Raw genomic sequence first — 72089 nt, 5'->3', positions numbered from 1 at the left:
AAAGGACTTACATTGACTGATTCAAATATTTCCAAACCCCGGAACACGCTCTTAATGCGGCAGAGGCGTTCACTCTACGGTTTGAAGCAATCCAGAAGAATGTGGTATAACCATCTGAGTGAGTATTTGACTAGTCAGGGATATGTGAACAACGAACTATGCCTTTGCGTGTTCATTAAGAAGTCACATTCCGGATTTGTGATTGTTACAGTATATGTCAATGACATGAGCCTTATCGGAACTCTTGAAGAGCTCGCGAGAATTGCTGCACACTTGAAGTCGAAATTTGAGATGAAAAATCTAGGTAAGACTCGATACTATCTCGGTCTCGAGATAGAGCACTGTTCGGATGAAATTTTAGTACATCAATCGAACTACACCCAGAAGGTGTTGCACCACTTTAATAAGAATAAAGTGAAGCCTTCAAGTACTCATATGGTCGTTCGATTGCTAGATGCAAAACGAGATTCCTTTTGTCAAAAGGAGGATGATGAAGAGATTTGGGAGCTTGAAGTTCCTTTTCTAAATGTGATAGGCTCTTTATTGTACTTAGCTCAATGCACTAGACCCGACATCTCCTTCGTTGTTAATCTTTTGGCAAGATACAGTAATGCACCAACATGCAGATACTGGACTGGCATGAAAGACATCTTCCGTTACCTTAAGGGTACTACGGATTTGGACTTGTTTTATCCCTATGGATCATCGAGTGATGCCTTACCCCCTGCTTCTCTAGTCAATTCTCGCCTTATTGGTTATGCCGATGCAGGATACTTGTCTAATCCGCACAAGGCACGTTCTCAAATAGGTTATGTCTTTATCGTTGAAGGCACTGCAATATCTTGGAGGTTAACTAAACAGACCTTAGTTGCCACTTCGTCTAAAGATGCTGAAATTCTCGCCTTACATGAAGCAACTTGAGAATGCTTTTGGTTGAGAGCAATAGTGGGCCATATTTGAAGCTCCTACGATCTTTATCTTGCCGTAAATGTCCCTACGACGATCTGAAGACAATGTAGCATGCATCGAATAGCTCAAGAAAGGTTATATCAAAGGAGACAACACCAAGCAAATTGGACCGAAGTTCTTTTTTTCACATCAACAACAAAAGTATCAGAAGATTGAAGTTACGCAAATCCGTTCACAAGACAATATGGCCGACCTCTTCACCAAATCACTGCCGAAGATGATGTTTCAGAAGCTTGTTCATGGAATTGGTATGCGTAAACTTTTTGAGTTGTAACATTGCTATTTCTCTTTGGAATTGTGTCAAACTCAGGGGAAGTATCTTGAAGATACTTGCTTGATCTTAATGTACTCTCTTTCCTTACGATTAGGAGTATTTTCCCATTGGGTTTTTTGCTACCTAACTAAGTTTTAATGAGGCACCCACCTTGGGCTAGTCATATCCCTGATGATGTCTCATAGACGTTTCTTTTGACTTTACATTTCTCACACATTTTTCCTTAGACTATGGATTTTGTCCCTTCTCGGGTTTTTGCCATAGCCTTAGGGTTTTTTTAGTGAGACTTACTTACTTATGCAAGTCCCTACCTTATTAAGAATAAGTGTTGTTCCTTAGAATTAGTGCCATGAGTTGACTTCCTCAACTTTTGCATGATGCTAAATCTATCTTGAGTATTTACACACTCAAGGGGGAGTGTTGTAAACTTTCCTAGTTTAAGTGTGATTGTGTAAATCCTAGATTAGATTTGATTCTATTTATCTTTTCCTATTACAACCTGTATTCCTTAGGAATGAAGGAATTTCTTCTTTCCTTTTACTACAATAAATAAAGGCACTATCTAGGATGGATAACACACATATTCCCCTACAATTCTACAAACACATCTCTCTCAATCTCTTCTCTTTGCCGCTGGCCCTCTTACCCTTGTTAGATAAAATAGGCTACAACATTGTTTTTATTTTAATTTTTTAATTTTTTATATTCAACGATATAGTTAATTCCATTAGGGGTGATTTAAAAAATTAATATCGAACTTGATATTTACGAGATTCAAATATAAGACTTTTCACGTACAAGTAATGAGAATTACTATTAAACCGTAATACTAAATGATAAAAAGAAGTTTTCATTTTCAAATATTCTTGTTTACCGTTAAATGGAAACACTTTTTTTTTAAGTTATTTTTTAACATCTTAACGGGCAATCAACAGTTAATTAAGCCAGAAAATAATATATTGCCCATAAATAGTTATTGTGGCTTAGATTCATAATCATAAGCAGCTTTTCTTACAATACAACAAACAACATTTACAATTTGACATGGTAGTTACGACTAAATAGTAGTAACAAACTGAGTTAAAATATGAAGATATAATAAAATTCTTCGACTCTTTATCCGATTTCCATCGTGTCCACATTTTTCTTCTACATGCATTGCGTATAGTGAAACACTGAGCAATCACTGCTCAATTTTCTTAGATACATGACAGTTAAGCCATAGATTGATCAATTCCATTACTGAGAGAAGTATCGTCAGCCACAACCACCCTTCTCTCCACATTTTTGTAAGTATAACCCCTAGCCAACAACCCGTAAACACACAAATTCAAACCATTCATGGCTGCCAAAAGCCAGTAGAAATTATCCAAACGGCTTGAGTTCAAGTCCTTCCCAAACCAGCTATTCCCACCCTTTCCTGTGACATGATCCACAACAATAATCAGAAAGCTGCTTATGAAGCTCCCAACCGCAATCACACTCAGATAAAAAGCAATCCCCAAGCTTCTCATTGAGTCAGGAACTTGGTCGTAGAAATACTCTTGTAACCCTACCAGAGTGAATCCATCTCCAAACCCTAGAATTATGTACTGGGGAGCCAACCAGAACACACTCATAGATTGCGGCCGATCAGCTTTTAGTCTTTTTGTTTCAACTAATGCTGCAGCTGACATTGCTACAACTGAAAAAATCATGCCAATTCCAATCCTTGTGAGAATGTTAATCCCCCTTTCGTTGCCGGTCGCTTTCCTTAGAATCGGAACAAGAATCTTGTCATAGACTGTGACGGAGATAAGCATTGCAATGGCCCCAAGAGAATAGATTGAGGCTGGTGGGATTTTGAAGTTGTCAGTGATATGCAGGTCCATTATTGCAGCTTGTTTGACAAAGAATGTTGAGGCTTGTGCTACACATAGTCCAAATGTTAAAGAGGTTAGCCATATGGGGATCATGTTTAAAATAAGCTTCACCTCTTCCACCCTTGTCAGTGTTGTCAATCTCCAAGGATTGTGTTTCTGGTCCCAAGATGTATTCTCGTTCTCTTCGATGATTGCTGCCTTGTCTAGAAACCTACATATAAAAGCTAATTAGTGCCAAGGTTCACTTTGGACCGTATTTAATAATGAAATTTGCTGACAGAATCTTAGACAGAGATAAAGGAAGGTCGACTTCTATCTGAGACGTGCCAACAATGTGCCCAATAATATTGATGACTTTGTTGACCACGTCTTTAATAGAGATGAACTCCGGCCCTGCCTCTGTTCGAGATGTGGTCGCCAATGTGGTATGTCTGAAATAGTTTTATTCAAATAAAGTGTAATTATATAATGAAGGCTTATGCTTTACTTACCTAAGCCTATTTGTATGAAGTAGAAGCCTTCCTTGGGATTGCTTATGGGACTCGGGAACTTCAAATAGCAAAGCGGGGTTTGAAGGATTGGGTAATTTTCTTTTTCTTATAGCTGCAACCAAAACCTGTAACATGGGGACCAAAGGGCTTCCTTCTGGGATTCTATACCTATAAAGAGCCTTCCCCATATAGAAGGTCACAATTGTAAAAGCCATGGTGATTGTTAGCACAAGATCAGCCACACCCCAACTCACATAGTCTTGAACATAGACAATTGCAGTCACACCAAGAAACAATCCACAACAAAGTGCAAAGTTCCACCAATTGAAGTAGGACATTTTTTTCTTTCGTTCTTCTGTGTGATCGTCGTCAAATTGATCTGCTCCAAAGCTTTGAAGACATGGCTTGTGCCCTCCAGTTCCAACTGAGATGAAGTACAAGGCAATGAAAAGCACCACTTCATGAAGTTTTCGAGGCTGTTGGCACATCTTTGTACTGCAGGGTTTTAGACTTGGGATAAACTGGGACATTGTCAGGATACTTAGGCCCTGGTGATTTGTAGGAGTTAGTCCAATATTTATGAATGTGATAATCAAATGTCAATTAGCGAGAATAACTACCCCGCAACGGTGATGTGACTTAGTATCCCAAATCGACCACGCACCACTACTTGAAGAAATTAAAACACATGGCAGCCTGTCATTAACTAAGGGTACTGCCACAGTAGCGTCCGGTAGTTTCTCTTGTAAATTAGGGTTTCAAATATTTACCATTAGATAGATGAGGGATGAAAACAGAACCATGCTGAATCGGCCAGCGTAGGCATCTGCTAAAAATCCTCCAATTAAAGGCATTATAGTTGTCACTCCTGCCCAGAAGTTCACATTTTTGGCTGCTGTTTTGATGTCTTGGTGAAGCAATTGAGTAAGGTAGGTGATGAGATTTGTGGCTATTCCAAAGTAACTCAACCTCTCACTAAATTCAATAGCTACAACATTATCGAATATATCAGTAAGTACATTGATATGCGACTCTAGTAAATAATGACAAGAATATTCATCATGCCCACTATCTGACAACACATTGACAATTGTAAGATCAAAGCATATGGAGCACCCAATAATATTGATGAAGTAGCAACGACATATAAAAGTGCAATCCACCGGACTAAAAAAAAAAAAAAAAAAAAGAGGGATGGTAGAGGGATCACATCTAAATCATCCCTTTAATACCGGTCATACTAAAAAATCTCTCATCTAATAAAGAGAGAGAGTCCATAAAACAAATAGGCATATCTATTAGAGATGTAGTTTAAATGTGGTATTTTAGCATTTTCTGAAGAAATATATATAGGTTTTAAATAGTTCTTAAGTGATAAAACTCATCATTTTAGTCCCTGACAATAAAAATTGATAAAAGTTCATTTTGGTCTCTTTCCATGAAAAATCTTTCAATATCCTCATTAAGTAGAAGAGTTGGTTGACAACAATACCCTTAAAAAGATAGTCATGTGGTCGTTTACGTCATAATTTAACGAAAGAAATTAACAATTTTTTTTTTATTTTTACAGAAGAATCAAAATTATTTACGGTCGACAAACTTAAGAACTACTTCTATCATTATTAGGGATCAAAAGTGATGAGTTATGCTAATTTCACAATTTTGGCTAACAAAACAACCTTAGAGTAATTACAATACAGAATTGGCCAGTTGTTATATCATATTGGGGTGTGCTATCCACGCACCCATTTTACTTCTCACACACCCTTTGATAGTTTCTATCCGTTAATCTTCTTCAATTCATCCGATCCAACAGCTAAAAATTAAAAAAATATGTGAAAAGTAAAATAGGATATGTAGATATCATACCCCTATCATATAATGATGTGAGAGTAACTCAATACACACAAAACAAAACATTACAATACATAGTCGGTCGGTTTAAACTGAGGATAAGGGCAACGTGCACGCAGAAATACGATGTCTAAAGGGAAAAGGTTAAGTCCAAACCTTTGGTTTTAATTTTGTGAGCAGCCGATTGAAAAAGGCAGCCACTAGCCTTTGACATCAACGTCTACCGTCCACCAAATGAATCTTTACCGTCATTTTCCTATCAGTGCGATAATTTCTAACCTTTGAGTTAAAATTTAAAATTTTTAGTTTAAAAAATTTAGGTTTTAATCAAAAAATAGATTTTTTACTTTAACCCTTTTGGGTTAAAATTTCAGTCCCATATTATTAAAGAATGAATTTAGGCTAATTTTGTTTTCTTAGAAGAACTTTTTTAAAAGAAAAAATTATATAGACAATCATAATTTAATTTTATGAACATTTCAACCTAAAAATATTTAGATTCTGACAAATATTGAAAAATCATTAACCGACACCATGAAACTCGTTAAACACTATGAACAAAATATGAAACACATAAAAGAATTTTTTTTTAATTATCTTAGCCGTTAGATTTAAATTTGGACAATTAAATATATATTTTTTTTTTTTACCGTTGAATTTCATCAAATTAGATCTTAACTGTTGGATTAAAAAAATTTACAAATATAAAACTAAAATATATATATATATATATATATATATATATATATATATATATATATATGGTTGGCCAACCCCACTAATCCTGGGGGGGAATCTTGGGCTAGATTTGGTTCATAAATGAGTTTTGAGTTTTAACTCATATTTGCCTCAATGGTTTGGGCATGTTGGGGTAAGTTTAGAACCTAAAATTTGAGTTTTACTCTAAGGGTTGAAGTATGTCTAAGGAGAGATGGCAAAACACACGCATATTTACGTATCTCATGGCTTTTTAGCTAAAATGGCTTTTGAGAGTGACATAACTCTTCATTTTGATCACAGACAATGAAAATCAATAGAAGTGGCCATGAGTTTGTTCGTCGTAAATTATTCTGGTCATTTCGTGAAAAATCTATCAATATCTTCATTAAGTGAAGTAGTTGATTTGACAATAATACCCCTAAAAGGTAGACACGTGGTCATTTACATGACAATTTAACGAAGATGTTGATAGATTTGTCACGTAAGAACCAAAATGATTTACTATGAACAAACTCAGAGACTGCTTATATTGATTTTTATTATTAAGAATAAAAATGATGAGTTATACCAATCATATAGGCAAGTTTAGTTGAAAAACTTTTTAAAGTTTGAATTTTAATTGTATTCTGCTAATTGACCGACGACTCATATCCTTCAACTATTATGCAAGATTTATATCGCATGGAAGAAAACCTATTGTTATATCATTTTAGCTTTAAATAATCAATGGCCAAATAAAATTCAAACTTCAAAGAAAAGTAATAGAAACACAAATACATGCACACATACGCACAGACAAAACACAGAGAGTACACTTACCGATGACGAACATAGAATCTATCCATGCGCGGATCAAAGCGTATAGAGAAACTATTCCATTGATTGACCAACTACTCATATTCTATAACTATAGATCTTGAAAGATTTATACCAAATTGGATAAAACCCTATCATTGCAGCATCTTTAATTTGAATAACCAATGGCCAAATAAAATTCAAACTCCAAAGAAAAGTAGTAAAACCATCAAATACCATGTTAAGCTGAACTGCTGGTTCTCAAAGGCATTCGTAAAACCTATTCATACACACAGAACATATACACACACAGACATAGCAAAACACACAGCAGAGAATAGACTTACTCATGATGAAGAGAGAAGCTTTCCAAACGCCGGTTGAAGCGCGTAGAGGAACTCTTCCTTTATGATCTACAGATGAATCATGAACCCAGTTATCTTCATCCCTAATAGTATTTGCTTCTGATGATGCAGTACTACTAGCTCGTTTTCTCTTTTCCATTTCTTGCTCCATCTTTTGCCTGGTATTGTTAATGAAACAAATACATCTAAATAGTACTGAAACAAACTAGAAATATGGAGAGTACCCCGCTTTTATAGGAAGAGAGAGTTTCTTTGTTTATAAGTGGAGTGTGCTTTTGGGCTCATTCTCTGTTTCTGTTGTTTTTTCTTTCAGTTTAGGCCATTTTTGGTTGTTTATAAGTGTTTTTGGGCCCTTGGCTGTTTGTAAGTTTGTGTTTTGGTTGGAATAAAATCTTCCACTTGACCAAAAAAAAAAAAAAAAAAAAAAAAAAAAAAAAAAAAAAACTAAATCCGAAATCATTTAGTCAATCAATGAATAGATAGAATATCATTTTTCATTCAAACATTCAATAGTTTAATTAACGATTTTTGGTTTGATTGATTTATTGCTGAGTTGATCCTTAAGAAATGGTCTGGAAACTAGAATCATTGAGCAACGTTGCAAGATTGTAACAAAAACAAGAAGTTAAAAAGAAAATGACTCGTTCAGTATTTTGGATGAGATTGAGTCTTAGAGATATTGATTGGCAGGGATTGGTTTGACCTCAAATCCCAGTCTATTGTTTGGTGAAACATTAAGCTGGATGAGACTGAATTGGACTTAAATGTAATACCAGTCCATCTATCTATTCATCAATCATCACGACCCACTTAGAAAGCAATCAACTCACGACTCCGACGTCGCCCACAACAACCCACGACGCAACGTGTCCTCAAACCTGCAAATTAGATTCGACGACGACCCATCCACCCAGAAATCGTCAACCTGCGACATTGCTCACGACCGCAAAATCGCTTATGACTGTTACACCGCTCGTAACCCATGACCCACCCACGATCTTCTGAAATTTTCTCCCGATCTTCTAAAGTTGACCATGGGAAATTGCAGTTGGCGAAGGCACGATGGACTCACAACCCATGTCAACGGAGAGGTTATGAATCAAGTGGTATTTCGGACATGGAACCAAAATAGGAACCTGTCCGTGATCCTCTTGAAGCATATCAAACATCGGCTTGAATTTAAGTCCATTTTAAATGTCCACAATCTTTCCTAACTGCCCACCAAGTGGACCTACAAGTCCAACTCACAAGATTGCTAATGTCCGTCAAATTATAAAACACATGTCATAGCACGTGGAATTGAAGAGCTAGTTTGAGATTGTGTTGTCTTAAAAAAAAAAAAAAAAAGAGCTTATTAAAAAATTTGGAACATTCAATATATTTGGTAAAACAAAATAAAATATTTAAAAAAAAATTGTTGTCAACGATAGTAGAAAAACATAGAAATATACCCTTTTTTTTTTAAAGCATGGTAATTAGTGTCAATTTAATGAAATTTCAAATGGCAAATAGACCCTCACATATTTTATAGAATTAAAATTTTTGCCCCCATATTATTGTTGTTGACAATTATTATTTTACATTAAATACTATATATATATTTTTAGTCATTTAACATATTCACGTCAATTTATATAAAAGTTTACCAAATACTTAAATATTTTTTTAAATCATTTTTACCAACAAAAAAAAAAAGTTTACTTTAAAAAAAAGTTTATTTAAAAAAAATTGTTTACCAAACACCCAACAACTTTATTTTACAATTTTTTATTTTCACAACATAGTAAAAACAATTTTTTTTAAAAACAAAACAATACCAAACTAACCTTAAGTATTTATGCAAACTCATCCCCCTTTTCAATTGTAACTGCTAGCTGGCTATTTTCCACAAACACAAATGTGTCCTAGGACATGTCCTTGTCTGCCATTTTCAACGAACACTAATGCGTCCCAAGACATGTCCTTTTCATTTAGGAATAGGAATGTTTGAAAATCTTTACAACACTTAAATATTTTTTTCTCGGAAAATTCTAAAGAAACTCATCTCCAGCCATAGAGAAGCTTTATATCCAAGTGAATCTATAGATTCTTATATTCCACCTTAGAAAATTGAAAATTGTACCCGACGATCTTTGTTCTTTCTTATTTTTTTTTTTACTCAATCAATATTAAGATAAATAGGAGGTTAAAAGTAAAGAGATTTTGTAAAATGTTAGATTTTCTTTTGACAAGTCACAATAAACTATAATAGAACGGAACTTAATATATCACCAACCATGTGAAGACAGTCTGCAGCTTGAACAGCCGGTTGTGTGCTCCACTCAAATATTGTGGCCAAATTTTACTATTATAATAAATTATGCTAATTTCAAAGTGTTTTTGAAATGTTTAAAAGCACTTTTGGTTAAAGTGTTCTGAGTTTTAAAAGCATTTGAAGTGCTTTCTACAAGAAACATCAATTATGCGTTTTTTGTAAAAAGCAATTTATGTGCATTTTCGGGATTCATTACATTTTCATTAAGGATTGATTTCAAAAACACTCTTATAAAGAGATCTTTCAATCATTTAAAAAAACTCTATCAAACGAGCCCATTGATTAGCTCCAAGTCTTCAAAGCTTTTGTTTGAGTCGCATATATTCAAAGTGGGTCAAAAGCAGATTGTGAAAGAACCCAAAAATGCTTGGCATCTGCGATTGGAGTGCTCAACGAGATACTCTGCTGTCGACTCTAATTCTTTATCGTTAAATTAACTGCTCCACCAATGAGATAAATTCAGTACTATGATATAATCCACCTTTATTTACTCAAATTATGCCTTTTCAACGTTAGATTACACTTTCTAACTTATTTAGTCATCAGAAAACCTCAGCCTATCTTTGGTTGTGTGATATATGCCTTGGAATCCCATGAAAAAGCTTTTTATTTTAAGGGTAAATTACACAAAATTACCTTAATTATGGGTCGAACAACACTATCATACCTCATCTTTTAAAAATGACAATGTTATACCTTATCTTACGAATTTGTGTCAATGTCAGACTTCCGTTAGTTTTTCTGTTAATTTTTTTATTACGTGTTGACGTGGCTAGAAATGGGATCCACTCATTATTCCAACTGGATTTAAAAATAATTAAATATATTTTTTTATATAAAATTGTGGGATCCACCACTACAAATCCTTCCCCACCCGTCCCCCCACCCCCCAATCTACCTCCACCACCCTCTCTCTCTCTCTCCTCTCTTTCTCTCACCTCTCTATCTTCTCTCTCCTGCAACTTGCATCCCTAAAATCCCAAAACCCAGACACCCTTCCCAACCATCCCCTCCCAACCTTCCTCCACCACCCACCCTCTTCGATACCAAGGAGGCCGACGATGGCTTCACCAGCAGCTCCTCGAGCTAGTCCCTATTCATGTACAAAAATAATAATAATAATAATAATAAATAATAAAAAAGCCCCAGTTCGTCTTCCACACCCTAGCCTATTCCCAAATCAGACACACCCTTTATCCCTACCTGAGCCCACCCCCAAATCAGAGAGACTCATTCTCTCTCTAATCCCTAGCCCTAAATCAGAGACACTCCATCTCTATCTCTAATCCTTGCACCATCTAGATAGGAAAGGTGAGGTCGAAGTCGAACAAGGCCGTCTTCTCAAGATTTGGGACGTTTGATTAGATTTTGGGTTGTGAATTTGTAATGGGTTTTGGGATTTTGGGGATGCATGTTGCCCAAAGAGAGAGAAAAGAAAGAATGGCAAGAGAAATGAGAGATGAGAGAAAGAGGGGGGGGGTGGTGGAGGAAGGTTGGGGGGGACGGGTGGGAAGGATTTCCGGTGGGTGAGAAGGGGATCTAGGTTTTTTGGGAATGGGGACATATGGGAGAAAGGGGATTTAGGTTTTTGGGGAAGGGGGACACTGTCACATCTCGGCCCGGGCCCCAACCATATCCTAGGCTCGACTCCACCGTAGCACGATATTGTCCGTTTTGGGCCCTGACCACGCCCTCACAGTTTTGTTTCTTGGAACTCAAATGAGAACTTCCCAGTTGGTCACCCATCCTGGGATTGCTCTCGAGCGAACTCGCTTAACTTCAGAGTTCCGATGGAATCCGAAGCCAGTGAGTTCCCAAAAAGCCTCGTGCTAGGTAGAGATGAGAATATACATATAAGGCTTACAGGATCCACTCCCCTAGACGATGTGGGATGTTACATCGATACCTCAACCATTGCTTGGGCTTTGTTCTTGACATTGAGGGGAGACTATTGGTGATGTAAATGGTATGAGTTAGCTTTGGATTTTGGCGAATCGAAGCCAAAATCGCCGTACCCACCGTGCGATTCCTCTCAAAATCAACCCACTTTCTTCAATTTTTCAGGTGTAAATGGGAGAGATAACAACTGGGTTCGAAGTAAGGATATTTTGACATTGGTGCTGTCGTCAACGGTCGCAGGGATAGGAAGATTCGACTGGGTTAGGTCGGCTGGTTGATGAAGGATCCGGTTTTCTTCCTCTTCTCTTCCTTCATTTCTCTCCTTTATTTTCTCCCTGATTGGCCGGTTCCCCCCTCACCTTTCTCTCCTTCCCTCTTCATCACAGCCACACACGTGGCATCCCAGATTTTGCTTCAAAAATCTGGAGCCTTCCATAAATGATAAATTGACCATTTTGTCCTCGACTTCAATCGTTAATAACTCCTTCGTTGTAACTCCGTTTCATGAACCATTTTCGCCTACACACTCGTAGGACCGAGCTCTATTCAAATTTATTAGGAATTACGATAAAATATATGAGGATAGAATACGTCCTCGTATATTTATGTTAAGCCAACTAGGGGCATTTTCATCTTTTTACTTTATTGAACAAATATTTGCCGTAATTGTAATTACGTCGTAATTATGAATACAACCACAAAATACTTATTTAAATATTCAAATCCAGGAACGGATTTTCACATTTCTCGCTGAATTTCATTAACCATTTGTTGATTTATTTTCCTATTTCCTCCACATATTCATAAACATAAATAATTAATTTACATTTTAAATTTTCAGGGTATTACAACCTAGCCGACCTCTTCACAAAGTCATTGCCCAAGTCTACTTTTCAGAAGCTCGTCCAAGGAATTGGTATGCGTAAATGATCTGAATTGAATCGTTTGTAATCTTATTCGTAAGCTATGTCTAACTCAGGGGGAGTATCCTCAAGTATACTCACTTGATCTTATTGTACTCTTTTTCCTACGATTAGGAGCATTTTTCCCATTAAGTTTTTGCTACCTAACGAGGTTTTAACGAGGCACCCATCCTAGGATGATCATACTCTGTTGGGTTCACTACTTTCGTCCTGTTTGACGTTTGTTTAGACATTATGCATACTTCTCACTTTTCTCCTTAGTCTATGGGTTTTCCCCATGCCTTGGGTTTTACTACCAATTCATACTTACGTTACTTGTGTTTGAGACTCGCATTCACCCTTTATGCCGACGACTTCATCAACTATTCTACCTTATTTGTTAAAGACCTAATGCTACGTTTTGTTTGAGTATTTACACACTCAAGGGGGAGTGTTGCAGTCCTATCGGATTAGGAATGTGATTGTGTAAATCCTAGTATGTCTAGGAGTATATTGTAGTTACCTATTAAGAGTTGAATACCTATTAAGAGATGTAATCCTAATAGGGTAAGGATTCTACCCTTCTTACTACTATAAACAAAGGCATAACGGAGTGATACAACACACATTTGAGAATTAAATCTCTCTCTTTCTCTCTTGTTGTTGTTGGCCCCCTCTCTTTTTATTCCTTAGATCGCTCAGTTAATTAGGCCTACAACACTCTCATCTTTTCCTAGAACCTATCTTCCTTCTTTAGTGCTTGTTAAGAACCTCTACATCAGCGCCCTACCCTTCCTCCCTAACCTCTAATAACTCGATCTTTTCAATTATGCCTTTTCAATTACTTCCATATCCGGCCAAAGTCAGCTTCATTGTTTTGTTTCAATTTATTTCAGGCAAGATTATATGTAAACCTTATAACTGCTAGCAACTGATCGCTTTGTCGAGCTGTGAAGGTTCAACACCACTTCCAATGGCAGGATCTCCTCGTTGGCTTCAGGTGTTGTGTATTCGACGAGCTTAAGCTTCTTATCACTAACGTCAGCGTTCTTCTACCACTACCAGGACTGTAGATCAACCACTCACCATTACAAATTTACAATCCGTTTCCTCGATGTGTGTTAACCTCTCCACCTCGTCTTCTCTATCTCGTCTGTATAGTTCTCCATCGACTACCATTCGATCTCTCCCAACCACCTCATCACTTCTGTTTGTAGACAAGATGCAGATGCAGCGGAGATCGAAATGTAACAAAAATAATGATCTGTAAAAGAGAAATTCCGATCAGTCAGAGCTCAGCCTATTCTTTGACAGAAGCGCTGCCGAAAATCTAGCAGTGATGGGCTGAGAAATTGGGGAATTTGGAGATTTTGACCCTGAGGTATGAAGGAGTTTCTGTGGAGAAAAGAAGGGAGGACGAAGGGAAAGATAACTTTTTTTTAATTAATTTTAATTGTTAAATAATTAATAATTAATTAATTTTTTATTTTTAAGAGCAGGCCTGCTCCTACCACATCATAATTTAATAGCTAAATTGACAGAAAGTTTAATGTATGTTTGACATTGCAATGAATTCATAAGTAAAGGTATGAGATTGTAATGTTTAAAACATGAGGTATGAGATCGTGGTTCGACTTATAGTTTAGGTAGTTTTGTGTAATTTACCCAAAATAATTATAAGTAATTATAAAAATGGAGGTTCTTTGTGAAATTAAATATAAATAGTAATTAACGAAAACTGATTGCACGATGTACGATGAATGATCATGATCACGAAATCCCTAGGATTCCTAAGAAAAGAATTCGGCAATGATCCTTTTCCTATAAAAATATATACCCATGTATAGTGCTGTGGGATTTTTCTTCAGTGCCTTTATGCAAGGAGTAAATGTTTGTTTCAAGGATTAATTTCAGTGTCCTATTCTGATGTTTTTAGTTTTCAACATTTGGTATATTAAATTTTTTTTCATCTTAGAGTGGTAGCTGAAGTAATTTTATGACACTTTTATACATCTGTTAAGATTATTTTTAAATCAGTTGTTAACTAGTGACATGGCTCTCACATGAACATAACTGAACGACCATGTGTCACCTTTCCAACCCTTTTTGACTCAACTCTCCTCTATCCCCTGATCCCTCCATACCCGACTCACCTCTCCCTCACCACCATACCCTAACTCGACCCATTTCTAGATTTGACGATGGCCATCCTTGGTGACGACTTGAGGAACGAGAATTTGAAGTCGTTGGGGTCCACTGAACTGTGAAGGAAAATATCGAAATTGGGACGATTCTAGAGGGAGGATGGACAGCCTCGTGAGCTCAAACCAGATTTTTTTTAATAATGATATATCCCCGCTTAGCAAAGACTGTAATTTTGAGATGGCTTTGGCTGCAAGGTTATAAGATTTCAGTGAGGATGGACAACCTCGTGAGCTCAAACCAGATTTTTTTTAATAATGATATATCCCCGCTTAGCAAAGACTACAATTTTGAGATGGCTTTGGCTGCAAGGTTATAAGATTTCAGTGCTTCCGCAGCAGTCACTGGAACATTAGATGGACTTACTGGTTCCAAATCCATTACTAAGCCAACATCAACTCGATGCAGAATTGCATAAAAGGGCTTACTAGAGGTTCTACAATGCACCAAATCGTTAAGTCCCCCAAACCCCCTCCATCTTCCACTGCCATCCCACCCCCTCTAAGAATCAATTCCTTTTGGACCTCTATTTCTACCTTTTCTTTCTAGTCCTCTGCTTATTCATTTTTCTTTCGCACTTGTTCAAATCATCAATTCCATCAGTTCCTGGTTCGTTGTTTTCAAAGTAATAATTAATTTTTAATTTTTATTTAAAATATTACTGTGGATCCTATATTGACACGTGACCTTCAGTTATTATTCACGTGGATGTCATATCACCAGTTAACGATTGATTTAAAAACAATTTTAACAAATGTCTGAAAGTGTTCTAGAATTATGACTTCAAGTACCACTCTGGAATGAAAAAAACTAGATACACCAAAGGTTGAAAATAAAAAAAACTTTCAAGTAATAAACTGAAATTAACTCTTGTTTCAATTATCAACTAATAGCATTATAAAATCAAAATGAATGAGATGGGAAGTGAGGCCCAAATCAAAATAGAAATGCATTTGGCTCTTCAATGGATGAGAAGGAATTCCTTCTCAATTTATTGTGGCTAATTCATGGAATGTCATTTTTATGATTAAAATTGTTCATTTTATAAATTACCTTGTAAAGATCATATCCGTAAAAAATGTCACTTAAATATGAGATCATTTAACGATCGGAGTGTATAAAATTAAAGGGAAACTTTATTTGAACCCATGTAACCTCTTTCTACACCCAACTTATTCTCTTGACCCTTATTGTTTTTTATTAAAGAGTTAATCTCTCTTTAAACCCAAATTTATTACCTAAACTACCCTCTCAAACCCTATTCAAAATGTTAAGTTATCTTTGCCCCACCGCCCCCCTCTTCCCGCTAGCACTTCCATGATCACTTTTTTATTTTTTTTTTTATTTTTTTTCTCTTTCAGCTACCAAACCCGAACATTTGCCTTTTTTCTTTCTACTGATGTGCATAAGCAACAAATCAAACAATTTATCCCCATATATTTATCAACAAGCAAGGAAGTTTATAATCTAAGAACATTAGTAAGAAGTTTTTCCTTAGAATTTTCCCATTGCAGAAAGTTTAACAAACCATTCAGGATTGATGAAAAAATTTGAAACCCAAATACTCATCTTCTAAACTTTAAAAAAATTGAAATCAAACGAACAAAATATTCATAAATTGAGTCATACCTTAGTTGGAGGATTCAAAACATCAAAATCACCATCCATCAAAAAAACTTGTTTCTCTCTACAAGACCTATTAGGATTTTAGTTAGAATGAATGTAAGATAAACAAGAAGTGATGGTAGGGTTTAATTAGTTTATTGATAAATTTGAGTTTTATTATTAATTTCTTTTTGTACTTAATAATAATTATGCAATAGGATAAAATAGACAATTAACAATTTAAATTTAAGTTGGGTGGAGAAAGATGTTATATGGGTTCAAATAAAATTTCTCAAAAATAAAATGGATGGATTCAATAAATGAACCGTTTATTTATTTGTTACAATTAATTGACTAAACAACCTTAGTCTTTATTGATTTTTTGTACGGATAATCTTTAGGTAATGATTTATATATAATATAATCAATTTCTATCATAAGCACGAAAATTTATGAATTAGCTACTTAAAATTTGAGGAAAAACTCAATCTAAATTGGGCCATGTCTTTCTCATTAAAATATATAATTTTGGGAAGTGTTATTGGCACTCCAAAAATCTCATTATACACTTCTCACAAGTGTATATTTCTTTCCTAATATAGAAAGTTTGGAGCGTAGAATGAGATTTTTGGAGTACTAATAACAATTCCCATTATTAATTAAACAAACAAATCCGAGTTTGATTACATGGATAAAAATAATAATATAAACTCAAAAGGTAGCTTTTCCTTGCTGGTAATACATGTACCTCTCATATGGGTTTTTATAGCAACGAGTTAGTATGTTAAGAAAAAAATAAATTTTTTTTTTTGTAGAAACCTTTATTTGTATCCGTCAACACTCTCTGTTTTGCGCTCCTCCAAAATTTAGTAGGATTTGAGCTCTGGACGTCGAGGCATGGTAGCATAATCTTCTCTCCTCTGTGTAGTGATTAGTGTTAGTATTTTTATAATTAATATCTTCAGACATGTTACATTGTACACTTTCTTTGTAGATATTGAGATGCTACGATTTTTGTTTAATAAGTTTATTTAAAGTTCCATCGCTTTTACTGCACACCTTTACTCTTGTTTTATTTTCAATCTTCTATTCGTACTTTTTACACATCACTTTTATGCTATGATTTCGTCACCTTTCAAATGTTGCACAACAATGCCGCGATCGTGATGTTCATATGAATATCCAGGTCAGGGTGTATTAGTGTTGTTTCTACCATGTATTATAGGAGACAATTGACTCTTGCGGTCATATATGTTCATTATAATTCCCTACAATATGAAGCAAATAGAGAAATAACCTCAAACATTTGTGTACTTAATTCTCTATTATAGAACGATTAAAATAAAATTACGTGAGCGCATATGATCGATGGGGAACTTACCTCAAAAGTTTTATTGTTACTAACTTAACGAACTTCCGATCAATGGTGGTAGCAGCGACGGAAAGAGACCATGGTGCGAAGTTTGAAACATTGTTCAGCTGTGGACCCTTGTTACAAGCGCCAATGGAAGTCGATATCCCCTTTAATGCGTGAAAAGATCCAATGGCGATTGAATCCCCGCCGTCCAACACCGGCAACCAACCCCCTCGCCTTCCCACACCACCTGCAGTCCATGGTCCACCCCTCTCCCACCACTTGCAGGCCCCTTCCCCACCTCTGTCCCTTTCACTCCTCTCCCACTACCCCACCGTCAGCCTTCATAGTATACACAAGTTGATTAAGAGTGTAAACACAAAGTCCAAAATTTTTGAATGCTTATTGTTGTAAATTAATCTGAAAATATGAGTACACTCATTGGAATTTAATTTTCTTTAACTAAAACCCATCATGGTAAATTTCTCTAGCAAAAATCCAATGACTAGGCTTTAACTAAGCAATATCCATAATTAAGTTTGACTTGGCAAAATCTGTATTTTTGGATGTCTAAATTACCCCATATCACACAAGTGATGTCAGAGTATAGATAAATTGAAGTAAAAAAAGAGTAAGGACATTTATACCTAAAGGAGCAGTCTCCTATGTAACAGCTTGTACTAACAATCCTCATCGTCACGAAACCTCTACCACTAAAATCCTGGAGGGATGAAAAACAAGGTTGAGTGGGCCTTAAAATAAAGTTTTGTGAAACCTTTTCGAAAACTGTAACCCCTCGTTGTAAAACAAGTATATGGTTTCCCAAAAATATTATAATAATAGTATGTGATGAGTTGATTTCATAATATATAATTTACCCTATTCTTAGTATATTTTGGTAGAATTTTGATACTTTGTTTTATGTTTTCAACATAGGACATTCAACTTCCTCTGGAGTAAAACATGACCAAACAGATGAATTTTGGAGTGATTCCAAGGAAGATGTTCGCGAGTCTTTCAAGATGATTGTATCAAAATTTCATATTTTTCTACCAAGCCGTTTGACCGTGGCGATGAAATACAAGCCCAGCACGCAGCTTTCCTAGATTGACGTTTCTAGACGTTTTGTGTATTTTGGAGGTCAAGATGGAATATTTTGAGCAAGATTCATTCTGAGGATTTGTAGGGAATGTCTTCAGCTTTAAAAAGAGATCCTTTGTGTGACATCCCACATTGCCCAGGGAAGTGATCCTTAAATGTATATTCCCATCTCTACCTAGCACGAGGCCTTTTGGGAGCTCACTGGCTTCGGGTTCCATGGGAACTCCGAAGTTAAGCGAGTAGCGCACGAGAGCACTCCCAGGATGGGTGACCCATCGGGAAGTTCTCGTGTGAGTTCCCAGAAACAAAACCGTGAGGGCGTGGTTGGGGCCCAATGCGGACAATATCGTGCTACGGTGGTAGAGCGGGCCCGGGAAGTGGTGCCACCCGGGCCGGGATGTGACATTTGGTATCAGAGCCTAACCCTGGTCGTGGTGTGCCGACGAGGACGTCGGGCCCCTAAGGGGGGTGGATTGTGACATCCCACATCGCCCAGGGAAGTGATCCTTAAATGTATATTCCCATCTCTACCTAGCACGAGGCCTTTTGGGAGCTCACTGGCTTCGGGTTCCATGGGAACTCCGAAGTTAAGCGAGTAGCGCACGAGAGCACTCCCAGGATGGGTGACCCATCGGGAAGTTCTCGTGTGAGTTCCCAGAAACAAAACCGTGAGGGCGTGGTCGGGGCCCAATGCGGACAATATCATGCTACGGTGGTGGAGCGGGCCCGGGAAGTGGTGCCACTCGGGCCGGGATGTGACACTTTGGGATCAAATCAAAGCTGATTTGGTTGGTCAAAAGTGTAATTTTCTGAGAACTCCGAATTCCAGTTCAAATTGGAAACCTTTTATTTTCTGTTTTATCATTTTAATTATGTTTCCTAGTTTTATTCTAAGACCTTTTCAAGGTAGGGTTTTATTTTCTAGTAGTATAAATAAGACATTTTAGCCATTAGGAGGGGGGAGAGAACGCAACACTTTGGCTTTGGAGAGCTTTTAACGATTCAAGTTTATTTTCAAGGTGTTTTCTATCCATGTTTTTAATAATATTTTGTTTTATGGTTGTTAGTAACTAGTTTCGTTTGCTAGGGCGAGGCCACGAGCCTTAGCAAAAATATGTAGTTTCTTTTCAATTTGCTTATGATATTATACATACATACTTTGAATTATTAATCACTGTGCTTTAAACTATCTAATTGTCTTGATGATTGGTCACCATTAGGATGTTCAGAAAAGTAATTTGATGCAATTTTGGCAGAGGGTTGTCCTTGGAATTAGCACTGGCTTCTTGTGGTTAATATGTGTAACTTCTTAGGATAGACGACACATTTTAAGGGTTATATGGTTCTTCAGAAAGTTTTTGCAAAACTTAATGAGTCTTGCATGTTCATATTCGATCTGGATGTCACGGACGGGTTGCATGTTAGATATACATTCTATGTTGGAGGTTCCAAGTAGGGCATACTTTAGGAAAACTTAACCTTCAAAAGATGCATGTGTAATTCATAAGTAATTGAAAGAACTATGTAGAATTGTTAAGGTGATGGCGGAACCCTAGTGCTCAAATTGATATTCAAAACTATTTTCTTTTATTTTCTTTACTTTCCCAATTTATTTAATTGTTCTTTTTAATTAAATTCGTTTTTAATATTTTAGGTCATAAAATCAACATCTACCAAACTTTGTTTTCAAACAATTAATTAAGATTTGATTTTAACTTAAATTATTCATTCAATCCCTGTGGAAAACAACCTTGTTTGAGCTGCTATACTACGACAACCTTGTACTCTTGCAAGTATTTTTAAGTGTTTTTATCCCTACTTTTGCAGGTGGTAAAATCCCTATTAGTATGTAATAGGTATCCTGCATCACAAGTGAGCTAAAAGATGTAGGCACATCAACAAGGTATCTCAACTCATTATTATAAGAAATCAATGCTCATTAATTTATGTAGGCACACAAGTCTACTGCAGAGATATTCAAACAATGGAACATGCTGGGTGTAGGTTTTACATTCAAGTACTACATCATGTGAGTTGCGCTAGTTGCATCACATACGAGTCCAAAACATCACACAAAAGGACAGGCTAGTACTTAACTCTGGATCCAAAGCGAATGTAAACGGTGCATGTGAACAACACGTGAAGCTAGTCCTTGGCCCACGACAATACAAATAACTAAGTGACTATGAAATTCCATCCCTGGATTTCACTATTTAAAATTACGTATTCTGTATTTCATATTCTTATTCGTAGTTTCAACATGTTTGTATTTGTGGCGCATAAATTTATTTAAGTAAAATGATGAAAACACTCTTAATGGACTAAACGGAATTTTCGAGGATATATTTGATACATATGTATTTTTCCATTTTTCTTTATGTATTTAGATAGTACTCGTCGATACGAGCGCATGAGCATAAATGGAAAATAATTTAGAGTTATAACGAAGGAGTTATTAACGAACGAAGTTATGGGCGAAATAGTCATTTGACCATAATCTAGAATGCTTTAGATAATTTCGAAGCGTCACTTGGATGGCTGTGATGGAGAAAGGAAAGAGATGAATGGCTGGGAATGAAAGAAAAAAGAGAAATGAGCCATTGAGGGTTGCCCAATCAAAAGAAAAAAAGGAGGAAGGAAGGAAGCCAATGGGAATAAAGAGTAGGGAGAGAAAGAAGGGAGGGTGAGAAACACCCAACGTGATTTCCCCCTTCTGTGACCCATGTACCCGTGACCCGACCCGCCATTTATGACTATTTCGACGACTTTTCTGTCCAATTTTTTAGCTTTCTTCAACCTCTCATCACCACCAAACTTTATCACCACATCACAACATCTAATTCTAGCTAAAATAGACAGAAATTGATTGTGATTTCACGAAGGTTTACACCGTGGGTGCCGCGAGGAACTATGCCGAGATCCACCAAATGTGAAACTTTTTCCTTCAATTAACACCACCAAAACAATCTTCTTGAGGATTAGAACAAAGCCTAAACAACTGTAGGGGCGGCGGAGCACCGGAGGTGAGGGATAGAAGCCACCTATTTCTAGGGTTTCCGACGGGTTCGAGAGAAATTGTAGCTTTTCTCGGCCAAATTGACCTTGGTCATAGGTATGAAACTTACTCCACTCACTGAGATCTATATTTCTATGAAATTTGGTAATTTTTGGAAATAGTTGAAATTTCCGGCCAGTCAGGGCAATGTGTAGGCTAAGACCCCACTTGAACTTCCTAGGCTAATTTTGATACCCGATTCAATGTTTGATATTTGTGTATTGAAATTTCTATGTTTTAATATAGTTTCGAAATTGACCGCCTAGTTGACCGTCACTTGGTTATTATAGGCATTGATGATCTGACCGTTGGATCATCACCAAACTTTAATAGAATATTATTCGTAATATTTGATGACAATAGGAACTTACGGATTAGGAATCCGACGTACGGATATTCTTGAATTGGATTTCTAAGTTTGTTAAATCAAACGTTGATCGACACTTAATCTTAGAGATTGGTGGAGATCTAACCGATAGATCATAATAAAATCTTAGTATGTTGTTCTAGAAGACTAGTGAGACTCTTGGGAAGTTACGGATCATAAATCTAATAAGCGGATCTTCCGGTTTAGATTTCTAGGGTTGTGGACCCTACTCTCAACCTTGATCGACGATTGACTTTTTAGTTAACTAGTCCAAGTTATTCTAGCCTGTAGTTATCTTAGAGTGTTATTGAGAACTCATAGAGCTTAGTGGGCTCATCGGGTTGACCTGTCTTCCTTGGTTGACGTTTGTCTCGATTTACGTACAAGTGATTGTAATACATGTGATTATCATTGAATTGTTATTTTTATACTTAGCCATCGTTCTATCATCCTAATTGTGATTTGGTTGTGGATTGGAAACATTTATGAAAGGTGATTTGATGTGCATGTTTGAAATGTGAGAGCTAATAATGGACTGTTAACCCATTATTATGGGGTTTGTTGCGTCGACACTTGTTTCACATATTGTTTCCTTATTTCACTTCTTGTTTCATTGAGTACTTGGTTCTTGTATTGTTTCTTTGAGCCGTTGATATGTTCCTTGGCTTTCCAGCTCAGTTCCGTTAAGTGATCCAGAACTGGGTTTCCGTTGGGGTTAATGGTCTGGAATCCCTTTTACTCCAGGATTCTGTTGAGTGATGGTCCAGAATCGTATCCAACTTGGATTCTGTTGAGAGGTCCGGAATCCCTTCTACTCTGCGATTCTGTTGAGTGATGGTCCGAAATCATATCCAGCTTGGATTTCATTGAATGGTTTGTTATGCATTCTACTCTGTGATTCCATTGGGTGATGATCCGGAATCATATCCGCTCGAATTCCATTGAGAGGTTTGGAATCTTTTCTACTCTGCGAGTTTATCGAGTGGTTCAGAACCCGTTGTTGATGGATTTTGTTAAGTGTCTGAAATCGGATCATTTGACTTTTGGTTATTGGATTCAATTTCAGCTTCAGAAATGTAGGTTTCGGCCGAACTGTGTCGCTCTAACCCTGCATTTCAATGTATTGTATGTGTTATTGATTGTTTTGATTATTGAATGATGTTTGAAAGCATATGTGTGTGTGAATGGCAAGCTGACTAGAGAATATTATTGTGTTTCATCGAATGTCCCTTGAGATGTTGCATACCTGAATCGTGGTATCGTGTTAAGACATAGTGATTTATGTGATGATTATTCGAGTGAAGTGAAAGTCGAACTACGAACGGCTTAATCCCTATTTAGGGTACGTAAGCAGTCTAACGAGGAGGTTAGATGCAGCCATAAAGTGTACAATAAATTACTATGCAGTTGGATCGTGAGTTGTGCTTTGTACTGATGCGAGTTTTATGCGCACATAAATTAAACCCTCTTTTTGTCAATTGTAGTGAAGTGTATAAGTAGGGATCGTTCTGGACCGGGGATTAGGAGGGATTGTTAATCACTTGGATTTTGACTCAAAAACGTAAAAACAAGTTTAAAACACTAATTAATGCGAAGAATACAAAACTAAAAGTAAGAAAGACTAAGACTTAAACAAAATAAAGGGGGATTGGATTTGGACAAAAATTGAAATAACGAAACAAGTAAATAAACTAGATAGAATGTAAATATGAAATTGATGAAATGGAATGAATGGATGCTAGCCAAGGGGTTCATCTCCACACATGTTACACTTGCATAATAAAAAGATTTCTAATTGTATTTCAATAAACCATGAATTCTCAACGCCCCGGGTTAATTAGGTCCGCTTTAATTAACCGTCAAGTTTTCCTTAAGTTAATGAATTGGATGATTGCATACGACAACCCAAAGCATTCCTCACAAGTTCCCTACATGAATTGCATAATAGAGATACAAGCAAGAATCATTAAGCATATTGAAAACTATAAGTGTTGACGAGGCATTCGTTACTATGATTGCATGAAACTTATGCCAAGAATATGTTTAACACGATTGTTTATAAGCAACCTCCACTACTTGTGAATATAAGTTCATAACTATTACGTGAAACTCACTTATATTCTAGCGTCAAATTCATGCATGAAAATTAAGCGTTCATTCTTAATAAACATACATAAATAGGTTATCAATCAAACAGTTAAACAAATTGAATTCACAACTTATGAAACGTAATTAAAAGTAATCAAATCATATTACAAACATAAACATAGTTTCGAATCACCCCCTAGCTAAAGGGGGTTTAGTTCCTCATAACTTTGAAATCAAAGAAACACCTAAACATTCCAACAACTCAAAACTTGAATTGTATGAACGTTTAAGCACTCTTCTCTTCCATTCCTTATACGTTCAAAACAAAGAGAATTAAAATGAAACTTTGAAATCAAAGAAACACCTAAACATTCCAACAACTAAAAACTTGAATTGTATGAACGTTTAGGCACTCTTCTCTTCCTCGTTGTTGTAGCACAAGGTTTAAGGATAGGTTGGTTGGGGGGATGGAAGTGTGGAATGAAGTGGAAATGGAGAAGATGGAGAAGGGGAAGTGTTTGTGTATTACAATGGAAAATGAGATGATTTGGTGAATGGAATGAATGGGTATTTATAGGAAGAGAATGGGTGTTAATGGATGTTTGTTTAAGGTATTTGGTGGATGGGAAAAGGTGTGGATGGTGGGAATTATGGTGGATGGATGGTTTAGTGGATGTAATTTAGGGTTTATTTAGGTGAATGTGGATGCATGGTTTAGTGGATGTAAAGGATAATGGGATGGTGTGGAATTAAAAGCTAAAAAAAATGGGATAATGGGCATTTAAGTGTGAATGGAATGGTGGGATGCACTAATTGAAATTATGGAATGGAATGGTGGGATGCACTAATGGAAATTATGGAATGGAATGGTGGGATGCACTAATTAGGAGGAAGAATTAGGGTGAAGGGCTTAATGCATGGATTTGGGCCAATTAGGGTGAAGGGCTTAATGCATGGATTTGGGCCTAAAATGCCCCCCCTTGCATGGCAAGGGAAAGGACTTGGGCTAAAGCCCACGGCAATGGCTCTAAAATGGGCTAAGGTTAGGGTTTAGGTGCGGCATAGGCTTAGGGTCCACAAAGAGTTAGGGTTTAGGTCATCTAAAAGCCCAAAGCCAAGAATAAAAACTCACGACAATGGAAACCTCCAAGAATAGAAACTTCCAACTTTAGAAACTTTGGTTACCAATTCCGACTTCCTTGCTCTTCACTTTCATTTCTTCATTTCTTAAGCTCCTTTGACCTTCAACCTCGTTCATTCCTCGTGCTCCATTTGCATACACCACATTCCAGCTCAGTTTTGCTCCAAAAGCTCCCAATTGCATCATTTCATGTAATATGTCCTTTAAACCTGAAAACACATGAAAGTAGCTTAAAAGACTACTTTAACGAATAAAACATAACAAAAATGCATAAGAACTAGCTAACTAAGGCGCATAAATATGCTCCTATCATGTACTTATCCCGGAGACGGGGTATGTTAGATATATATGTGATTGGTGACGTCACTTGTCAATCCTGGATGAATGTCGGGATCGGGGCATGACAACTTTTAGTGGTATCAGAGCTTAGGTATTAGGTCTAAGTTCCTTTACCTGTGGATGTTAGTAATTATGTCATCGAATAGAAAAAATATATTTAATTGTTTTTCTTCACTCAAATCCTAATGATTGAGGATTGTGATTTGAATCATGTGTGTATTGATGAATTCTTATTAGTATTGATATTCCTTGTGCTTGTATAAAGATGGGTATTAAGGTCGTGTTGAGATGATGATAATTGTATTTGTGAGTTGTGGTTCGATGTTGTCGAGCTTGATTTTAGCTAAATTTAGCATAATTAAAGTGTGAATGCCGTTTGTTCAAATGTCATTTGTGCATCATTATCTGTTTGCTGGGTGGCATTGGCGGATATGGAATACTGAAATTTTAGGACAAAATTTTTTATAAGGGGGGAAGGATTTCACAATTTAAAATTCGTATTCTATATTTCATATTTTTATTTGTAGTTTCAACGCGTTTGTATTTGCGGCGCATAAATTTATTTAAGTAAAAGGATGAAAACGCCCTTAATGAATTAAACTGAATTTTCGAGGACATATTTGATGCGTAGTATTTTTTCCATTTTTCTTTATGTATTTGGATAGTACTCGTTGATATGAGATCATGAGCGCAAAAGGAACGTAATTTGTAGTTATAACGAAAGAGTTATTAATGAATGAAGTTATGGGTGAAATGGTCATTTGACCATAATCTAGAATGCTCTAGATAATTTGGAAGCGCCACGTGGATGGCTGTGATGGAGAAAGGAAAAAGGATGAATGGCTGGGATTGAAAGAAAAGAAGAGAAATGAGGGATTGGGGGATGCCCAATCAAAAAAATAAAAAAATAAAAAAATAAAAAAAATAAAAAAAATAAAAAAAAAAAGGAAGGAAGGAAGCCAATGGGAAGGGGGGGAATAGGGAGAGAAATGAGAGAAGGTGAGAAACACCCAACGTGATTTCCCCATTTTGTGATTCGTGTACCCATGACCTGACCTGCCATATGTGACTATTCCGACGGCTTTTCCGTCCAATTTTCCTGCTTTCTTCAACCTCTCATCACCACCAAACTTCATCACCACATCACAACATCCAATTCTAGCTAAAATCGACGGAAATTGATTGTGATTTCACAAGGGTTTATACCGTGGATGCTGATGAAACCATGCCGAGATCCACCAAATGTGAAACGTTTTCCTTCAATTACCACCACCAAAACACTTTTCTTAAGGCCTGGAACAAAGCCCAAAAAACTGTAAGGGCGGTGGAGTACTAGAGGTGACGGATAGAAGCCACCAATTTCTAAGGTTTCCAGTGGGTTCGAGAGAAAGTGAAGCTTTTTCCATCCAAATTGGCCTTAGTCATAGGTATAAAACTTGCTCTACTCACTGAGATCTATATTTCTATGAAATTTGGTAATTTTTTGAAATAGTTGAATTTTTTGGCGAGTCAGGGCTGCCGGCCACGACACGTAGGCTGAGACCCCACTTGAACTTCCTAGGCTAATTTTGATACCCCGATTCCATATTTGACATTTGTGTATTGAAATTTCGATGTTTTAATATAGTTTTGAAATTGACCGCCTACTCACTTGGTTATTATAGGCATTAACGATCCAACCGTTGAATCGTTACCAAACCTTAATAGGATATTATTCATAATATTTGAGGACAATAGAAACTTATAGGTTGGGAATCCAACATACGGATCTTTCCGAATTGGATTTCTAAGTTTGTTAAATCAAATGTTGACCAACACTTAATCTTAGAGATTGGCGGAGATCTAACCGATGGATCGTAATAAAATCTTAGGATGTTGTTCTAGAAGAGTAGTGAGACTCTTGGAAAGTTACGGATTAGAAATTTGATAAGCAGATCTTCCAGTTTAGATTTCTAGGACTGTGGACCTTACTCTCGACCTTGATCGACGGTTGACCTTTTAGTCAACTAGTTCGAGTTATTCTAGCGTGTCGTTATCTTAGAGTGTTGTTGAGAACTCATGGAGCTTGGTGGGCTCATCGGGTTGACGTGTCTTCCTTGGTTGACGTGTGTCTCAACTTACATACTAATGACTATAATATATGTGATTTTCATTGAATTGTTATTTTTATACTTAACCATCTTTCAATGATCCCTAATTGTGATTTGTCTGTGGATTGGAAACATTTGTGAAAGGTGATTTGACGTGCATGTTTGAAATGTGATTGCGTTGTATGATTGGCTTGATGTGATGAAATGTGAAGGCTAGTAGTGGATCGTTAACCCATTATCATGGGGTTTGTTGCTTCGACACTTGTTTCACATACTGTTTCCTTATTTCATTTCTTGTTTCGTTCAACCTTTTCTAATTGAGTACTTGGTTCTTGTATTATTTCTTCAAGCCGTTGATATATTCCTTGGCCTTCTGCTTGGTTCCATTGAGTGATCCAAAACTGGGTTTCTGTTGGGGTTCCGTTGAGTGATGGTCTGAAATCCCCTCTACTCCCCGATTCCGTTGAGTGATGGTGTGGAATCATATCCACTTGGATTCCATTGAGAGGTCTGAAATCCATTATATTCCGAGATTCCTTTGAGTGATGGTCTGCAATCGTATCCAACTTGAGTTTCATTGAGTGGTTCATTATGCATTCTACTCCGCGATTCCATTGAGTGATGGTCAGGAATCGTATTCCCTCGAATTCTATTGAGAGGTTCGGAATCCCTTCTACTCCGAGAGTTCGTTAAGTGGTCTGGAACCTCGATGTTGATGGATTTCGTTAAGTGGTCCAAAATCGCATCATTTGACTTGTTGGTTACTTGGATTCGATTTCAGCTTCAGAGATATAAGCTTCGACCAAACTGTGTCGCTCTAACCCTGCATTTCGATGTATTGTATGTGTTATTGATTGTTGTGATTATTGAATGGTGTTTGAAAGCATATGTGTGTGTGAATGGCAAGATGACTAGAGAATATTATTGTGCTTCGTCAAATGTTCCTTGAGATGTTGCATACCTGAATCATGATATTATGTTGAGACATAGTGATTTATGTGATGATTGTTCGAGTGCAGTGAAAGACGAACTACGAATGGCTTGATCCCTGTTTAGGGTACGGAGGCAGTCTAACGATGATGTTAGATGCAGCCATAAAGTGTACGAAAAATTACTACGCAGTTAGATCGTGAGTTGTGCTTTGTACATATCCCGGATGCAGGGTATGTTAGATATACATGTAATTGGTGACGTCACATGTCGATCCTGGACGAATGTCAAGATCGGGGCGTGACAGTTATGCTCACAAATAATATTACAAACATAAAATGTATGAAAAGTCTATATGTAAAGTTAAACATGGCATGTCATATTATAATATATAAAAGCAGTTGTGGGAAAAATCACATATACATACATACATATAGATAGATGATACAAATAAATGATAAGTGTAGCATTATTCATCAATGATTCAATGCTAAACCCGTCACTTGTCTCTGGTCCTCATGTGCCCTTCATTGTATACACCTCTCCTCTGTATTTTGACACACGGGTGTATCATTTCGACGGTAGAACTTCGACCCCAAGTGCACATCTTGCCAAATCTAAGCCCGTGGACATCTTTCTTTTGGCTCAATTAGGGCTTTCAGAGGAGGATATGCCAATTTACCTAAAATAGTTGGCTCCTTAAAAGTTTAGAACAAGACTAGATTACACAATATTGCATGTGTGCCTGTCTTCGCTGAAATCTTTCAAGGGAATCGGTACCAAATGCAACAAGATATAAGAACTTTGGAACCATTATTTTTCTTGGTTGTAAGATTAGTTATAATTGAAATGTGTTAATAAAAAACACTACTAAACTTTTTATGTGTAAAAGTTCAATGTTTTGCCCAAATTAGAACAAAATGAAGTATTGGTGAGCCTAGTAGGATAATAAACATGGGTCAAGAATAAGATGCACATCCTTTCTTATAAACAAAATGTCCCTTGTACCGTCAAGATTCCTCAAGAAAACAAGTAAATACAAATCACTTGTACATTTAAGGAAACTTGACCACTTTCTTTAAGACTACAGATCTCATTACTTCAAGTTATTCTTAGGTGTCCTAAAGGTGATTAAATTTTATTTTTAAATATACTTGGGATCAAAAGAGTAACTCGTGATCAACATGGCAACTAGCAAAAGATATTCCACATGGTCAATCGGTGTAGCGTTGTTATGAAAATATCAACCTAAGGATTCCTCAGGCTTCTCATTTGTTCTTACAAACATATGCTAATTACTTCGTTTAGTTAATTAATTAGAAAAAGATGGCATCAAGTTACGTAATAATCCCTTCCCTTCAGCTCTGCCGACCAGATACATTTTTTTTTTGTTAAAACTGCCGACCAGATACTTTAATTGGATGATTATAATTAACCAATGAAGGGCTTAAAAGTATGATGTTTAGGACGTGTAAGTAAAGTTGGGATACAATATTTGAATCACATTATCTTGAACACACGGTGGTTGGAGAGAGAGAGAGAGAGAGAGAGAGAGAGAGAGAGAGAGAGAATTTGAGCAATCATCCCTAAATTTTGGTCGGAACTAAAAATTTATGAGTATTGATCCATCCATGAACTTATTATAATGTGGAGCAATGTCCTTTTTGGCTAACTCCGTTAAGATTTTCATTCATTTTTTTGTCCTTTTAAACTCTTTATTTTGGTTGAAAGTTCTAACGGAGTTAGGCAAAAAAGGATATTATTCCATCTTATAACAAGTTATGGGACTAGTACTCACAGATTTTTAGTTCAAGAACCAAAACTCCAATTGAGCTAATATTCATAAGCCATTGCCCCAATTACCCCTTAAAAGCAGTTTCAATCTTTGAAGTTTGATATCATCATGCCTTTAGGTTCCTTTTTGATAGCTTAGGATAAGCACTACATCTTCCGTCACATGCATTAGTATTCTTCCCTGGAAAAGTTGATCAGATGTTTCTAAATACAGAGAAAAGTATTTCCATATCCTGCCATATATATGCACTGCTTCCTTTTTCCTTCATTTTCTAGGGAAAATTGATCCGAAGAAGAAAATACAGATTTTCCCTCTCCTAGGTGATCCTTTGCACAGTTGGCACATTGCTAATTTATAACATGTCGGTAGTAGTGGTTTGTCAATTGGATGGATCGTAGTTTTGATCTAGTGGGTTTTGCTTGGACTTGTGAAGTTCCAATCCAACCCAATCATTTCATTAGAAAGGTTGGCTTGGGCCAGAAATGATGTCCAACCAATATTTCAACGACAAAGAATAATGAATCTCTTTTGAGGTCAATGTATTGTTGAACTTAGAGTTGAATCAGGTCACCTAGTATTACGGTATAGTAGTATTGTTTTTCATTTATAAATGAGAGATCTTAGTTTAATTCTCGCCAAAGACAAATTTGAGGCACATTATTGCTAGCCCATTGTGAGGCTAAGCACAACCCTTCCCTCTTTACTGTAGATAATATTGTTTGTTAACAATAAAATAAAAAAAAAACCTAAGAGTTCAATCAGTTGGCATTTTGTGTGTTTGGCGTTCCAAAATGGTTTAAGGTCAGTTTGTTCTTATAACATTATAACATTGTATTTATAGTGGTATGATGAGTTTAATAGTTGTGAGTCACTATTTTATAGTAATCAGTTCAAAAGATGTCAACAATTCAACTCATTACAGCTAACTCAGCCCACTATAAAATTCGTATAAATAGCTGAGTGGATGTTGGAATTGTCGATGCCTTATAATTAGTGCTTGGTTAGATGACAAATTGGGTATAATTAGTAAGAGCTTGTAACTCAATTGGCTAAGAGCATTCACCATTTTTGTAGTTGAGGTCATGAGTTCGATTCTCCCTCACTTAGTATCGCTTGTATAAGAAAAAAAAAGACTCGAATAAAATATCCACCATAGACCTAGGTTTAAAGGTTTTTTGATATAAGTTTCTACACTAATTGCACTAAACTGCATGTAGGGGGAATTCAACTCGATTGCAAATTGGTGAGCACACTGCATGAGTGAATCACCTTATTCACACACTTGCATTAAGGTATTTTATTGTATAAATTTCATAATTGAAACCCTTTATGTTTTTAATCATCATTTGATGTTATCTCTGCTAAAAAAATAAAAATAATCAACTTAAAAATTGTTTAGTCATCCATATATATATCAAATTGATAATTTGGACAACAACTAATATCCTCATAACAAACTTTCCATTCAGATATGATACATATAGATATACTGAATGATCTCCAAGTGCATTGATCTCGCACATATAATCTTAAATTATGATTAAAAAATAAGTGGTTCTAGTTATAAAATTTGTAGTCTGAGGCAGCTGGTAGGTCTACAAGCCAATAACCGCTTGTAACCTTTTCTTAATGCATAACATGTGCAATAGCCTTCATCGATGGTAATCCCGGCCCGATGGTTATCGTCCTAAACCATATCTGCTCAAAGAAGAAAATGATCCGACCCAGCTTGCTTACTTCGACCATGATGTCAATTGAAAAACTAGAGAGCCCGTAGCCAGTTGAAATGTTGCGAAATAAGGGAATTTTTACTTCATGCAACTTTTGGTTGTGGGGAATGACGGTACAAAAGCATATTAATTGTGGTATCAATTCCATGTCTAAATTTTCCAAGAGCTACTGCTTTTAAAAAGAAGAAAAACCTCCTGACCTATAAGAGATTTTCAGTGTGATCGGAACACGGGATGATACACCATTTGTCACTCGATAATTGGAACTTAAAAAATAAATTTCTATCACTTATATAAAAACACGTGGTGTATCACTAAAGTTCCTGTTACAATGAAAAGAATTTCTTGACCTACATCACATGCCATGCATCCATATTAACCTTTGGATGACAAGCATATTTAGTCGGTGTGCTCAAACAAGTGAGAGTGGGAAGTGAGAAAATGCAGCTTTCTAATATTCCTAGCCCTCCCACCACTGGCCACTCGATCGATTGTTGCTCTTGGCATAATTTGCATGGTAGGGCATGCATTGCCCATACGTATATCGATCGATGCATGATCATGTGCCAACATCTAGAACAAGTGGGTGCGTAAAGATTTTTATGCCACCGATACATGATGCTATTCTGATATTTTTCATGTGTATACGTACGTAGTTGTTTGCAAATGTCCCCACCGAAGTTTTTCGGTCTTTTGTTTTTAATCAGGAAGGTTCCGACCAAAGTCTCGTTGATAACTTGATCTAGTGATGGCTACAACCTGTATAAACAGGCAACAAGGGATGGGGCCTTCAATCAAGTAATCAACATAGAAGAAAATCCAGAGAACAATCAAATGTACAATTAGATTGCACAGAGAACTATCAAATATACAATTAGATTGCGCAGAGAAAATCCATATTTCCCATGCAGACCAAAAATGAACAATCACATATACAATTAGCTAGATTGCACAGAGAACTATAAAATATCCTTAAATGGGTATGTTTCAAATTTCGACGTACCGCATCATATTAAATGTTCATAAACATATAACACTACAAGAAAAATGAGCTTTGGGTACAAAATAAAGGGCACAATTGAGAATTTTGTGTCAGTTTGACCACCAAAAAGCTTAAACAATTCCCATTCCATAGAGGGCACAATCTATTGTGCCCAATGTTAAAAAAAGCAGACACAAAACAGTAATGGGCACGGAAATCGTGTCGAGTGGGATCACATGACAACTTTTTTACTGAAAATGGGCACAAAAAATATTTTGTGTCTATAAAAATTATTTGTCAAAGGCACTATATGTTCTCTCTCGTTTGTCTTTACCTCCACTAGTACACCAATAATTAAAATTTATAAAATTGTGGTAAATAATGGTATGAAGCTGTTTATTACCGTGCAATATTTTAGCCTCAAAATAAGTTAGCAATAATGTTGTTCAAATTTGTTTTTCCCGAAAGCTGAACCTCAGATCTCTCACTTACAAGTAAAAAAGAATACCACTACACCATAGTACTAAGTGGCATGTTTTAGATTTACAAAGGATCATTTCCAGGTGCAATGAATGTTTGTTAGATTCGTATCTTTTTGAATTGCTTTTTGGATTGTTATCTTCTTGCAGGTTTGTTTTTTATACTTGGTGATATGGTTTTTGGTTTTAAAGTCCTACCTGCAGTGACACATAACCAACAATTGTGCCCTTAGGGTTGGTCTCTGTGCAAAAGTTAGTTGGTCTTCAGATAGACAAATGAGTTAATAATTGTAGATTCCTTTTTATGACACTAATGATAGAAATTGTGTCCACTAAATATTAATAAATAATAAATCACTCTACTTCTCATTGGGTCTTCAAATAGAGAATATATTTTAATAATTATAAATTCCTCTTTTCTGACACAAATGTTAGAAATTGTGTCCAGTAAATATTAATAAATAATAAATACTCTATAGCAAAAGAATATGTTGGCACAATTATGGATTTGTGCCTTTATTCTACTATAAAACGTCCACACACTCCCTTACTAATTTGTATATGGAAATTAAGAAGGTTGCTTCATACACATATGTTTCTTTTGAATTTGAGCAAGTTCTACATCATTGACAATGGCGGACAGGCAACGTCGTGGAGTTAGAATTGGAATTGAATCTCCAGCATCACATTCGTATATTGCTTCCAACATTACAACAGAAAATTCCACAAGGAATCCTCCAGTTCAACGTCCACGACAACCTGTTAATGCCGGGCGCATGCCTCGTCCTTTTAATAATCAGTACATTCTTACTACTTTTGTTGATGGTCGCCTTGGCTATGCATTACCCTTCAATAACAGATGCGTACGCACACCTCAAGGACGTGTATTGCCAGCATGGGCAAACCCAGGTAGGACAGAACAATATCTTGTCAATTTGGTTTCTACTGAAACAACAACTGAACAGTCTACCAATTCTGTCGTTATTATTGAAGAACCACGCACTTATCAAGTACAAATTCGTCCTAGAGGTCTGTCTGTCCCACAGTTGAGCTCACGAAATATGCAGAATGTTACCGTTGAGATTTTAAGCAGCGATGACGAGGACAATTAATATATTTTGTATTATGTTATATTTCACTGGTGTACTATGAAAATATAACTATCTTATGCTATGCTGGACTCCTCTTGGGTCCTTTTATCAACTTATGTCGTATTCCAATATAATAATGTTTTCTTTCTAATTAGCCCTTGTAGATTTACTCCTAGTATATATTTTTTTAGGTTATAATTATGTTTCTCGTCCGCTTCATACCGCAGAATTCAGTGAATTCACAGCGTGGCAACACAAAGGTTATGAGACATTATTTCTATACTAAAACTCAAACTCTGGTGCACTGTTTACGGACAGTGCAAGGACGAACATGCCCCCCAATTGGTCTTCAGCGTTTTTTTTTTCACAGTAAAATGGCGGTTTTGTCCTCCTAGACCACGCGTCTCTCATCAATGTGCCTCTAGGTTCGATCTTCATTTTCTGTTCCTTGCTTGGCACGCGTCCATCATCGCTGCCGTTTCTGTTTCAGTTCTCTGCCTGTTCTTTCTTTGCTTTCCATTTCTCTTCTCTCTCTCGCCGTCTTCTCAGTGTTTTGCAAGCTTTTCTCCCTTTGCCTTTGTCGCCATGGTCTCCATCGCTCTCAAGCTTTTCTCCCTTTCTATTTGTCGCCATAGTCTCCATCGCTCTCAAACTTGCGTTTCTATCCCTGTCAAATCTTGGCTCACTGGAAAAATCTGAAGTAGTTTAAGCTTCTTCAGCTTTTTGATTTGGATTGAAGATGATTTTAAGCCAAAAAGGTTAACGTTTTCTGGTAAGTTCTTTGAATCCTACATCTCGGAGTTCTTTTTTTTTTTTTTTTTTTTTTCAAATCTATGGGTTGTGTTTTCTTCAATTTTAAAATATTAAAAATTGAATCTTTTTTTTTTTTGGGTAATATTTTTCATTAGATTATGCTATGGGTTCTGATGAGGCTTTGAATTGGGTTTGAGAGTTTTGATTTAATGAGAAAGATAAGGAGTATACACGGAGACAGGGAGTTAGGTCATTTGAAGAAATGGAGATTAGGGTGAGAGAAAAACGGGAGAGAAGGGGTAGCAGATTAAATTTTGATTTTATAATTTTGGGGGTTTTGTGTTTAAATTTTGCGTTTGTAATTTTGGGGCTTTCATGTGCAACCTTAGAACCACTTTGTGCTCAAGGTTTATAAAAGGTATGAAACCCCTGGTGTTTGCTGATGCGTTTTTTTTACTTTCTTAGTATGGCCTTTAAATTTTTTTGGTAGTTTCTGTAGATATAGCCTACAAATGTTGACCCGAAGGTTGGACATAATCATTACTTCCTATTACAATTTATTAACGTTAATTCAATTAACAAAAGTTGATTGGAATCTGACAATGATCTAGATATTTGCATGGGTGAGAGAATCTCGCTGACATTTTTCGATATTTAGATGGGATTTGTCTATGAATTTTGTTTTTGTAATTTTGGGTTTTGTTTATATTGTTAGATTCGTTGTCTGCGCGTATCATTTGCTTCTGTTTTTCGTTTCAGGCGACGTTACTCTTCATTTTTTGGGGCTTTTGTGTGAAGCTTTCGAAGCCCTTTGTGCTCAAGGTAAATAATTTTGGTTTTTTCCTTTGAGGCTTTTGTGGAACAATTTTTTTTGTTTTTTGTTTTTGTAATATTGTGATAGTTTTATTTTGTATGTTGTGAAAGTTGATTGTTTGAGAAACTGAGTAACTGTGTATTTGTTTGTAGTTATGGTATGAGACGTGATATAAATTGAACAGGGTGAGATAAGGTATTTAGGTATCACAACAATTGATCGTGAAAAACTATTAACAAACTGCATTTGAAACATTCATTCATTTATGTTATATGGTTCCAAGCTTGAGTTCTTTTTTCCATGCAGCCTTCTGTTAACCAATACGGGTCTATTCATTCTGGTAATGCTACAAATGGATAAATCACATCAGAGCGTCTGCTACCCCTTTGTTACCTGATTTCATGGATTCATATATGTGCTATCTCCATAACTATTATCTGTCTGCTGCCTATTACTATGGAGGTAAAACTTATGGGTGAAGTCTTTGCTTTAGATTGGTTTATTTATGGATTGTCAGATTCTTCTTTAAATTCATGTATATTTTTTATATCAAAATTCATGTGTGTGATATGAATGGTTTTGTGAATTTCTTTTAGGCTATGATGAGACTAGCAACAACTGGGAGGACTACTTGAGATATGTAAATCCTGAGGGAGTATAAATGATTTCTGTAAGTTCCTCTTCCAACTTCACAATTGTGAACTGGGTAGTCATTACAAGCTTCCAGTGATAGTTGTCTAACGCTTCGAAGGCAGCTCTCTAAAATTTAAATTATCTTTCTGAGTTTTCTTTTCTTCTAATTACATAAAATTGATATTTTTTTATATAGTTATTTATTTGTCATATGCTCTGGTATATCGATTTCTTTTTTTCTCAAAATTTTTGCTTCGTTTTATATAATGCATAGAAAGGAGGAACACCCAAACTGGAGGTCAGTCAAGCATGACATCCTTTCTATAGACCTGAGGTCAGTCAAACATGTGTTATATGTGTATAGGTAGAGTTTCCATTGCTTGATTCTCCTCTGCTTATATCACTTTATTTGGTGCCAATTTTAGGGGAAATTATGAGACATGGAAATTGTTGCCAAATGCGAGGACATAAAGTTGTCTATTTGCAAAATTACGATGAAGTGGCACAAGGACCCTAAGTTGGTATGTTCAAGTAGATTACCTGATCTCCTTAGTTGGGTTTAGGTTTAATGCTCAGTGGTATGTTGTGCTTCTGCTTCTTTTTAATTATCGAGGATATGCAGAGATTGCAAATGAAAAGATTGTATTTGCAGCGTTGATGCATTGTTGAGCCAGAGACGCAAAAGGAAGGATGTATTCAATCTCAAGATCTGAGCTTTCACTTCTTAATTTTATTATTATTAATTTTGTTTGCTCTTTGAAATTTGAATGTATTAGTTTTTTAATTTTATTGGGATTAGTTTACCTGAGATGGGTTTTGGCTATATTTTTAGATTATGAAATTTAATGTTAATTGATTTTCTAGGAAAAATGTGAGACTGAGAGTATGTTAAAAGGCTGAAACATTGCATAAAGTGGTTCCAAGAGCTTGAGGAAAGCTACTTATTAGAGCGTGAGAAGTTAGAGAATTTGATTCTGTTATTCGTAGACCATTCTGCCAAATCTCTGAGTTTGAAGCAGATCAATTTTTACATTTTTATGTTTAATTTTAGGAAGAAATGAAAATGAGTTTTGCCTTTTTTGAGTGTTTCGTTAATACTAGCTTGCTGCATATGCTATTCTCTGGGTGTAAATATAATTATCTAAGCAAGCTCACTTATTTTTTGAACTCTAACTGATTTGTAGCTGCAACAAGAATTTTTTATTGGATTTTTCCCAGTCTTTTTAACAGTATTAGGTTTCTATCCTGCATGTCACCAGGCTGATTTCCTTGGTAGGTCATATTTTTCACTTTCTGGATGTGCAAAGTTTGGATAGTACACATCACCGGGCCAAACCTTTCTCAGGTAAGGAATTACATCGCGTTTGTTGAAAATATTTGCTTCCTTTCCTCTGATGTATGTGTGTGATTTTAGATTGTAATGTATCACAAATTTGTGGCATGAAAATTGATATTTGTAGACTTACCCTTTATTTTTTGGCTGTGATGGGGGAAAGGAAAATAAAATTTCAAAGATTGATACTTTTATGTGATTTCTTGGCTCTTTTTTTCATATGATTTTCATTGTATGTGTGCCAGTGTATGTCTCTTCTTGAAAAATGCATGTTGAAAATGGGAGAATTTTGGACATTGACATGTTAAGAAGTCAGGTTTTCTGAATGAAGATACTCTTATGATTTGTTTGTAATTTGTTTTGCAAATGGGTAGGAATGTCATTCTAAAAGGATATTGGCAGGAGGGGGTGGAATGTCATTCTAAGATATATATATCAGCAGCAAGGGTGTGGAAGCTCACACGCTCAGATTTCAACGCGTTTCGAAGGTGGAAATGACAAGAATGTGCAGTGTGGACCTCCAATTTCTACTGCTATGATGCATGAGGACTGCCAAAGTGAGAATACTGGTTAGTTGTCATCAAGCAGCCCTTGTAGATGTGTATTTTGTTTATATATTGCTAGTTTAACCATTAGTACGTTTGACTTGGGGATACAAGCTTGGATATGTTATATTTTGTTGTATATAGAGAATCCCGGGTATGTCCAGCATAGGATAACATGTATTTTTTGGTTTAACATTTGGATGGGTTGTATTGTTAGGTTGCATGAATCGGTCTTAGCCGAGAACATGGGTTATGTAATATATTAACTTCACTATTTTAGTGCTAATGTTGATTTATGTTTAGTTTGTAATGGATGATTTGTAAGTTTCTAAATTTAGGTGGAAATTAGGTTCTATGAGCAACCTGATGATTTCCATGTTTAAATAAAAATATCCAATTATGCCACAAATTTTTAATTGTGCTGGAGTTTTATTGTATTTATTAAAATATAATAGTGGCACAATTTTAAAGTTGTGCCCTTGCTTTAACATTTATACAGCAATCTAAGCCTTTAAAATAGCAATTGTGCCCATCTTACACCATACATTCAGTAGCCTTTATTAGAGGTAAGACACAATAAGGGTTGTGTTTGTGCTTAGCTTTGGGCACAAAACATCATATTGTGTGCTATAAGTAATGGTGACGCCCATAGAGGGCACATATACAAACTTAGTTGCTGCACTGTTGCTATTGGTCTATGAGCACAAATGTTGGTGCTTTTTGGCCTCAAAAGGCACATATAATTTTTTGTGTGCAGTGCTCATTTTTTTTGTAGTGTAATAATTTAATTTTCATTTAAAATACATCATTGTGATCAGTACGTTGCACTTTTGTTTCATTGGAGCCCTATCCAGCTTCATGCAATTGCTTATTCAAACATCATACATTATTACACATACCTTCTTGTCAAAACACAAAATACACAACTATGGGGCTCCTCACTTGGAAATTACCATCATCCCACACCAGAGAACCAGAGACTATGGTTTTATCAATCAACCCTTTCACCGTGACTTGAAACGATAGCTTCTGCCCGAGAGATGTGAACTTTAGAACGCTTGGATTAACTTTGATTTCAAGTCCTGGTGGTGCACTCACTTTAGCTTTATATGTGGACTTTGGTGATCCAACATTTGTGACGGTCCTATTGAAAATGCCATTGACGGATTTAGGGTTCGAGGTGGAAAGTGCAACAGAAGGATAGTTTAGATGATCACTGAGTGTTCCATGACTCGATTGTGATGATGAGCAGCTATCCCCTGTAAGAGCTTTCAATAATCTGGTACTATAGCCATGTGCACACAAAAAATTTACGTAATCGACTTCAGCAGCATCGTATACCAAACCAGGATACGGAGCCCTACTAGGATTTATTAGGCCAGCACCGTATGCGAATTCGGCTTCAGGGTTAAGATTTGCACTCATAGATTTGGCTGCAAAATCGTTACAAATTAATCAAACATATAAATCTTAGGTAATACAATGTACATCATGGACAAAGTCTAATTATATGTAGGGTCTCTCTCACAAGACTTGGTCACATGATCTCTGACAATAATTGGTCACATGACTCATCAAATATGTGAGAGAATGGTTGTATTGTAATGGGTACATGTATGAAAATGCATCCATACCAGTAGTCGTAAGAGCTGACAGGATAGCAGCAGGTGACCAATTGGGGTGAAATGACTTGACATATGCAGCCACGCCCGCAGCATGTGGGCATGCCATTGATGTCCCCGATATTATATTGTATGAAGCTACTCTGTCATCACCTTCAACACCTGAAACTGGGGCAGTTGGAGGCCATGCTGCTAGAATGGAAACTCCAGGAGAAGCGATATCTGGCTGCAACATATAGGAGAAAACAAGGAGGAAATGTAAGACCCCTCAATATTCATGATTCGGTTTGTTCATTTTTTAAGTCGGCATTCACACACCTACGGGGCCTTGAGGTTACCTTGAGAATGTTAGGAGTATTTGGATTTGGACCCCTTGATGAGAATGAAGGTATATATGGGGCCAGTGCATCCCTACCCTCAGTACTTTTCCAAATTGTTGCTGTTGGGCTCCTACAAATCATTACAGGGTTCAGGATTTATTAGCAATAACATAATAAGGGGTCTTTTGATTTATGTTAGTTTCGCACATTAGCAATATTTTAAATCAATCACACACAGTCATTCTCAAATATTGATACCTGGTTGAGTTTATGTAATGGGTAATTTCGTTACCAACATGGAACCAAACGGAAGCTGCTGGTACTGAAACAGGATCGATTACATCTGCTGGAATTCGGCTTGTCAAAACGTAACCAAATGCGCCTGCATATATAGCCCCATCCCCAGTAGTCCCATCGCAAAGAACAATTTTACCCTCCACCAATTTTTTGTCTAACGTGCCAATATGGCATAACCTGGTCCATATATATATATCCATGTTATTAGCACCAGGTTAGACTTATGCTAGACTACCGTGGTTCTTCAGTATAAAAGGTATATACTCTCAAAATGCGTACACATACTTGGAAGTTTTGCCATCGTAGCCTGCTGCCCGATCCGGAACGTCTGCAGCATATATTATGGGGTAGAATTTACCCTTTAGTTCAAATGTGTTTGTTACTATTCCCTACCAAGGAAGCAAAAACAAATCATAATCAACTCTCATGTTAATCACTTCTCTAGTATTTTGGTGCATCTTTCAGCATATATATATAGTTGATTCTCCAAAAGTGTATATATTGCCCAACCAGAATCACTACCAAACAAAGCCCTCAATGAGCAAAGGTTAGATTTTGTATCAATTACCTCATAAATTTTGTGGTTTCCCAATTGAACCTTGGTATCAAAGTGGCGATCTATGGTGCTAGCAGCTACAGCAAGAGACCATGGTGCAAAGTTTGTAATAGTTTTCAGGTTTGGACCTTCATTACCAGCAGCCGCGGAAGTGAATATTCCTTTTCTTAAAGCGTGAAATGCTCCAATGTCAATGGAATTTCTGAAATAATCTAACGGTTTAAACCCCCCAAGGGAGACAGAGAGTATATCAACACCGTCAGCTATGGCATCATCGAATGCCGCTAGAATATCAGCATCCGGGCACCCGTCTGACCAACAAACTTTGTACACCGCAATGCGTGCTGATGGCACCCCTCCTCTTGCTGTCCCCAACCCTAAACCATACAGACTTGCCTTGCTAACTAAGTTCCCTGCTGCTGTTGATGCACAGTGGGTTCCATGGCCTTCCGTGTCTCTCGGGGACAGGAAATCACTGCTATTTTTGGGGTAGGGTAGACTGCGGTAATACCGTGCTCCGATAATTTTACTGTCCAAGTGTAACAAATATGTCATATTATTTTAGTCAGAGTTACAATTTGACAACATATGATATAAATTATAATCAAGTTCGCACTTTTTTTTCCTGTCCAATTGTACTTAACAACAACACGTGATTTTCCTTCTTTTTTTATTTTATTTTATTTTATTGTTTTTGAAATGTGCAGTGGATGGTTGAAATAAACTGGTTTGCTTTACTTGTTGCAAGTAAAATTGCCTTCCCCCTTGCATGCGCCCTTCCACCTTTTGGGGGGTGGGCCAAACCCGGCGTCACTGAAGCTGGCAGATTCAGGCCAAATTCCAGAGTCGATCACCCCGACAATGATATCAGTTTCAATGGCGCTTCTCTTCACCATTTCAGGAAACCCAATGAAGTCCCATGACCTTGTTGTTTGGGGCTTCTTAGTTTCACTAGGGAAAACAGACACCACACCATCCATTCCTGCATATATTTTTCTCGTCATACAATGGTCACTATTAATGTTTATGCAACTTGAAAAAATAATTTGAAGTTGGGTTCATATGACAACCAGCCAACTTCTGTGCTTCTTCCTCTGTTAGCCTGGCAGCAAAGCCATTGAAGCTTCTCTTGTAGCTGTGCAGAAGCAGAGATTCGTGCGCAATATTGCTGGATAAATAAACGTCAAAAATCAAAATCGTCAAAGATTTGACACTTTCAAACTCTGCCATAATTAAGGTCGAAAAACAACGAGAAGATGCGTATGTACTAGAGATGACTAAATTAAATGGTACCCTTGTCACGGATAATGTTAATCAGTATATATAATTAAGCTCACTATCATATGTGATAATTAATTAAACCTGTCGTCGACGACGTTTTGTAGCATGTTTACATGAAGAGCTGATGTGGTAGTGGTGGAAAGCTCCGGCTTTGGCTTGTCACCCATATACACAATATAATCCTGCAGTTAATATATCCAGGATCAGAAGATTAAATTAATTAATGAACATATTTTGAGCAGAGAAACGGAATTGTTCAAAATGCATATTTTATGAATGCCTTCCGGTTATCCTGGTGAGCAGCAGATGGAGTGACATCAACTAGCAGAATAGATATGAGGCTGATGAGAAGGAGAAACCATGGAGTCAAAGCCATTGTGGCGAAGTTCTAGAAAGCATGTAAAAGATAGACAATCTCATCCAAGAACACCATCATGTATTTATACTAAAAATGAAATGCCATGTATTTCACGTGTTGCAATTTCTCTTTATTCTTAGGGGTATGGTTTGTGTTCCCATGATTATTTTACATAGTTTAGGGGCGTTTTGAGATAAACGCCTTATTTTCCAATTTTGTTGATTAAACATCTATTCCTTTTAAGAATTTGATTAAACATTTTTCCTACAGTTTTGGTGATTAATTTCATTTTATTAAAAGTTCAATTTTAGACGTTCCTCTGTTTTTTCTTTTTTCATGAAATTGTTTGCTAGCCACCCTCAAAAAAATTTCACATTGCATCTTTACTTTCGTTTTCCTTTTTTCCCTATCAGTCCTTTAATTTGTTATAGTTATATGCATCTCTCATTCTGGAGATTTAAATTTTTTTATTGTTTATTATAATAATTATTTTAGTGAATTCAAAACTCATTATCACATACATAATCATGGTAAAGGTACGTTTGATTGTATGATCGTTTGATTGTATTGGTACATTTGATTACCTATAATATGGGTAATTTTAGTTTTATGGTATTTGTTTATTAGTTCATTTAAAATCTAAACGTACCAAAAGTCGATACGTTTATTTTCAAAATTTTCAAATGTACCAGAAGTTTTAAATACATTTATATAACTATGTGTAAAATTTTACCAAATTAATGAAGCTTTCTTATGAAAGTATTAATTGTTGTAGGCCTATTTGATTGAATGATCTAGGGTTTAGAGAGAGAGAGAGAGAGAGAGAGAGAGAGAGAAGTTTGGCAATATTGAGAGAGAAGAGAGATTGATTTAATTGTGAAGTGTTTTTTATTCATCCTATTGTGCCTTTATTTATAATAGTAGAAAGGGTAAAACATTTCCCTTTAGGATTACAACATTTAATAGGTAATCTAATCCTAATAGGAATATATAATACTTTCCCAGATTCCCTAGGATTTACACAATCACATTCCTATTCTAAATATGACTGCAATACTCCCCCTTAAGTGTGTAAATACTCAACAAACCATCGCATCAGATCTTCAGCAGATAAGGTAGACTAGTTGATGAAGTCATCGGCACAACGCGTGATCGTGAGTCTCAAATTTACTTTGAAGTATGCATTTGTAAAAACTCACAAAAATCTTGCTATGGTAAAACCCAAGGAATGGGGAAAACCCATAGACTAAGGAGAAAAGTAAGAAAATATGAATAATGTCTAAAACGCTTGTCAAACTGGACGAAGGTAGTGAACTCAACGGAGTATGATCATCCCGGGATGGGTGCCTCATTAAAACCTAGTTAGGTAGCAAAACCTAGTGGGAAAAATGCTCCTAATCGTAGGGAAAAAAAGTACATTAAGATCATGTGAGTATGCTTCAAGATACTCCTCCTAAGTTAGACATAACTTTTAAATAAGAGAACTACAAGCGATTCAATTCAGATAATTTACTCATACCATTTCCCTAGACGAGCTTCTGAAATGTAGACTTGGGCAATGACTTGGTAAAGAGATCAGCCAAGTTGTCTTGGGAACGGATTTGCTTGACTTCAATGTTTTGATACTGCTGCTGCTGGTGTGAGTAAAAGAACTTTGGCGCTATATGCTTGGTGTTGTCTCCCTTGATGTATCCCTTCTTCAGCTGCTCGATACATATTGCATTGTCTTTGAAGATCGTCGTAGAAAGGTCAACGGCTGATGTAAGACCACTAGTGTTTCGAATATGTCCCATAACTTCTCTCAGCCAAAAACACTGACGCAATGCTTTATGCAAGGCGAGAATCTCAGCATGGTTAGACGAAGTCGTAACTAGCGTTTGCTTGGTAGACCTCCAAGATATAGCGATGTCTCCAACGGTAAAGACATAACCCGTTTGAGAACATGCTTTATGTGGGTCAGATAGATATCCAGCCTCTACGTAACCAACAAGGCAAGAATCAATCTAAGAGCTATAGCGGATGACAACACTCGAAGATTCACAAGTATAGAACAATCCCAAATCCGTAGTACCTTTGAGGTAGCAGAAAATGTCTTTAACACCATTCCAGTGTCTACGTGTGGGTGCATTGCTGTATCTAGCCAATAGATTCACAGCGAATGAGATGTCGGGTCTAGTGCACTGAGCCAAGTACAATAAAGCCCCAATTGCACTTAGGTAGGGAACTTCGGGTTCCAAAATCTCTTCCTCATCCTTCTTTGGACGGAAGGGATCTTGTTTAGTCCGAACGACCATAGGTGTATTCGAAGGCTTCGCTTTATCCTCATTAAAACGATGCAACACCTTTTGGGTGTAGTTCGATTGATGTACTAGGACTCTATTCGAACAATGCTCGATCTCCTGGCCGAGATAGTATTGAGTTTTCCCAAGATCCTTCATCTTAAATTTTGATTTCAAGTGTGCAGCAATTTCCTAAAGCTCTGCGGGAGTCCCAATGAGGTTCATGTCATCGACATAAACTGCAACAATTGAAAATCCGGAATATGACTTTTTTTTATGAACACCCATAGGCATAGTTCATTGTTCACGTAACCCTGACTTGTCAAATATTCACTTAGACGATTATACCACATCCGCCCAGATTCTTCAATCCATAGAGTGACCTCCTCAACCTAATTGAGAGAGTGGTATGTGGTCTAGAACTATTTGAACCAGTCAATGGAAGTCCTTCTGGAATTTTCATATAGATTTTCGTATCTAGATCCCCATAGAGATACGCGGTTACCATGTCTATAAGTTGCATTTTCAATTTTTCGGAAACTACCAAACTGATTAATTAGTGGAACATTATAACGTCCATTACGGGGGAATACGTCTCCTCATAATCAATCCTAGGGCGCTGAGAGAAGCCTTGCGCTACGAGGTGTGCTTTGTATCACACTATTTCATTTTTTTTCATTACATTTCCTCACGAAAACCCACTTGTAGCCAACTGGCTTTACACGTGGTGGTGTAGGAACGATAGGTCCAAACACACGATAGGTCCAAACACTTTACGTTTCGCGAAAGAATTCAGTTCGACCTGGATTGCTTGTTTCCAATTTGACTAATCGGTTCTACGTTAGCATTCATTAACGGAACGTGGTTCAATGTCATCACTAAGCATGATGTCAGTAGCTACTGAGTACGTGAATGCATCGTCGATGATCATCTCATTCCTATTCCAAACCTTATCCAATACTGTGTAGTGGATCGAAATATCGCGATTCTTGGAGGGCCAGCATGTTTCATCTGAAGCATTACCGTAATCTAAAACAACCTCATGCGTTGGAACGGATGAGTGAGCGATGGTCAGATTCAAACTAAGGTCACTAGTTGGTGCCATTTTCCTTTTCCGGGGTTGTGAACCCTTTGAACCAGGGTGTCTGCCATGCTTCAGGGTCGGAGCAGATGATTGGCTAGCCGTCGATGTACCTTGCCGTGTAGAGGGTACAGCCTCCCTACCTTCAGGGACGGTTCAGCCTTCCCTGACGAGTAGTTGACGTACGTGGGGTATATCTATCCTTGTAGGTGTGTTTACAATGGGCAGTGCAGGGATCTAAATGAGACATAGTGGGAGCATACCACGATAATTTGCGACGTTCTACGGGAACGTTAGCATGCTTATCTCCCCTAACGATGAGAAGACTGTCTCATCAAAGTGACAATCCGCAAAGCGTATGGTAAAAAGATCTCCTATCAAAGGTTCTAAGTATCGAACAATTAATGGCGAATCATAACCGACATAGATTCTCATTTTTCTCTGAAGACCCATTTTGGTACGTAGTGGCGGCGTTATTAGCACATAAATGGCACACCCAAAAATCCGTAAATGTGAGACGTCAGGCTCGTATCCAATGACCAACTGTAACGCTGAATGTGGTTAGGTAACAGTGGGCCTCAGGCAGACCAACATAGCTGCTTGCAATATTGCACAGCCCTGGGCAGATACCAGCATTTTGGTTCGCATAACTAAAGTCGAAGCTATCAATTGAAGGCACTTTATGAAGGCTTCTGCCAGGCCGTTTTGGGTGTAAACATGGGGCACATGATGTTCCACATCAATCCCTACTAACATGCAATAATCGTCAAAAGTCTGTGACGTGAACTTTCCAACGTTATCCACTCAAATCGACTTAATTGGATAATCTGTGGTAAGCCTTTAGCTTAATGATTTGAGCTAGGAGTTTAGCAAATGCGGCGTTGCGTGTGGACAACAAGCAAACATGTGACCATCTTGTCAATGCATCAACCAATACCATAAAATATTTAAATGGTCCTCAGGTTGGTTAGATAGGTCCACAAATGTCCCCTTGAATCCTCTAAAGAAATTTAGAGGAGTCGTGAATAATCTTTGTATGGGAGTGTTGAATATTCAACTTCCCTAAAGAACACACTTTGCATGACGGAAATCCCACATTGGGATGTAACTTATGCTCGTGAGAAGATTTGAGGATACGGCACATCATGTCACGTTTAGGATGTCCAAAACGATCATGCCAAAGCAACAAAGTGTCTTGGAACTCAGGCATAAGGTCGGCTACTGTGGGCTTCTATACCGCGAATGTTTGTGATGTATAACCCATTTTGTAGACGTTCTAACTTCTCGTGAATACACTTCTGGTCATATTCGTATGAAGTGGTACAAAGAAATTCAGAACCATGATCTTCAATGGTTTCAAGATGATATTTATTATCTCGAATATCCCTAAAACTTAGTAACGTTCTGCCGGAACGTGGAGAATAGATTGCCTCTTTAATGGTTAAGATTGTACAATTAGACAACATGATACGTGTCCTTCTGTATCCATCAATTAGGCTGGATGGGCCTGAGAGAGTTGTCAAAAGAGCTTTCTTGGGTATTAAGTTAGTAAAATAATGTCGTTCACGCAAGATAGTATGTGTGGTTGCACTATCTGCCAGACAACTAACTTCCCCACTAGACATACCTAGAAATAAATTAATTGAATTGGTCACATGCAAAAATATATGTCCATTCATTCAATTAAGTAATTCGAGAGAATAATATCCATTCAAATAACAATCTATAATTCAAAACAAACTAAAACTAAACAAATTATTCCAAATACATTGAAAAGTTGTTCAAAATTAAACCATAAACCTAACAAAAGAGGGGGGTATGGCCGGCCACTCCTAGTGGGTTTGGCCACTAGGGGTAAAACACCCTAAAAACATGTCTAATTTATTCATCTATAGGCGTTGATGCCTCCTGAAAGTCCAATATCTCTATGGATATAGTTGCATCTTCCGAATGATCCACATGTGCAAAGCTAGACTCAGGACGGGAATGATACTTGGCAATGGCCTCAGGGGAAGCTCGGCATATGCGTGACCAATGATCATTAGATCCACAACGGTAGCACATGTCCAGTTCAGTAGAAGCAGCCCGAACGGGAGCTTTGCCTTTGTTCTTAAAGTTTAGGGCCTTAGGGGCAAGTGGTGGACGCTGCTGGGTCACATTTCTTCCCTTAGGTGCAGCACTCTATTGACCTTCAGCTCGTGGTTGGGTTTGCAGCCCATTGCCATGGCCACGACGGTTCTTTCGTCGTCTATGGTTGCTAGAATTGGTCGCATGCACTTCAGGCGCAGTATTCGAGCCAGTGGGTCGAGCTTGATGATTCTTCATCAAAAGCTAGTTCTGCTTTTCAACGAGAAGTAAAACAGAGATCAAATCTGAGAACTTGGTGAATTTATATGCCCGATATTGTTGCTGCAGACAATATTGGTGGCATGAAAGGTTGAATAGGTTTTCTCCAAGAGATCTGATTCAGTTAGTTCCACTTTGCAGAATTTCAATAAAGAACAGATTCTACAAACTTCAGAGTTGTATTCATTCACGGACTTAAAGTCTTGGAAGCGAAGATGCTGGCAGTCGGGTCTTGCTTCAGGCAAGTATATGTCTTTCAAGTGATCGAAACGATCAGCCAGAAAGTGCGTGGGTCCTCCTTATCATCATGGATGTGTCTTCGAATGAAGATCATTGCAGTAGCCTTTTGAGCTTCGTCAACAGGTTTGTTGGCGATAGGTGCCTCGATTGTGGCTCTAATACCCTTTGCAGTGAGATAGAGCTTCATATCTTGAACCCACTTCAAATAGTTTCTTCCAGATACTTCTAAAGTAGAGAAATCGAGCTTGTTCAAATTCGACATGTTCCTAAAATAGAGGGAGAAACATGATTAGTCATATGGTAAGCCATAGACATATATCGTAGAACATAATGGTTCTACAGACATGTAGTGGTTTAATTTATGCATGAAAACTACGGGTTTCATGTGGTATGTTTTGAATGAAAACTTCAGGTTTCAAAGGCACTAAATTTGAAACTATAGGTTCAATTTAGTTTTTATGAACAATTAGTTCATAATGAAAAGTTCCTACAAGAAACACAGAATGCAATATGCTGATTTAAGTATAGTGGATTTGACTTTCTTCAGGAACTCAAGTGTGAGAGCTTCGTTACTACGAAAGTATGTGACGGTTCAAAGTATAAAAATAAATTATTGAATCGTTAATGTCCAAAAGTGATCTTCAGGTCAATAATTTTGGATTCATTATTAGATTAATGGACTATAGGTCACTTTTAATTAATTCAATAAATCGGGCCATACCGGGTCGATTGTAGAAGCAAAATAATAAAATAATATTATTGGATCGAAAATATAGCCCTAAATAATATTGGGCTTGGTGTCGTGGGTTAAGTGGCACGGGTTTGGGTGCCTTAAGTATAAGGCAAGGCCTAAAAGACATCGGGGGTGGGCTGCATGCCACATAGGTGAGGGAGAAGCCCCTACCGCAGCTGGGTTTCAGTTTAGGCTGAAGGGGGTGCACTGGACAAGGCCCAGTAGGTGCTGGCCTTGTGGGTGATGCACAAGGGAACAAAACCCAGCCCCATAGGTTGGCATGTGGGTTCGAATGGGAGCCCAGCCGCATAAGCTAGCTTTTTGTGTTGCGGGCCGCAAGGAAACAAGGCCCAATCGAGTGGGCTGGCACCAGAGAGAACAGGTATGCGAGCCTGTATGCATGCGGGACAAGGACCCAGCAAGCAAGGCTTGCCATGGGTTTGGTCTGGATCCATGAAGGCTGCGGGCCTCCTCAGTGATAGAACTAGGGCTGCAAGCCTATTCTAAGCAATCAGGCCGAAGGCCTTGGTGTCCAAGTAGGTGCAGGAAAGTCCAGAGGGCTGCTACCGATGTTGTGCTGAAGGGGTGGTGCCATCCAATGTCCAATTTCCCCTTTTTTTTCTTCAAAAAAAAACAACCCTTAGGGTTTAGGAAACCCTAAATATGCTTCTAATTTATTTTATATAATTTGACTTGCAAATTCCACATAACAATTTAATTGTACGATGCATGAAACAAATATATATATATATATATATTGAAAAATATATGAACATATACAATATATAAATTAGATGGAAAATGTAAACATAAGGGGGGGTTCATGCATCATGTGGAATGTTTTCATGCTTCGTGGACGTTTCAAATATCTTCTTTTATTTTAAGCGTACCTAATTCGCAGAAAACGAATAAGCCTTTGAATGTGGTGGATGACAGCCTCCTCCTACGATGAGTTAATTCCTCAGCTTCTGGTCAGAGCGTGCTGATAACGTGTTGTAGGCCTATTTGATTGAACGATCTAGGGTTTACACAGAGAGAGAGGGGTTCGGCAATATTGAGAGAGAAGAGAGATTGATTTAATTTTGAGGTGTGTTTGATTCACCACATTGTGCCTTTATTTATAGTAGTAGAAAGGGTAAAACCTTTCCCTTTAGGATTACAATATTTAATAGGTAATCTAATCCTAATAGGAATATATAATATTTTCCCAGATTCCCTAGGATTTACACAATCACATTCCTATTCTAAATATGACTGCAATATTAATAACTTTTTTTAATGAAGCAAGAGACTAATTAAATATAATAACAGAAATATAAAATTTCTCTTTTTTTATAATGACAATAAGGAAAAAGAAAAAATTTGGTCAAACAATATATTTTATTAAAGAGTGCTATTAAGCCTATCCCAGTGTCTTATTTTCCCACCCACTTTAAAATGATAATTTGATTGACAATTTTATCTTGTGTAAAATGACCTTCAAAGATCTATAGACCACCCAATCATGTCTTGCCACATCATTAATTATATTGCCAAAAACCTAGATTTCATAAACGAGAAGAGAAAAAAAAAAAGAGGAAAAAAACCTAGAAACCGATCAAATTATGGGGCTGAAAATGGAGGAGTTTTTGGCTTTAGCAAAGAAGACTTAGACCTGGTTTGGCACTGAGGTGATTTTGAAAAAAGCTGGTATCAAAAAAAGCTGGGAGCTGTTTTTGTGTTTGGTAAACATTTAGCTTTAATTTTTTTTTCACAGTTTTGAATGAAAAAAAGCCAAAACAAGAAACTGCAAAACCCAACTTTGAAAAATCGGCTTTTTTTCACATCTGTTTTACATAAAAGTTTACCAAACACTATAATACTGCTTTTTTTTTTTTTTTTCAAAAGCACTTTTACAAAAAAGTTTACCAAACACTCTGCTGCTTTATTTCACAGCTGCTTATTCTCACAACACAGCAGAAGCAGTTTTTTTTCAAAACACAGTAATACCAAACCAACCCTTAATGTTGTGAAGGGTAAAGACCCCACTTGCAAGTGCCGAGAAGAAGCAGGTATAGGTGTTCAAAAGCTTTCACTGCTGAGTTTGCTACAACATTAATATTCCTTTGCCACCAGCACGAGCTTCCTCTGATGGGTCTCCATTATCTACCTTTACCACCCTTCTGTTTAATGATATTTATTTTTTAATTATCATAATTCTTTTAAAGCAAATGAAAAATTGAAGAATAAATATATAGGGCTATTTTGGAATAATGGTGGGTGGAAAAATAGTTCTATGTTTTTCCCCTTTTTACGAGGGGTGTAAATATAAGGTGGGTGAGAAAATAAGACACTGAGTAGGTATATCACCACTCTTATTAAATTAGATATTAGATTAGCCACCAATGGAGTTTGAACTCATGTTGTCATGCGAGGACTCAACATATTTCCACCACTGTAGTAAAAGGTCACTTACAATGACGTTAAGGAATTAGTTAAATTAATATTTTTAATTAATAAAGTCACGAATTTAAAATCCTTAGACTGTATGAAATAGTTATTAGCTTGCTTATGTGGATGTATATTAAATAAATACAAAATTGCTGAGTTGACAATTGATTAAACCATCTTAATTAAAAAAAAATTTCAAATTACGACTCTTTAATTTAAACAAGATGAAAAAAAATTTTGGGAATTCAATAAAACTCCTCTTAGTACGGTTGAGGTTTTTATGTTTTATTATTTTTATTTCACATGCATTTCACATGTTGCAATTTATGTGTTTCAAATTTTTTTCATTTCCACACACTAAAAATCCACCACTCTCCTGCTCAAACACTTTTGAATTGTGATGTGTGGTGAGAATTAACAGCCGAGTAAACAACAAACACAATAAAACCGAGTAGAGGATCCGAATCCGCATGATTCGTGCACTCTTCGTCATAGCAATACTCCCTTCACTTTACACTATGCCCCTACAATTATCACACTTTTTTAAAGTTGGATGCCCATTTGAAAGACTATACTTTAGTCCAATTAACGCTTTACGCAGGAAGTGTTGTTTTACTACTTCATCCTTTATTTTTGGAGTATTTGAACATATTTTGGGGTATTTGACTATTTCTGATAGTGCTTTCACCAAAAAAAAATGATTTCCACGCCTTTATTCATCGTGCGTTTCTGTCTTTATTAAATTTTAATCGTCGAATAAAAAAAATTAAAATAAGCGTGTGAAAATTATTTTTAAATTTTTACTAATGCTAGCCAATCACGTGTTTTTATAAGTAATGGTTAAATAATTTTGCAACACATTTTCCTAATAATATCTTGCTGTTATAAAATGAATCACCAGCCTGTTGCTTAAGTGAGTATCGAGGGAAGCAAGGGAGTGGAAACATTTCAAATCATGCAGCAACAATAATTGACGTCCGCTTCCGAAAGGCAAAACGAAAAATAAGTCCAGGACTTCAAATGCGAAAGGACTCCATTTCTACAGAATTGGTTCTTCCATTTGTGTCCGATCGATCGCTAAATAATTACTTGATTAATCAAGTTTTCAGGAAACAAATGAAGAAAGTTAAAATTTTATTACAAAACCAATTGAAAATATGAGGAGCATTCAACCTCTTAAATGCCCTTATAAGGTTTCTCTTTTCATCCATGCGTAACTCTTTTACCTTCACATCCTCACATGTTTCCATTACGTGTGATGAATTTTCAAGCCAAATACATGGAAAATACGAATTGAGTGACATAGAACATATGTGGCCGTTGTGTTTCACAAGAGAGTCAACTTGTTCTGATACCATACAAAAATTTGAAGTTCCATCATAAAATTAATTGATAATATAAAAAGTAACTCAATCTCTTATAAGCATTCGTTACTACTTACTGGCTAGTGCTCTCATTTCAACTACACTTACAAAAGGAAAGAGACAAGCACTTTTAGACACAAGCTCTCCTATATTCTCATTTCCATACAGAAGTGGAAACATCTTTGGTCCACACCACTTTCCCACAGTAGAGATATAAGTAAAATTTATATGCGATCTAATATTCTAGTTAGCATGTAATTTAATATCTCAATGGATAAGTTGTTGAATTGGTCAAAGTTGTATTATTGTACTTTGCTCATGATTTGTTTTCCCTTCCAACTTTACATTAGCATCTTCACACCAAATCAAGTGCGGGGACATCATGATCTTCGAGATATCTTTATGGGTTTAGAGCGTTTATAGTGGTGCTTTAAATTTTGTTCCTACCGCGTATGTCCTCATCCTATGCATGGTTCAAAACTCTTGTCTCCCCTTAATTATTTAATTAGCATGAATTCTACCCCGTCCATTTAATAATTTTTCTTTTTTTTTCTTTTGGTTTTTTTTTTTTGTAAAGTCCAAGGTAAAATTCGAGTTTCCCATATTACTCTTAAGTGGGAAAAGAGGAGGTTGCATTAGCCTTGCAGTAAGGGTTCTCGTGTCTAGCGAGTCCGAATCCTTGACGGATTCTCTTTGTGAAGATCTCGGAGATCCGTAAATTATATTCATTTATCGTACATTGTGCGGTTAGAAATTATTTTAAATATTTTTATTTAAAATTAAATACAAACAGTATATGATAAAAACTGACTGCACGATGTATGATAAACAGACACAATTTACGAATCCTCATGATCCTCACCAAAAGAATTCGAAGATGATCATGTTGGGTGTCTAGCAAGGCTTTGCCTAATTCTTTATGACATGAGTTGACTTTTTAACCCTCTTGGTTGTAAGAGTAAATTGTAGCAATTATCCATTAACTGTTACTTAATTAGAGTAAATTCATTATCATTGGTCCCTCAACTCATCATGCATCTATTGTCCTTTTCATCAACTCTGTTAGAACTTCTGTTAAAATGAGTCATGTGACATACACGCAAGGCTAAATCAAGGGGGCAAATATGGGAGATCAAAAAAGAAAAATTGTATCAATGATCCCTCAACTTTAATTCAACTAGAGAAATTGTCCCTCAACTTTAACTCAATTGTAGCAATAGTACCTTCTACATAACTCATTTTGACAAAATTCTAACGGAGTTGACGAAAATAACCATAGCTACACGTTTTGATGAATTGACTGTTGATGGACTAATAGTAATGAATTTTTAGTTGAGAGACCACTGCTCTAATTTAATTAAAATTGAGAGACTATTACTACAACTTACTCTGGTTATAATCCTTCACTTTATTAATATAATTTATCAATTTTCAAAACAGAAAAAGTAACATAATTACAAAAATATACACCTATGGATGGTGCTATGGGATTTTTCTTCAGTGCCTTTATATAAGGAGTAAATGTTTGTTTCAAGGATTAATTACAGTGTCCTACTTTGAAGTTTTTAGTTTTCAACATTTGATACATAAAGTTTTTTTCATTTCAGAGTGGCAGCTGAAGTAATTTTATGACATTTTCATATACCCGTTAAGGTCGTCGTTAAATCAATCGTTAACTAGTGACTTGAAGCCCACATGAACAATGACTAAACACCACATGTCAATATGGGCTACCTCTTTTGTTCTTTTCGACAAGAAATTTTTCATTGTAATTAAAACACAAGTGGTATACCTCGTGTTTTTATATAAGTGGTGGATAATTTTAATATTTAAGTTATTAACCTTTTAATACACATATCCCACCATTTGTATAGTGACAAGTGGTGTATTATCCAGTATTCCAATCACACTGAAAAATCTCTCATTTTCGACTTAACTCTCTTCTTTCCCTGATCCCTCCATACCTGACCTATTTCTAGATTTGACGGGTGACGACTTGAGGAACGAGAATTTCAAGGCGTTGGGGTCCGCTGGACTATGAAGGAAAAGATCATAAATGGGACAATTCTAGAGCGAGGATGGACAACCCCATGAGCTCAAACCTCCGGGCCCCACCTACCAAATTTGATGGTGGTGGAGAGCCAAACTCAGCGGCCAGAGAAGCTGGAGCAGATGATGGTGGAGAGCCACACCTACCAAATTTCATAGCAGTGGATAGCCAAACCCAGGGGCCGGAGAAGAATGTGGTTGAAGCCAAAACCAGATTTTTTTTAATAATGATATATCCTCGCTTAGCAAAGACTACAATTTCAAGATGGCTTTTGTTAACTACATTGTAAAAGATAAAGAATTGGTACAGAGGAATAGGAAGAGGAAGATGATACAGAGAAACTAGAGAGATTGTATTGATTGATTAGAGAAAATGTATACAACTGAACTTAAGGAAAATGATAACTATACAATGCCACATATAGCCATATATTCCAATTACAATAATACCCTTCTAACTATATTAACAAACTCAACCACTAAAATAATGCCATGTGGCATTTCTGTTATATCAGTTATTACTCCCCCCTCAAACTAAACTTGGAGTATCCAAGTGAAGTTTGAACTAGTCAGGTACTTGAGACTGATATGAAAATACAAGACCAAGATGTCTGCAATGCTTCAAGAACATTGGGCTATGCAATCCTTTTGTAAATACATCTACAATTCTGTGATGAAGCTAAACACTGCAGAAAACCCCAAACCCTTGTCTCTTGCAGTTTGGAGCAGTGTATGATAGTCTAGATAACCCCGCTATCTCGAAAATATAAAGTGATCCACAATTAAATGTTCAGTCCCACACCTTTGGTACAAGTTCCACTTTATAAACCCAGCAACAATCTTTTGGGATGTGGACACCCTCTTTGTGATGCATTCCACTCTTTAGCAAGCTACCCATGCAAGACCCCAGATGACCAATATGACAATGAGGTCGAATATGCTGATCACAGGTCATCTCTTGGTGTGCTGGTCAAAGACTACTTTGTATCTGCTAACCAAAAGATTATTGAGAGCTTTTGCAGCTTCTTGAAGAGTTGAGAAACAAACCAAAACCTCTGCTCACTCCATTATCATCACATAAGACTACAACTTTAGTCGTTGGTGAAGCCATGATGAAAGACACAAGTACAATCCAGAAATCAAAACAGATAAATTCTTCTAGGCAGCAAGAGAATGACACTCTTGACAGAAATGCTAAGGCAACAAGAGAATGACACTCTTGACAAATTCTAAAGCAACAAGAGAATGATACTCTTGACAAATTCTATGGAATCCAAGAAAGAATGATACTTTCTTATCCATCAAGAAAGAATGACACTTTCTTGAAATCTTGTAATCCAACTAAATCACTGAATGAAACGATAGTTTATGTTAGACAATTCATCCAAAAAACATCAAAACAACTTGACAAACATATGTCTTCACCAACTTCACAAAACAACTTGAGCTGTGCATTTCTTCAAACATGTGGATTGCACAAAGTTGAGAAATTTCTTGGTGTTGTTTGCATATCAGTTCTCTGTGCTCTATATCTGCCACTTTGATCCATGTTCTGTTCTCTGTTGTGGAGAAGAGACCATAATCTGAATAACCATCAACAAAAAATTATCATGGCAAACAATTAAGAAGCTATATTTAATCATTCTTCAACTAATGTCAATGGCCTTCACAATTAATAATGTATAAAATCTCACACTTTATCTTCTGCGGCAATTCCATAAACATTATACATGCATAAAGAAGATGGCAGATACAAGAAACAACCTGACATAATCCAAGATCCCATTTTCCAATCAGCAACGCAGAAGAGAAATTCCTAGACAAACAGTAAAAAGAATCACCACCAAATCGAGATTTGCACAGCAGAAAGAAGATGGATCTCGGCACAGTAAACTTTTGACGACCCAAATTTTGACCACCCAGATTTTGACCGACACTCTCTGTTCATAGCCCAAATCTCTCTCAAATCCCTAATTTCTGAAACTATGCAGATCTTCATGAAAACCCTAACCCCCACGAATTTCAGCTCTCCTTCCCTCTTTCCACCGTCGATTAAGACGGTTCTAGAGAGAGAAAGTGAGGTTTCCACGAACAAAGCAGAAGCCCTAGACACTTTGCTAGATGCCATATGTGGCAGAGATGTGGTAATATTTTCAAGAACGGAAGAAACAATTTTGACGACCCAAAACCCCCACCATTTTCCACCGCCACCCCACCCCCTTGAAGAATTAATTCCTTTCGGACCTCTATTTCTACCTGTTCAAATCATCAATTCCATAAGTTCCTGATTCCTTGTTTTCAAAGTAATAATTAATTTTTTTTTAATTAATTTCCAAATTTTTTTTAATATTTATGTGGATTCTATATTGACACATGACCTCCAGTCATTATTCATCTGAACGTCATATCACTAGTTAACGACTAATTTAAAAGCAATCTTAATAGATGTAGGCCTTGTTTGAATATGCTTTTAAAATGACTGAAAGCGCTTTTAGAGAAAATATTTTTAGATTTCAAAAGCACTTTAAGTGCTTTCTACAAAAAGCATCAATTATGTACTTCTTCTAGGAAGTACTTTAAGTGCTTTTTCAGGATTTACTTGCATTTTTACTAAGGATTGGTTCTAAAAACATTTTCACAAAAAACATTTTCAATCATTTTGAAAGCACATTCAAACGAGCTCGTATAAAAGTGTTTCAAAATTATAACTTCAAGTACTACCCTAGAATGAAAAAAAACTTAATATACCAAATGTTAAAAATAAAAAAACTTTCAAGTAGTAAACTGAAATGAACTCTTGCTTCAATTATCAACTAATAATACTATCAAATCAAAGTAAACTGAAATCAAAATAGAAATGCATTTGGCTCTTCAATGGATGAGAAGAAATTCCTTCTCAATTTATTATGTGGCTAATTCACGAAATGTTGTTTTTATGATTGAAATTGTTCATGACACACCCCAACCGAGATCAGGGCATGCTAGCCGCCACGTGGAAGTGACGTAGCCATGTGCACAGTGCGGAAGCTAGAAACAGTAATATAAAAGTGCGAATAATTTAAAACTAGCAAATATAAAGTGTTAAGTATGTGCTAGTAAAAGTAAGACGCTTAAATCAGAGCTTTAAGCCTACAGCAGTCCAAAAGAAACTTTACAACCATAGTACACCCGAAGGCGACCCTACGTAGATGGGTGTCTGTCAGAATGCCGGGACGTCCTCCGGGAAAACCACCAAACCCGCTAAGCTACTAGAACCTGGAGGGGCGCAAAAACAAAAGCGTGAGTAGGCAAAACAAATCTCTTAGAAAACCATTTCATAAAACATAATATAACCCTTCGCCGTAAAACCTGTATACTTCCCAGAAAGTAACATATATACGAAGGTATAAATATTCCAAGTATACGCAAGGATATGCCAACAAGCTCAAATGTATGCCGTCATGCTCAACGCCTCATAATAACATGCAAGTGCTCAGGTATGTATATCACATCAATAGCATAATAAACTGACAGTCGGAGTCCCCTAAGTGACCTGTACGGCTGAATCTAGAGCTCAAATCACCACTCATTCCCTAAACCTGCCCACGAGTCGGAACCACCTATAGTGGTCTGTACGACAAGCCTGGGTGTAACACATATGACGCTCTAGTGCTACGATCACGTGAAGACTGTGCGAATAATCGCGGGTCACCTACGAGTCGGAACCACCTATAGTGGTCTGTACGACAGGACTGTGCACCTAACTTGGATTCAAGCTGAGCATGTGGTGCGGGAGGTGAACGACACGTGAAGGACTATGCCCTACTCTGGCGGGAGCACTAACACCGGGGGTGCAGGTTATGAGCTCTCTAAGCACCTCTAATCGCTATTTAATGCAAATGATAAACAATGCTTACCTGGCATTTACCTAGGCCGCCACAGCACCACATATATATGTAAATGACGTAATAATAACTAAAAACCAATTCATGTGCCACTAATCATGCATACTCAAACATATAAAATTAATGGCGTAAAACGAAGCATTTATACAAATTTCCGGGAAATAACATGTATATAGGTATATACGGAAAACAAAAGCCCACTCACTGGTATGTAGAAGGGTCGTAGCCCCCTGCCTCGAATGTGCACGCTCGTCCTCGGGATACGTGTCACCTATATGCGAATTAACTATAAAAACGTTAACTTTAAAGCACATAACCGTCCATTCAAAATAACTTCTCATACATTGCTCAAAATGGACAATTGAATATACCAACGTGATCTACACAACCCCACGATCGCAACCATATTTTTAAAATAATTTTTGGACACGTCACGCGCCCCCACGCACCAGCACAGACACGGACCCACGCGCCCCCACGCGCGGTCACGTGTCACGCACACTGACGGCGTCAGGAATATTCCGTTGGACTGACGGAATATTCCCTAACTGACGCTGTCAATCCGATAGGAATATTCCGTTAAAACTTAACAGGATATTCCCCTTCCTTCTCCGGCGAGCCGCCGCCGCCGCCGTCGCCGTCGCCGGAAAACTGCAAAATTTTCAAACTTTGTTTTCTCACTCGTTTTTCAACCATTTTTCACGTTCTTTATACCAAAATGAAGCCTAGGACTAGTAGATTCACGTTAGACTAGTTTTAAGGCCTAAAAATCAAAGAATCTCACCTGCAACAACAATCCAAGTTCGGCCAACTTTGAACCAAGCTTTCCCGACGTCCAAATTCACCCAACGAAGCACTCCCAAGCTCCTTGGGACCTCACTAACACATCTACAAGCTTAGAATGTCCAAAAACATGCTAGATTAGGTTTGCATGAACAGTGTTCAAAACGGAGCTTACGAGATCGACGTGAAAACGACTGGTTTCTCACCTGAAAATGGCACCTCTAGACTCATCTCGGCCTCACCATCACGATGGTGTACTTGGTTCCCTCGATCTGCAAGGATTTGGTGGGTTTTGGGTTTGGTCCGTACTTATATGGTGAAGAAGAAGGGGAAAGAGAGAGACACGGCAGAGAGAGAGTGACAGAGACAGAGACAGAGGGTGAGGGTGAGTGAGACAGTGTGTGTGTGTGTGTGTGTGTGTGTGTGTGGCCCAATGCTTGCCAACACCACACAAACAACCAAACAACATAACAAAACAACTAGGGGTAAAATGGTAATTTCACGCGTACGTTTCCGATAATTCCGGGACGGGATGTCACAGTTCATATGATAAATTACTCTGTAAATATTATATCTGTAAAAAATAGTCACTTAAATATGAGATCATTTAATGATCGGAATGTATAAAAATAAGTGGACGGATTCAGTAAATAAACCGTTTATCTATTTGTTACAATTAATTGACTAAACAACCTTAATTTTGATTGATTTTTTGTACAAATAATCTTTACGTAATGATTTATATATAATATAAACAATTTCTATCATAAGCACGGAAATTTATGAATCTGCTACTTAAAAATTTGAGAAAAAAAACTCAATCTAAATTGGGCCATGTCTTTCTCATTAATTATTAATTAAAAAAAACAAATCCGAGTTTGATTACATGGATAAAAAAATAATATAAACTCCAAAGGTAGCTTTTGATTGCTGGTAATACATGTGCCTCTCATATGGGTTTTTACAATGAGGTGTCAGTATGTTAAAAAAATAAATGATTTTTTAGAAATCTTTATTTGTGTCCATCACACTCTATTTTGCGCTCCTCCAAAATTTAGTAGGATTTGGAGCTATGGACGTCGAGCTATGGTAGCTTAATCTTCTCTCATCCTTGTTGTGATTAGTCTTGGTATTTTTTATAAGTAATATCTTCAACGTGTTACGTTGTACACTTTCTTTATAGATATTGAGATGCTATGATTTTTACTTAATACGTTTATCTAAAGTTGATCGCACACATTTACTCTTGTTTTATTTTCAACCTTTTATTCGTACTTTTTACACATCAATATTATGCTATAGTTTCGTCACTTTTCAAGTTTGCACAATAATGCCACGATTGTGATGTTCACATGAATATCCAAGTCAAGATGCATTAGTGTTGTCTCTACCATGTATACATGGTAAAGACAACACTAAGACAATTGTCTCCTATAATACATGGTAGAGACAACACTAAGACAATTGACTCTTGCGATCCATACATGTTCATTATAATTCCCTACAATATGAAGCAAATAGAGAAACAACCTCAAACATTTGTGTACTTAATTCTCTATTATAGAACGATTAAATAAAATTGCGTGAGCGCATATGATCGATGGGGAACTTACCTCATAAGTTTTATTGTTACTAACTGAACCTTGGTAACGAAATTCCGATCAATGGTGGTAGCAGCCACGGAAAGAGACCATGGTGCGCGAAGTTTGAAACATTGTTCAGCTGTGGACCCTTGTTACAAGCGCCAATGGAAGTCAATATCCCTTTTAATGCGTGAAAATATCCAATGGCGATTGAATCCCCGCCGTCCAACACCAGCAACCAACCCCCCTCGCCATCCCACACCACCTGCAGTCCATGGTCCACCCCTCTCCCACCACTTGTAGGCCCCTTCCCCACCTCTGTCTCTTTCACTCCTCTCCCACTAGGGCCACTACCCCACCGTCAGCCTTCATAGTAGTTACACAAATTCATTAAGAGTGTAAAGACAAAGTTCAAATTTTTTAGAATGCTTATTGTTGTAACCTCTTATGTGCGATTTGAGGTTGATGGAGGAGATGAAGTACTGTACCGGTTGGTTAGAAAGAGGGAGAGAGAGAGAGAGATAGGGAAGGGAATGTTGTGGGTGGTTGGGTAAGCCGGACGGGAGAGGAGTTTGTTGATACGGTTTAGTAGTATTAGTCTTTACTTGTAAGTGAGAAGCTTTAAGTTCGACTCTTGCTAAAGACGAATTTGAACTACCTCCCCTAGTGTAAATAATATCTTTAATATTATGTACAAGATGATGAAAATAACATTTTTGGACAGAAATTGCGAACTTTGTCTAACATAATGACTAAACTAGCTAAATTGACTAAAATAAATTTTAAGAAAAATTAATGAGAAGAGCTTGAAAACTTTGAGTTTTAATGAAAATAAAAAAAAAAAAGTGTTGTAAGTGAATAGTACCATGATTGACTTTTTAGAGTAAAAATGCAATTTTTCGTTAAAATGAATAGTATCTAAAACTTTTAGTTAAAATTCCTTAAATTCTAAACATAAATACAATGACCACAAAAAAATTTCCACCGATGGAGATTGAAATTACATCAACACCATCAGCAATAGCATCATCAAATGACGCAAGAATATCATCATCCGCAGAGTCATCTGATGCCAAAGGCCTAAACATACACTGTACACCGCACTACGTGCTGATGGCACCCCTCGTCTTGCTATACCCAACCAAAAGCCATCATGACTAGCACTGCTAACAAAGTTCCTGCCACCGTTGATGCGGTGTGTATACCATGGCCGTCTGCGTCTCGTGGGGACTAGACACCAGTTGGGCTGAATCCGGCAGCACGTCCGGCTCCAATTATTTTACTGTTCAGACATGTAGGTAATGCTATGATTATAATAATTCAAACATGTGCCTTTTTTTTTTGGACAAAAAAAAAAAAAAATTGCTCATGAGCTAGTTGAGAGCCTTTGGCTTTTACTATTTCCTAATGTTCTCAAAAGTCATCATTGGAGTAGCAGACAACAAACTAGTTTGCTATATTAAAAGTAAATTGTAGCAATGGTCTTTAACTTTAATTCAATTGAAGTAATTATCACTAAATTAAAAATTTATTATCATTGGTCTCTCAACTCATCAAAATGTGTAACTATAATCCTTTTTATCAACTCCGTTAGAACTTCTGTCAAAATGAATCACGTATCATATGCATGTAAGGTTAAATCAAGTAGCAAATATGGAAAATCATATAAGAAAATTTGTATCAATGGTCCCTTAACTTTAATTCATGTGAAAAAATGGTCCATCAACTTTAACTCAATTAAAGCAATGGTTCCTCAACTTTAACTCAATTGTAGTAATGATCTTTTCAACATAACTTATTTTGACAGAATTTTGACGGAGTTGACGAAAATGACTATAGCTACATGTTTTGATTAGTTGTGAGGCCAATAATAATGATTTTTAGTTGAGAAACTATTGCTAAAATTTACTCGCCTTACTGATTACAAGTTGGCTGAGGATTGTCATGTGCCTTTCCATTTTGAGGTCAGTGGCAGTGGACCACATCCGGTGTCATCAAAGCTGTCAGATTCCGGCCTAATTCCAGCATCAACCACTCATACAATGAGAGGGAGGGTTCTCACCGGATCTCCTTTATGAGGATCTCAGAGATCTTCTAATCATATCCGTTCATTGTATATCGTACTGTCATTTTTTGTCAAATAATGTTTATATTCAATCTTAATTAAAAAATTTATAATGATTTTTTTACTGCACGATTTACGATAAACGAATGTAATTGGAGGATCCTAAAATCCTCACAAAGAGAATCCGGCGAGGATCCTCCTGGCTACAATGATATTGCTTTCATGAAGATTGTTGCTACTCGACTCTCTTTCCGAAACCCAGTTAAGTCCCATGACCTTGTTGGCGAGCTTCTTCTTTTCACTGGGTAAAACAGCACAAGGGATTTTCCCTCCATGTATTGTGTAAGAGTGTATATGCAATTACAGAGAAAGGAAATAGAAATTCTTTGAGATTCATAGCTTTTTTTCTTCTTCGTATGATTTGTGAGTTGATTTCTGTTTCCTCAGTATGTTAAGACAGGTGAGGCTGAGAAGCATGAGAAACCATTGAACTGGAGCCATTAGGGTTTCGTGGAAGCCTAGAAGTTGAGCAAGAAAAAGAAAAAGATGAACAGAATCTATCTTCTCAGCCAACAACTTCATCAGCTATTTATAGTTTTATACTGAGTTTGCAAACCAGTAATTTACATTTGCCAATTGTCATGCTATTTTTTTTTTTTCTCTTGGAAAACATTTAAAATGCATTAATTTTCACACGTGTATTGTACCCGTCTTTGATTTTGTGAATCAATATTTGCATTTTGCCATATTTAGGCATAAAGTCAACACCCTAATCCTGAATTTTGCCATGTCTTTCCGTCTTGTTATTGTTGTCAGATTACTCATTTATTTTTGCTAAGCTTATCAAGTATGAATTTTGAAACTGGATCCTGAAACAGGTTAATATTATTAAAAGTATCAAGAAAGCTTGTATGTTTGATGAACGAAAAAAATGAAAAGATACCCTGTATAGTATACTAATGCACTTTAATAATGTCACACGTGAAAAATAAAAAGGAAAATGCTAGCAACTGCCCTTTGAATTTAGGGGCTCAATCCGACTTATCTTTTGACTTTCAAATTGTTTATGAATCATTTTAATCCTTTAAACAGTTAGCAATGCCCCTTGAATTTGGGGCATTCTTTATCCTTTGAACTTTCAAATTGGTTCTGAGTTCTAATAATTATTTTAAACGTGACTATTAACTCTCTTGATTAATTTTGTAAATGCTTTCAACTGACAGAAAACATGATAAATGAAGATGATAGAGGTAATTTAGAACATTAATAATAATGGGCGCTTGTAAATTCGTAACAAAAATTGAAAAAAATATTACGAGTTCATGAAACATCGCTAAGTTTCTTGAAAAGAAATGATAACTAGCATTCCTTTCTTCTTTCTACCGACTAGATAAAATTAATAGTCGACCGATATGATTAAACATGACTGCATAAGCAATGTCGGATCCAAGATTCTAATATCAGATGGTCCTAACCAAGATACGTTAGGCGTCAGTTGGCCGGTGGGCTAGAACCAAGCACCTATTCGTCTAGACAGTGCCTATGGGAATTTAAGTAAATTTATTATATATTATATAAATAAGTGCCTATTTACACTTAAAAAAATATATACTTGTATTGAGAGTTTGGTATGAGATGAAAGTTCAAGTGCTTACAATTTCGTAGTATTTTACGAAATATTTTCAGAGATCGTTTGAATTTATTTGAGTTAAAAAAAATAACAATGTCAAACTTATGATATGAAAAGTATTGGATGAGTAGTACACCATCTCTTTAATATTTGATTGAATTTAATGATATGAGATGAAAGTTCAAGTGCTTACGAGTTCCTAGTACTTTACGAAATATTTTCAAAGATCGTTTGAATTTATAGTGAGTTTTAGAAAAATAACTATGTCAAACTTATGATATGAAAAGTATTGGATGAGTAATACACCATCTCTTTACTAATTAAATGCTAGGCACAACCTGATTAGACAACAATTAAAAAAATGAAGCGAGAAGGTCTTTCTTTTTCATCGGAACCAATGTCCAAGAACAGCAAAGCCATGGTGGTCTTCTCTATGTTGCTCTCCCTATAAATTAGATATTTCTTCTTGGTTCAAAGCTTTTGTTTCACAACATCTGCACGCCCAGACAGTTGAGTGGTCCTTGGAGGTCTTCACATGCGCTTGTTTAGACTTTCGAGTGGTCCCGAGACCACCAGAGTCCATGAATAGTCCACCCCTGTACATGAGTGTGTAGAGAGAGAATAGTGTGGGTGATAGGAAACCCTAATGGAGCCTTTCTCTGGGCTACAAACATATGCCCTAAGGCCATCTCCAATTGAGAGATCTAAAGGGCCAAAATTTGGTCTGAATTACACAAAATTCATCTCCAACTGAAAGCTTGGCTAAAATTTAATGGAGTCCATCAGGTTAAAACATGGCCTAAGAGCTATCGGGCTAGCAGAGCTTTGCCTGATGCCCAGCCTGTTTGCTAGGGCCCAGCAGCAACAGCTGCAGATCCAATGGTTGGGCTCGAAAGAGTCTGACCTTGTCCTTCTTCTTCCCTGCCTTCCCAGCAACCCAAGAATCTTTCTCTCCTCTTTTTTCTCCAAACGATAAAATTAGAGCAGCAAATTATCACAGTATCAAAAATCAGAACCAAAAAGGGAGAAAGAAAACAGTAGATTCAGTACCAAGATTAAGAACCCAGGTAAACAGGGGCAGCTAATTCCTGGTCTTTGCAGTAGTTTACAACGGAGCTTTTCTGGGTTTCAGGCAAAGTCCTAATTCTTGACATAGTTTCGTCGATTTGCGGTGGTTTGTAGCGAAGCTTTCTAGGTTTCTTAACAGCTGAGTGGACGAAAGAGTGCATGCACCTCAAAAACCCATGAGGGAAATCATGCTTTTTTGTTTAGACAAAAACATGGCCTGATTTGACCATATTTTACTTAATTAGAAAACATGATTTAGAGTCGGATTTAGCTTTAATTACTTAATCAGAAAAAAGTTCAAGATACAGACCGCATATTATAGGTATTTTAATTGAAAAAGTTGCGCATCTCTTAGAAATAAATTATGTTTGTAGACTGTAAATCAGGACCCCTTTTTAAAAACACGATTCTACTTAATTTTTACCATCTTGGCTTATTTTAATCCATTTTCTCAGATTCTATTCAGCTTAAAACATCATGTTCCGAGAACTTTATTTTCATATGATTTAAGTAGTACTTAATAAATTTAAAGAGTAAACCTAAAACTAATAAATGATTAAGAGACTATACATAGCCTCTGGTCGGAGATGACTTAAGTCCACATTGAGAATGGACTTAAATTTTAGCATTTTTGTCACAAATAGTCCTTGAGATTAATCAAACTCATCATTTTGGTCCCTCACTTTAAAAAATAATCAATGTCGTCCTTGACATTCACTACCGCACATCAATTTGGTCATTCCATTAAGATTTTGTCAACTATTTTGTTAGTTTGTATGTGGGACCCATAAATCCAATGAAATGGTGAAACGTGGATAACACAAAATAAGAATTTTTATCGCAAAATTATCCCTGACATTGATCCAACTCCTCATTTTGATCTTTGAGTTTCAAAAATCAATAAATTTGGCCCCTGACTTTCAATACTGCATGTTGATTTAATCCTTTCATTAAAGTATCGTCATTATTTTTTGTCCTACTAGTCCAATCATATGGCATCACGTTGTCCAGCTACAAGAAACTATTTTTTCAAGATTTAAAACTAAAAGTAAAATAAAAAACTAATAACCAAAACTTAAAATAAAAAAAAATAAAAATAAAAATAAAAAAAAGTCATCGCCATCTTCATCAGGGTATGCTTAAAAAAAATTAAAAAAAAAAAAACAGGAAGGCACCATGACACCACTAAAGTACTTGGCCTCCTGAATTCACTACTCATTCTTTCTAGTTGGAGTAATTTATAGCAATGGTACCTCAATTTTAATCAAATTGAAGCAATGATCCCTCAACTAAAAACTCATTATCATTGGTCCTTCAACTCATCAAAATGTGTAGCTATGGTCCTTTATGTCAACTTCATCAAAATAAGTTATGTTGGAAGGACCATGGCTCCAATTGGGGTCCCTCAACTCATCAAAACATGTAACTATAGTCGTTTTCGTCAACTTCGTCAAAATTTTGTCAAAAATGAGTTATATTGGAAGGACCATTGCTACAATTAGGTTAAATTTGAGGAACCATTGCTCCAATTGGGTTAAAACTAAGGGACCATTTCTCCAGTTAGATTAAAGTTGAGGGACCAATGATAATAGATTTTTAGTTGAAGGATCATAGCTGCACGTTTTGATGAGTTGAGGGACCAATGACAATGAATTTTTAGTCTTCAATTGAGATAAAGTTAAGGGATCATTGCTACAATTTACTCTTCTAGTTGATTATGATTTGATAATTTTATTGAATTTAGATTAAATTTTCTTGGGTAAATTACAAAAAACTAACTCAACTATTGGGGTCACGACAATATCATACCTCATCTTTTAAAATTAACAATGTCATACGACATCTTTAGAATTTAGTCCAATGTTATACCTCTGTTAGCTTGTCCGTGAATTCTCCCATTAAATGCTGACCTGGCTTAATCTGGGGCCTAGTTCCTCGCCCAGATGGATTCCACGTGGCGCCACACCCAATGTTTTCTCGCCAAATTGCATCCATGTCAGAAAATATATTTATTTATTTATTTTTGGTAATTTGAATTTCAAATTTTCCCGTCAAAAATTGAGACAAATATGATCTACCATTTTAAGCACAAATTATCATCCTTGACCTCAAATTAGAAAAATCTCACCCAAAAAATAATGATATAACCATAACAAAACAAGTGTATTCAAACACAAACTACTCATCATTTCCAAGAAAAACATGAAATAGACCAAATTAAGCATAAAACCTGCTTAATTATCCAAAAATTCATAAACTTGTTCAAAAAACTACTAGAATTCATATAGCATCTCTAACCAACATTACAAAACCTACTAAATTCATAAAAACCTGCTACATCATCCATTCAATTACAAAATATGTACTGGATGCATAAAACATGTTCTAACTTTACAATTCCTTTACAAAAAATAACCATCTATGCTAAAAAAAGTGGCTGGATTGCTTAGATTGCACATGATCTCTGAAAACAAGCCCAAGTGTAAGAGTGGGATTCTTCATGTCTTTTTTCTCATTGAACTCTAGAAATCGCTCATGTTTTTTGCCTCCTCCATCATCTGAAGAGTGTACACTCTCAAAAGCATTAGAGTTATAGTCTAGATCATCAACCACATTTTGTTCCACATTTGTAGTATCAAATTCTTCTTCCCTTTGCTATTGTTCTCTATCTTGGCTTTGCTTAGATTACCTTGCACTTCTTTCCTCAGAATCCCTTTCATCTGTTTGCTCAAAGTTCCTTTTTTTTTTTTTTTTCTATGCTCAAATTCCTTTTCTTCCACAATACCATTAAACTTGGAAAACACTGGGTTATCATCATCACTCCCATATTTACTCTCTTCAAAATCATTATCATCTTCTTTAGCAGCTTCTTCATTCTCTTCTTCAACATGCCCCTCAAAACTAATAGGTACATCAAAGAATAATTCAACATCCCCCTCTCCTACCTCAGTATCCCCTTCTTCTACCTGAGTATCCTCTTCTCCTACCTCAGCCACATATTTCCCCCCTCTCCTACCTCAGTATCCCCTTCTTCTACCTGATTATCCTCTTCTCATACCTCAACCACAAATTTCCCCTTATTCTCCTATGGCCCTTCACAATTTCTCTTTTTCTGACCATTCCTAGAATCAGCATTTATCTCTCTTACCTCAGTCACACATGTTTGCACTAGTTGAGATATGCAACAATCATTCACTTCTGGCCCTTCAATAGTTAGCAAGCTTTTAGATCTGATTGGTTTAAATGTTGTTGGCCCAACATCCCCCTCTGAACTACTTATCTCTTCAATAACCAATTTACTTGACCACTAACTTCCTTGGACTTCAGAAATTGTTGCTCTTACGTTACGGCTTCTTCTGTCGTCAAATTTTCGATGTACATCTCAATCACTTTATCTTTTGGAATAAAATTGAACATGGGCTAAACATCGGAATCATTTTGAATCGACTTAAAGCCATTGGAAAGATCCATGTTGGGAATCTTATAATAGTAGTTCATGAACTTCTCACTGTATCCAAGTGCCTCCACCATATCATTTATCACCGGTAGTGACATGAGGTCTTTATCATATTTATCTATATATGTCACTTTTCCCCCAACGTAGAGGTCATAACTTATCTCCCCACCATGATGCAATTCAATATATAATAGTTCTATATATACTGAAATTCACAAAAACAAACCTTAATTAAAAGCCAACAACAAACAAAAGCAATTGCATTTTAACCTAAGAAACCATTCTATATGCAACTCATGCACAACATTCTATATGCAACTAATTGCATTTTAAAAGCCAACAACAAAAACCAATGCACAGATTCTATATGCAACTATATGAAATTGCAACAAACCACAACTATATGCAAATAGCCAAAGCACATTAACCATTTCTCAACAGGAATAAACAAAGCAATAAAGTAACAAACCACCTTATCTTCACAAGAATAAACAAAGCAAGAAAGCAACAAACCCATTATCCAACAATTTAGTAACCATTTCGAATTAAGAAAGCATAAACCACCCTTTCAAACAAGAATAAACAATGATACAAGAATAAACAAAACCCACATTCAACCCATTCCAACACCCTAGGAACCATTTCGAATTACAAAGCATAAATCCACATTTTCAAACAAGAATAAACAATGCTACAAGAATAAACAAAACCCACATTCAACCCATTCCAACACCCTAGGAACCATTTCGAATTAACAAAGCATTAATCCACCTTTTCAAACAAAAATAAACAATGCTACAAGAATAAACAAAACCCACATTCAACCTATTCCAACACCCCAGGAACCATTTCGAATTCACAAAGCATGAATCCACATTTTCAAAGAAGAATAAACAAAACCCCACATTCAACCCATTCCAAATAATAAGTTCAGTATGCATTTAGAATCATCAAAAGCACAAAAAAAACTTACAATAGGTAGGCGTTGTTTCGTCGGGATCGTCGCACACGTACCACCCCATGTCAAATCCTTCGATTTTTCTTCAAAGGTAATGGAACCCAGATGAAACCCCCTTCCGACACCAACGAAGTCAGGGAAGTGAGTCGACAAGATGATTTGGGTTTTTCGCTGAATTTCTAATCCGATTGTTCGAGATTTGGAGCCGTGAGAACTAGGGTTAGGGTTCTTGTTTTTCTGGAATTCGGAATGGAATTAGATCGATAGGATTTGGGTGTATCGGGGGGAAAACTAATTCGAAAGGCACACTTTACAACGTTCCCTTACTTTTTTTAATTTTTTTAATTTTTTTTTAATTTTGAAGGAATATCCACGTGTTGTCCTGTGAAAAAGCTACGTGTATTGGGAATCTCAGCTGGATGCCATTTGGCGGGAAAACATTAGGTGTCGTGCCATGTGGAATCCATATAGGCGAGGAACTGGGCCTCGGATCAAGCCAGGTCAGCATTTAACTGAGAAATTCACGGCCAAGCTAACGGAAGTATAACATTGGACCAAATTCTAAAGATGAGGTATGACATTGTCAATTTTAAAAGATGAGGTATGATACTGTCTTGACCCTCATAGTTGAGGTAATTTTTTGTCATTTACCCTTTTTTTTCCAATTGGGGTTGTGGGATGCGAGGAAACTGTCAGGCCGAATACTCATATGTTGGTCACTCTTTAAAAAAAAAAAAAAGAGTAGTTTCTTGTAGTTAATCCATGTGGAGCCATATGATTAGATTAATGGGTCTACATCAGCACACAAACGAAAAATATTGATGAAATTTTAG

At 36.6% G+C, this 72089-nt stretch overlaps 2 protein-coding genes and 2 long non-coding RNA genes across 7 annotated transcripts; 2 read left to right on the top strand and 2 right to left on the bottom strand.

The window, feature by feature from the left end:
• Positions 1 to 2178: 2178 nt before the first annotated feature.
• LOC103942792 (protein NRT1/ PTR FAMILY 5.6) lies at positions 2179 to 7630 on the bottom strand. The gene is made up of 4 exons (XM_009352996.2): positions 7313 to 7630; positions 4367 to 4584; positions 3597 to 4144; positions 2179 to 3316 (listed from the first exon to the last, which is right to left on the bottom strand). Exons 1-4 carry the CDS (start codon positions 7479 to 7481, stop codon positions 2458 to 2460), a joined length of 1794 nt encoding a protein of 597 aa, XP_009351271.2. The 5' UTR covers positions 7482 to 7630; the 3' UTR covers positions 2179 to 2457.
• A 28421-nt stretch (positions 7631 to 36051) lies between these two features.
• LOC103950226 lies at positions 36052 to 37708 on the top strand. 4 transcript variants are annotated; one of them, XR_007251096.1, is made up of 7 exons: positions 36052 to 36369; positions 36514 to 36556; positions 36668 to 36823; positions 36958 to 37031; positions 37269 to 37328; positions 37420 to 37515; positions 37617 to 37708. It is a non-coding gene; the product is annotated as an uncharacterized LOC103950226 (long non-coding RNA). The 4 variants fall into 4 exon arrangements; XR_007251098.1 differs by having other exon boundaries at positions 36302 to 36369; positions 36514 to 36564; XR_007251097.1 differs by lacking the exon at positions 36514 to 36556 and having other exon boundaries at positions 36056 to 36369.
• A 546-nt stretch (positions 37709 to 38254) lies between these two features.
• Positions 38255 to 39182, top strand: LOC125468722. The gene is made up of 2 exons (XR_007251094.1): positions 38255 to 38339; positions 38702 to 39182. It is a non-coding gene; the product is annotated as an uncharacterized LOC125468722 (long non-coding RNA).
• Positions 39183 to 39649: 467 nt separating this feature from the next.
• On the bottom strand, positions 39650 to 43374 carry LOC103943004 (cucumisin-like). Its single transcript, XM_048565024.1, has 10 exons — positions 43229 to 43374; positions 43030 to 43130; positions 42738 to 42835; positions 42406 to 42649; positions 41680 to 42196; positions 41397 to 41500; positions 41073 to 41288; positions 40833 to 40944; positions 40507 to 40720; positions 39650 to 40305 (listed from the first exon to the last, which is right to left on the bottom strand). The coding sequence occupies exons 1-10, from the start codon at positions 43322 to 43324 to the stop codon at positions 39779 to 39781; spliced, it is 2229 nt and encodes a 742-aa protein (XP_048420981.1). The 5' UTR covers positions 43325 to 43374; the 3' UTR covers positions 39650 to 39778.
• Between the last annotated feature and the right edge of the window lie 28715 nt (positions 43375 to 72089).

This window comes from the organism of the source record quoted next, unplaced genomic scaffold (genome assembly GCF_019419815.1).
Source record: "Pyrus x bretschneideri cultivar Hongxiangsu unplaced genomic scaffold, Pyrus_bretschneideri_v1 Contig4, whole genome shotgun sequence".
Classification (NCBI taxonomy): domain Eukaryota; kingdom Viridiplantae; phylum Streptophyta; class Magnoliopsida; order Rosales; family Rosaceae; genus Pyrus; species Pyrus x bretschneideri.
The sequence above is the reverse complement of the archived record's forward strand: the minus strand, read 5'-3'. Positions and strand labels throughout refer to the sequence as shown.

Coding starts and splice junctions, on each gene's coding strand:
- LOC103943004 (XM_048565024.1), bottom strand. CDS start 43,324: ATGGCTTTGACTCCATGGTTTCTCCTTCTCATCAGCCTCATATCTATT. Junction 42,650..42,737: donor AGAAGCACAGAAGTTGGCTG/GTTGTCATATGA, acceptor AAATATATGCAG/GAATGGATGGTGTGGTGTCT. Junction 41,289..41,396: donor TACGATGGCAAAACTTCCAA/GTATGTGTACGC, acceptor TATATGGACCAG/GTTATGCCATATTGGCACGT.
- LOC103942792 (XM_009352996.2), bottom strand. CDS start 7,481: ATGGAGCAAGAAATGGAAAAGAGAAAACGAGCTAGTAGTACTGCATCA. Junction 4,145..4,366: donor CATCCCTCATCTATCTAATG/GTAAATATTTGA, acceptor ACAAATCACCAG/GGCCTAAGTATCCTGACAAT. Junction 3,317..3,596: donor CTTCATACAAATAGGCTTAG/GTAAGTAAAGCA, acceptor TTTTATATGTAG/GTTTCTAGACAAGGCAGCAA.